At 37.9% G+C, this 72,089-nt stretch overlaps 1 protein-coding gene and 2 non-coding genes across 3 annotated transcripts; 2 read left to right on the top strand and 1 right to left on the bottom strand.

The window, feature by feature from the left end:
* The first annotated feature begins 3,239 nt into the window (after nt 1–3,239).
* LOC133291438 (small nucleolar RNA R71) lies at nt 3,240–3,346 on the top strand. Its single transcript, XR_009748796.1, has one exon. It is a non-coding gene; the product is annotated as a small nucleolar RNA R71 (small nucleolar RNA).
* Nucleotides 3,347–11,155: 7,809 nt separating this feature from the next.
* On the bottom strand, nt 11,156–13,667 carry LOC133291437 (uncharacterized; the record flags this gene model as incomplete). The annotated part of the gene is made up of 5 exons (XM_061489699.1): nt 13,446–13,667; nt 12,954–13,175; nt 12,234–12,869; nt 11,899–12,099; nt 11,156–11,805 (listed from the first exon to the last, which is right to left on the bottom strand). Coding segments are annotated over exons 1-5 (1,931 nt in total), but the record flags the coding sequence as incomplete, so codon positions are not given.
* Nucleotides 13,168–13,274, top strand: LOC133291439 (small nucleolar RNA R71). The gene has a single exon (XR_009748797.1). It is a non-coding gene; the product is annotated as a small nucleolar RNA R71 (small nucleolar RNA).
* Nucleotides 13,668–72,089: the final 58,422 nt, after the last annotated feature.

Raw genomic sequence — 72,089 nt, forward strand, 5'->3', positions numbered from 1 at the left:
AAGATCTTACTGGCATAGTAAATGACATGCAACAATTTATTCACTCTTTGTCCTAGTACCACTCCTACAGTATAGTCACTGGCATCACACATTAATTCAAAAGGTAATGAGAAATCAGGTGCCACCATGATAGGTGCAGTGGTCAACTTTTCTTTTAAATCATGAAATGCATGCAAACATTCATCATCAAACAGAAATTCTTGGTCCTTGACCAATAACTTGCATAAGGTCTTCGCAATTTTTGAAAAATCTTTTATGAACCGCCTATAAAATCCTGCATGACCAAGAAAACTCCTCACACCCTTATCATTTACAGGTGGAGGAAGTTTCTGTATCACAAAATTTTTTGCCCTATCCACTTCAATTCCATTCCTAGACACCTTGTGTCCAAGAACTATACCTTCTGTCACCATAAAGTGACACTTCTCCCAGTTCAAAACCAAATTACAGTCTTGACATCTTTTCAAAACAGAATCTAAATTCCCTAGACATACATCAAAATTAGACCCAAATACAGAAAAATCATCCATAAAAATTTCTATGCATTCTTCTATCATATCAGAAAAAATGGAAAGCATGCACCTTTGAAAAGTGGCAGGAGCATTGCATAAGCCGAAAGGCATCCTCCGGTATGCGAATATTCCATATGGACATGTAAAAGCAGTCTTCTCCTGATCCTCTAGTGCCACAGCTATCTGATTATACCCTGAATAACCATCCAAGAAGCAATAGAAAGCATGTCCTGCCAACCTCTCTAGCATCTGATCCAAGAAAGGAAGTGGAAAACGATCCTTCCTTGTTGCCTTATTCAGCCTCCGGTAATCAATGCACATTCTCCAGCCAGTGATTGTCCTTGTGGGAATCAACTCATTATTTTCATTTTTCACCACAGTCATCCCCCTTTCTTGGGCACGGTCTGCACAGGACTCACCCAAGCACTGTCTGAAATGGGGTAAATCATCCCAGCATCAAGCAACTTCACCACATCCTTCCTCACTACTTCCTTCATAGTGGGGTTGAGTCTCCTCTGTCGTTGTCTTACTGGTTTGACCTCTTCCTCCATCAATATTTTGTGGGTGCAAAAGGAAGGATTAATACCCTTAAGATCTGAAAACTGTCATCCAATAGCCATTTTATTCTTCTTGAGTACCTTAATCAACTTCCCTTCTTCCTCATCAGACAACATTGCATTAATGATTGCTGGATATGTTTGATCATCTCCAAGGAACACATACTTCAAATGTGAAGGTAATTCTTTAAGTTCTACCTTAGGTGCTTCTTTTGGAATGTCATCAATCTTCTTCTCAAGCTCTTCCACTTCTGGCTCTTCTTGGTAATTTTCTGTACCTGTCTCTTCTTCTGATCTTTTTTTCTCAACTGGGAATTCTTCTTCTTTATTCACTTCTTCCACAACCTCCTGTATTACATCCAATCTAAAACAATCCTCTACATCAACAGGGTGCTTGATGGTTTCAAATACATCAATTGTGACTGTTTCCTCATCCACCATTAGCAACAACTTTCCTTGTTCAACATCTATCAAAGATCTTGCAGTTGCTAAAAAGGGTCTTCCTAACAATAGAGGACTTTCTGTATCCTCTTCCTCCATGTCAAGAATCACAAATTCCACTGGAAAAATAAACTTGTCTACCTTGACCAAGACATCTTCAACCACACCTTCAGGCCTCTTGATAGATCTATCTGCAAGATGCAAAATAAGATTGGTCTCCTTCAAAGTGTTGATTCCCAAAGCTCTACATACTGTCAATGGCATTAAGTTTATACTGGCTCCCAAATCGCACAATGCCTTTCCCACCTCCACATCTCCTATAGCAATAGAGATACTGAAGCTTCCAGGATCTTTCATTTTTGTTGGAAGCTTCTTCTGGATTAGGGCACTACACTTTGCTGTTAGGGCCACTGTCTCACAATCAGTTAATTTCCTCTTCTTAGTAAGAAGATCCTTCATGAACTTTGCATAGTGAGGCATATTTTCCAGTGCTTCAGAAAATGGTATGTTAATTTGTAATTTTTTGAAGATATCCAGAAATCTTGCATAGTGCTGTTTCTGAATCTCTTGCTTCAACCTCTGAGGGTAGGGAACTTTAGCATAGGGAGATAAAATAACTGGCTGTTCTTTCTTGTCAGCCATCTTCTTCTTTTCCCACTTCATCATCTTTTGTGGGGAAGCATTTTTACCAACTTCTACCTCTCCTTCATTCTTATTGTCCTTCCCTTCCTCTTCTTTATCAATTCCAACTATGACATCTCTAACAACTACTTCCTTCTCACTTTTTTCATTTCTTATCTTCTCTCCTTAATCATCAGAGACTACATCTTCAACCACAACCTCTTCTTCATTCTTTTTATTTTCCACCTTCTTTTTCCCTGGTTGAAGTACCAACCCACTTCTTGTCATAATTGCTTTACAGTGCTCCTTAGGATTCACTAGTGTATCACTTGGAAATTTCCCTTGTGGTCTCTCTGATATCTGTCTTGATAATTGACCAATCTGGGTCTCCAAATTTCTGATTGATGCTTCCTGATTTCTGAAAGAAGTTCTGGTCTCCTGCATTAATGCAGTTGTCTCTTCCCTGAATGAATTAGAACCCTGAATATAATCCTGAGTTGTCTTAGATAACTGAGCAAACGCTTTCTCCCATGCAGCACTTGACTGCTCCTTCATATGTGGTGGTGGAGGATGTAATGGTGGATTCAATTGATGGTTGAAACTATAGCTGAATCCTGGGTGTTGATTCTTGTTCTTCCATGGTGGCATATAAACATTCCTTCCCTGATTGTTGTAGTTCCTTTGATTATTCTGATCATACCACACTCCATTCACCTCTGCTTGTTCTGGTGATCCCCCATAATCACATTCCTCTGTCACATGGCCTTTGCCACAGATAGCACATACACTTTTGGTTTCCACAGAAGCTACCTTTTGTGAAGAGAGTTGCTTAATAAGGGTATCTAATTGTTGCTATTGTTGTCTCTGTGTCTGCATCAGTTGATCATTCCTTGCCAACAGAGCATCATACCCATCCAACCTGATGACTCCTGTCCTTTTGTCAGCCACTGGGGCATTATCAAATTCCTGAGATTCCAATGACTCAAAGATATCCAAGGCTTCTTGAGGGGTCTTGGTAGTCAATGATCCACCAGCAGTGGCATGCACCAAGGTTCTAGTGTTAGTGGTCATTCCTTGCAGGAAGATTGCTGCTTGTTGCCATGCCTCAATTCCATGTTGTGGACATTTCCTCAACAAAGTCTTGAATCTCTCTCAAGCCTCATAAATGGATTCTGACTCTTTCTGCTTAAAGCTTGTAATCTCATCCTTCAACTTGGCCCTCTTGGATGCTGAGAAAAACCTCTGCAAGAACTTGGTTTGCAGATCATCCCAAGTTGTTATACTTCCTTGTGGCAATGATTGCAGCCATTTCCTTGCATCATCCGTCAGTGAATGAGTGAATAGTCTCAACAAAATTGCATCTCTTGTGACACCATTTATCTTCACAGTATCACTCAACAATAGAAAGTTCTCTATGTGCAAGTAAGGGTCCTCTGCACTGGTTCCAGCAAACTGATCCTTCTGCACCAAATGTATCAAAGCAGGCTTCAATTCAAAGTTGTTGGGCTCCACTGTTGGGCGCACAACACTCCCAATTGGAGGAATCACTGCAGGAGTCATGTACTCTCCCAGTGTCCTCTGTGGTGGTGGTGGTCTGTGATTCTCTGCCATTATCTCTTCCTGATTAACCGTACTTGATTCACCAATTTCTTGCAAACTGTCTCCTTTGCCTGGCTGCCCTTTTGTGCTTCCTCAATGTCCTTTCTAATTCTGGATCATACAACAACAAATTCGGATCAAGTGTACCTCGCATATACCAGAATCAAAATTGACCAGAAACTTAACATAAACTAAAATACCGAAAATAAAAGGATTCAATCTCAGAATTCTATAGTATCAATTAGTGTTGAAAAACAAATTCCCCGGCAACGGCGCCAAAAACTTGTTGGACGTTTAGCAAGTGCACTAGTCGTACAAGTAATAAAATGATGAGTAAAGATCGTTCCCACGAGGAATTGTGTTCAAACACCAATAAACCATAGAAAACTAATTTGAATCAGATAAGAGTTTGTAAAAATCATGAATAATTTGTCACCAGGAAATTGATTGTAAGTAATTTGACACAAAATAAATATGGATTAGGAATTAATAAAACAAAAAGTAGTCAGAAAACAACTTTCCTCCATAATAACCCATGTAAAAATTGATCATATGATGAATTCCTTTCCATGTGATGTTAATCAACCTTTTACTTATCATCAAGATGTAATCCCTTACTACCCTGATAGATACATTAATCAGAAACCCCAATCCCTTGGTGATCTCTTTCTTAATACATGCATGAAATACTAAAGTTTTAAGATTACATCAGAATTCTAGCATCAATCCCTTGAGTACTAGAATTCTGATGTTGAGATTATCAAATACAGAAGTCATATAAACATCCCTGTTCTATATTACTTCCATGATATAAATAATTAAATCAGAAAATCTCAAATCAACACATGAAAAATACTTCATCATATTAATCAAATCAACATAATATTATCATGGAGTTCTATTGCATTCAGACTACAAAGACTCTACTCAGACATGACTAAGGAATAAATAAGAGAAGAAGAAGCAAACTTCATTTCCATGTTGAAAGTCTTCAATCTCCAAACTATTACAAGGAAATCCTATTACAAAAACTAAAACTAAAAGAATTTAGAGAGAAGTGAGACTAAAGTTTAAGAGAGAGAGCAAGTTCAGATCCCTCAGATCCAGATTTTTCTAAGTGTCAAGGCTTTGCCTTATATAGTGTTACAATTAAAAACAGAAAACTGATGTGGGCGCTAAAACGTCCATAAGTGACCGTTTTAGCGTCCATGCTTTACGTATGCTCAACGGCTTTTGACTGATTCCATCGCTAAAATGTTAAGGAATGACCGTTTTAGCGTCCAAACTTGGTGAATGCTCAACTGACTTTAACTGACTCCAACGCTAAAACTCTTGATTTGGACGTTTTAGCGGTGAAGACCAGAATCCTTTTTCCACTTTAGGGCGCTAAAACGCTTATTGTAGGCCGTTTTAGCGCCCAAGACCAGCAATTTTCCATCTTCTAAGTGCAGCATCGCGCTAAAACACTCTGTGTGGCCGTTTTAGCGCTCATCACCAGCAAGTTTTGGCCTCTTCCTGTAGCAGGGCGCTAAAACGCTCAGTGTGGACGTTTTAGCGCTCAACATTTAGGCAATTTTTCTCCTCTTGAGCTCCAGAATCTTCTTCCTTCTCCAGTTGTCTTTCAAGCTTGATTTTCCTACAAGAATCATACCAATTTCCAATAAAGCTTTTGAACTTGTAATTGAGGACATCTTAGGACATTAACCTTGTTTTTCATCATTTAATCACACAATTTGATCCTAATTCCTGCTAAAAACCATGATGAACTAAGGGTTCATCAGTAGACAAACCCGACCTCTTTGCAAATGAAGGAGGAATCACTAACCTCTCCTGTAGCCGTGGTAATACGCATAGGGGGAATCATTCGTGATACTTTTAATCCTAACCCCTTAGCCACATATTCCGCCACGAACGAGTGCGTAGCTCCAGAATCAAATAAAACAGATAAATCAATATTAGAAATGAAAATTGTACCTTTTACCAAATTTGGCGCCTTCGCCGTCTGCTGTGCATTAGTAGTATAAACACGCCCAACTTTAGGTGCAGATGGCAAGGTCTGCAGATTCGCAGCCTGCCCAGTATTATTAGTACAATTGTAGGCATAATGCCCAACCTTACCACATTTGAAACAAGCATTTGGGGCCACATTACAAGGCCCATGATGAAACTTCTTGCACTTATCACAACGAGGAGCAGAATTTCTCTCATTATACCCACTTCTCTGACCACCACCCCTTTTAAACTGACCTGGGGGCTGTCTTACCTGCAACCCCGTACCTCTATTATTGTTTTGATGGTAGCCACCTCTGTTATTATTGTCGGGAGGAGCAGATGTCCTCGAAGAACCAGATTTTGGATATCTATTATAAACACTTTCAACCCGTTTACACTGAGTCACAAGATCTGCAAAGTTTCTCACAGCAGTATTAGACATCCTCTTTGCAATTTTTTAATTCAAACCCCTCTGAAATTTAGCAGAAAGAAACTCAGGGGTCGGCAGCACACCCCTATAATTGGCAAATTTCACCAATTCATTAAACTTTGCCACATAGGCATCAATAGTCATGGTACCCTGTATCAACTTTTCAAACTCACCTTGTTTAGCTTCCCGGACATCCCTAGGAAAGTATTCCTCACGAAACAGTCTCTCAAATAAAGTCCATGTAATCTCTTCCCCTTGAATAATGAAAGGCTGAGATGCAGTGTACCACCACTCATGGGCATCTCCCTCGAGCATATAAACAGAATACAACAACCTCTGGGGACCCTGACACTCCATAACCTGGAAGATTTTATCCATACCTCTCAACCAAGTAGTCACTACCTTCGGGTCCCTTGACCCCTGAAATGATGGCGGCTTGTGCTTTCTAAAAGAGATGAGTCTCTGCTCATTAGTACCTGCCAACACTTGCCCAGCAATCCCAGAAGACTGAGCAGCAACAGAAGGATCCACAGAAGGCTCTGGGATGTAAGTAGGATCAGTAGTGTGGTGACTAGCCTCGCCAGACTGACGACTAGCACCACTCCCCTCCTGCTGAGGAGTAACAGATGGCGTACGGGTAGCAGTCTTCGTAGCCGTATATGGAGGAGAATCATCCCTCCTATGCCGAGCCCTGTCCTCCCTCATCTCATTCATGAAGGCATGCATCATATCCTGATTATTTTTCATCAGGGTCTCGGTCATATTTCTATTGGCAGCAGTCTCTTCCTGCAGTGCATTCAGGACTGCAGTAATAGGATCTGGTGCTACTAAATGACCTGCACCTCTAGCTCCACGGTGACCCCGTGCCCTGCTATACAACACAAGATACAGTACTACTTTATCAGAGTTCCCTTACAAAACTGCTCTGATACAATAAAATGTGACAGCCCGTTACGTACCGGTACTGTTAACATTAATTATGATATTAAGCGCAGTTACAATCACAGCAACTCATTTATAAAAATACGAATAAACTTTTTCCGATTATTACGCGAGCATTTAAAACAATCAAACGCGTAACAATTAAAGCTGTGACCGTAACCGTAAACTCTTACGGAAGACTTATTTAAACTATTTTTATAACTTACTTTACTTATTACAAGTTACTAAGGGATTTCCATAAACCCACTTAGCCAATTACCAACCTTTACGTTTTTACCTTTTCGAACATGGTTCACTCATCAATTTTCTGCGAACACACCGCTCACAACCGTACCTTCTTTTTAGATTATATCTTTGTCTTACTTAATTTCCTTTTCAACAAGCTATCACACGCTCAATTCGGAGCTCATTTGCTCCGGTTATCGCCGTTTGAAGTTGGATAAGCAAAATAGCCAACCAACCCCCAAAACAGCTCTAAACCTCTCTCACTCCACGAATTACTGCACTCAATCCACTTATTCAATTGCTCTCAAATTTTTACACCATAAACTAGACACCTCAATCTTAGATTTGATATATCATACGCTTATTTTTAATGAGAAACGAAGCGGGAATTAATTTCCCAAAACTGGACCAGAACTGCCACATGTGCAGTGGGCACATGAGCAGTCTGCGTTCCTCCAATTTTTCCAGGTCTAAGACAAACCCAGAATTTCCTCAAATTTTGACACAACTTAGAGGACATCTCAGCCTTCAAAATGGCGTATGGTACGTCCTTATTGGACCTCTATGGAGGGAGACATGCTCTCCCGAAGTTCGCCTAAAATCTGCCAATTCTACAGAAAATTCGCCAGAGTTTCCTTTGTGTTTCCAATAATCCCAAATTTGTTAAAGATCATTTAAGCCTCAAATGTACCTAATAGACACATGATAATACAGTAATAATCCAATGGGTGGCACACACAAAGACCAACAATGCCTTGGGGCACTTACAACCTAATCCAATTTATATTTATTAAAACGATAGCTTACTTTAAATCCATATATAGTTGCAATCACTCAATCCAATTTCATGCATATTCATCATACAATTACTCATAACCTAAAATAGGCCTAAAGCCCTTCCATCATACCATGTCATGCATCAAGTACAATTACAATATTTGCTTTACAACTTACAACTTGAAACTTTAACTTTAACTTACATTCTTCCAATATTACAACTTACATACAAATGACAACATAACCAAATACATAACTACTAGACTTAGGCAAAATGGCATGAACAAATATGCTAATGAAGCTCATACCACATACATATGAGATGTTCATGCCCTAAGTCTAGCCTAGGCCACACGGCCAACAAAATGCAAAATGTGAAGCACTATACTGCTCACTCTGCGGGCCTCTTGCCCGCTGCTCGGGCTCCACTGCTACCTCCTGAAATAAATGCCCAGAGACGGGGTGAGATATATGAATATATCTCAGTAACCAAGAGGTTCTGGAGAAAAATCCACCCAATGATTCACTTCGATGCATATCAATAGAATAAAATAACCACTTTGAAAACGGGATATAGCAAGGGATTTAGAGAAACTGGGGGATATCGGAATACAAAATACGACGATGCGGGATGGTAGCTACCAATACCACGCACGCCCTGGGCATATATAAGCCTATGGGTCAACCCAAGGTGTGATCAAATCACTGCCACCAAGGTACCCATTCCATCAAGCCCATGGGTCCACCCAAGGTGTGATCAAATCACTACCCCCAAGGTACCCATTCCATCTATAACACCTGAGATATTCCTAGTGTGCTCCTATCCGGATCACACACTATGACCCTCGGTCAAATGGAACTCCCTCTCGGAGACCTATCCAGTGGAAGTCCGCACTGCCCGCAGGCTAAACTAGTCTACTGGCCAGAGACTCGGTACATAAGTACCCACTGTGATATATGCATGCATGCCAATGCTGTTCTACACTACTCATACACACTTTCTACCGTTGCCATCAACTGGAAAGGTGGAACAGAAAAGGGGAACAAGCCCCAGTACCAAGAGGTTACCTTAAATATTGTTTTCACAAGCTCCGCAGCAGCTTATCCCTCAACTCGGTACACAGCAGAATGCCTACACAGAGGACATTCCCAATCACTTATAGTTCAACCAATACATGCTAATTTGCAATTATACATGCATTGAACCAATTACTTACCTCAATCCTCTTGGTCCCGGACCAAGGGCAGCTCACTGATTCAAGATTCGGGATTCAGGTCGACGTACGACAACCTATACAATGACATACAACCATCAGTACGCATCGAATAACGTCAAAACGCCTAAATCACCTCACTCACACTTGGTAGGTTCGGCCATCCTAGGCTTATTTTCAATTTTATTTTTCTAAATTTTCTTTCTCATTTTATTACGCCTCAATATGTTGCCAAGAGGTCAGTTCAAGTGCCGTTTCGCGATTTTCGCGTCGAATTAGAAACTCTAATTTTTAACATTAACTATTCTCCTTTAATTATGCTTGATCAGATGAATCCAGAGTCCTCCATTCGTTCGGAGAAAACACTGTTTTAAGCTATTGCGCGCGCCGTTGGCACGCATCCCCAAAATGACTTACTTTCATCAGATTTTATCAACAATCATATTTCCTAACTCAATAGACCATTTGTAATTCATATTTGAAACCTAGAGCTCAAAATTCAGCTGGCACGTTTTATGGTGTAATCGAAACGCGGTATTTTTACCCGCGAAAAACACTATTCACTGATTTTTCTGAAACTTGCCTGTCAACTCAATTTTTCATTATGAACCCATTTCCAGGGTTATTTTTATCATCTGAGACCTTCTACTCAATTTTTATCCTCCTAGGGTTGTGTGTTGGCTAATTACCATTTTGCCCTTTCTTTGTATTTTGGCCTAATCTTTAGGATATTCACTAATCCATCACTTGATTGCTCACTTAATATTTTAATTACTTGATTTACAATTGTGAAGTGTTATAATAAACTCTTGGTCTTTGACCAACAACTTGCATAAAGGCTTGGCAATTTTTGAAAAATCTTTAATGAACCGCCTATAAAATCCTGCATGACCAAGAAAACTCCTCACACCTTTGACATTGACAGGTGGAGGAAGTTTCTCTATCACATAGATTTTTGCCTTATCTACTTCTATTCCTCTCCTAGACACCTTGTGTCCAAGAACATTTCCTTCAGTCACCATGAAGTGACATTTTTCCCAGTTCAAAACCATATTACAATCTTGAAAACTTTTTAAAACAGAATCCAAATTTTCCAGACATGCATCAAAATCAGAACCAAATACAGAAAAATCATCCATGAAGATTTCTATATATTTCTCTACCATATCAGAAAAAATGGACAGCATGCACCTTTGAAAAGTGGCAGGAGCATTGCATAAGCCGAAGGGCATCCTCCAGTATGCAAAAATTCCATATGGGCATGTAAATGCGGTCTTCTCTTGATCCTCCGGAGCCACAGCTATCTGGTTGTAACCTGAGTAGCCGTCCAAGAAACAATAGAAGGCATGTCTTGCCAACCTCTCCAACATCTGATCCAAGAACGGAAGGGGAAAATGGTCCTTCCTTGTTGCCTTGTTCAATCTCCGATAGTCAATGCACATCCTCCAGCCAGTAATTGTTCTTGTGGGAATCAGTTCATTCTGCTCATTCTTCACCACAGTCATTCCTCCTTTCTTGGGTACTGTTTGAACAGGACTCACCCAAGCACTGTCTGAGATAGGATAAATCATCCCAGCATCAAGTAGCTTCACAACCTCCTTCCTCACTACCTCTTTCATAGTGGGGTTGAGTCTTCTCTGTGGTTGCCTTACTGGTTTGACTTCCTCTTCCATCAAGATTTTGTGGGTGCAGAAAGAAGGATTGATACCTTTAAGATCTGAAAATTGCCATCCCATAGCTGTTTTATTCTTCTTGAGTACCTTAATCAACTTCACTTCTTCACTCTCAGATAACATTGCATTGATGATTGCTGGATATGTTTGATCATCCCCAAGGAACACATACTTCAGATTTGAAGGTAGTTCTTTAAGCTCTACCTTAGGTGCTCCCACAGGAATGTCATCTATCTTCTTATCAAGCTCTTCCACTACCGGTTCCTCTTGATAATTTTCTGTACATGTCTCCTCAATAAATCTGTCTTCCTCCAATGAAAAGTCTTCTTCTCTATTCACTTCTTCCACCATCTCTTGTATGACATCAATACTGAAACAATCCTCCACATCAACAGGATGTTTGATGGCTTCAAAGACATCAATTGTAACTGTTTCTTCTTCCACCCTTAGCATCAACTTCCCTTGTTCAACATCTATCTGGGATCTTGTAGTTGCTAAGAATGGTCTTCCTAGGAGTAAAGGACTTTCAGTATCCTCTTCCTCCATATCAAGTATCACAAAATCCATAGGAAAAATAAACTTGTCCACCTTAACCAACACATCTTCTACTAATCCTTCTGGTCTTTTGATAGATCTATCTGCTAGATGCAGAATAACATTGGTATCCTTCAACTTATTTATCCCCAATGCCCTACAGACAGACAATGGCATCAAATTTATACTTGCCCCCAAATCACATAGTGCTTTACCAACTTCCACATCCCCAATTGCAATTGAAATGCTAAAGCTCCCTGGATCCTTCAACTTTGGAGGTAATTTCTTCTGAATCAGAGCACTACATTCCTCCGTCAAAGCCACTGTCTCACCATCCTTTAACTTCCTCTTCTTAGATAGAAGATCCTTCATAAATTTTGCATAGTGAGGCATGTTCTCCAGGGCTTCAGCAAATGGTATGTTTATCTGCAATTTCTTGAAGATATCCAGAAATCTTGCATAGCGCTGAAACTGAATCTCTTGCTTCAATCTATGAGGGTAAGAAACTTTGGCATATGGAGACAAAGTAACTGGCTGGTCCTGCTTGTCAGCCATCTTCTTCTTCTCCCACTTCATTGTCTTCTTGGGCACACCATCTCTACCTCATCATCAGAGACTACATTTTCCTTCACCTTCTATACCTCATCATCAGCAACTACCACCTCTTTTTCTTCCTTATTTTCCTTCACTGTTTCTTTTTCTTTATTTTCCTTCACCTTCTCTACCTCATCATCAGAGACTACATTTTCAACCACAACCTCTTCTTCATCCTTCTTATCTTCCACATTCTTTTTCACCTGTTGAAGCACCAACCCACTTCTTGTCATGATTGCTTTGCAGTGCTCCTTAGGATTCACCATTGTATCACCAGGAAACTTCTCCTGTGGTCTCTCAGATATCTGTCTTGATAGCTGACCAATCTGGGTCTCCAGATTCCTGATAGATGCTTCCTGATTTCTGAATGAAGTCTTGGTCTCTTGCATGAATGCAAATGTTTCCTCTCTGAATGAATTAGACCCCTGAATGTAATCTTGAATAGTCTTGGATAACTGAGCAAAGGTTTTTTCCCATGCAGTAGTATCACTTGGTTGTGATGAGTGTGTTGGAGGAGGATGCAGTGGAGGATTCAACTGATGGTTGGAACTATAACTAAACCCTGGGTGCTGATTCTTGTTCTTCCATGGTGGCACATACATATTTCGCCCCTGGTTGTTGTAATTCCTCTGGTTGTTGTTGTCATACCACACTCCATTAACCTCTGCTTGTTCTGGTGATCCCCCATAGTCACATTCCTCTGTCACATGGTCTTTGCCACAGATAGCACACACACAATTGGTATCCACAGAAGCAACCTTTTGTGAGGATAGTTGCTTAGTGAGAGCATCCAACTATTGTTGTTGTTGTTTCTGTGTCTGCATCAACTGGTCATTCTTTGCCAACAAAGCATCATACCCATCCAGCTTGATGATCCCTGTCTTTCTGTCAGTCACTGGGGCATTATCAAATTCCTGAGATGCCAATGATTCAAAAATATCCAAAGCTTCTTGAGGAGTCTTGGTGGTCAATGAACCACCAGCAGTGGCATTCACCAATGTCCTAGTATTGGTGGTCATCCCTTGTAGGAAGATTGCTGCTTGATTCCACACCTTTATTCCATGCTGTGCACATTTCCTCAATAAAGTCTTGAATCTCTCCCAAGCCTCATAAATGGATTCTGATTCTTTTTGCTTGATGCCTGTGATCTCATCCTTCAACTTTGCCCTCTTGGATGCTGAAAAGAATCTGGCCAAGAACTTGGTTTGCAGATCATCCCAAGTTGTTATACTCCCCTGAGGCAATGATTGCAACCATCTCCTTGCATCATCCTTCAGTGAATGAGTGAATAGTCTCAACAAGATTGCATCCCTTGTGACACCGTTAATTTTCACAGTATCACTCAACAACAGAAAATTTTCTATATGCAAGTAAGGGTCTTCTGCACTGGTTCCAGCAAACTGCTCCTTCTGCACTAACTGTACCAATGCAGGCTTCAATTCGAAGTTATTTGGCTCTGCTGTAAGGCGCACAACACTACAAATTGGAGGAATCCCTGCAGGATTCATGTAATCTCCCAGTGTCCTCTGTGGTGGTTGCACATGATTTTCTACCATAATTTCTACTTGGTTGACAGCACTAGATTTACCCCTTTCTTGAAACTGTCTTCTTTGTCTTGCTGCCCTTCTTTTCTTCCTCAAAGTCTTTTCTAATTCTGGATCATACAACAAGAAGTTTGGATCAATAGTACCTCGCATACACCAGAATCAAAATTGACCAGAAATTTAACACAAAATAAAATGCTGAAAATAAAAGGATTCAATCTCAGATTTCTATGGTATCAATCAATGTTGAAAAACAAATCCCCGGCAACGGCGCCAAAAACTTGTTGCGGATCTAGCAAGTGTACTAGTCGTACAATTAATAAAATGATGAGTAAAGATCGTTCCCACAGAGATTTATATTCAAACACCAATTAACCATAGAAAACTAATTTGAATCAAACAAGAGTTTGTAAAAATCATGAATGTTTTGTCACCAGAAAATTGATTTGAAGTAACAGAATATAATGCTAAAATCTGAATTAAGATTTAATAAAAACAAGTAGTCAGAAAACAACTTCCCTCAACAATAATCTCATGTAAAAACTGACCATATGATGAATTCTTTTTCATGTGATGTTAATCAACCTTTTACTTATCATCAAGATGTAATCCCTTACTACCCTGATAGATACATTAATCAGAAACCCCAATCATTTCTTAATACATACATTAAACACTAAAGTCTTAAGATTACATCAGAACTGTAGGATCAATCCCTTGAGTACTAGAATCCTGATGATGAGATTGCCAAATATAGGAGTAGTGTAAACATTAATGTTCTACACTACTCCCTTAGTAGAAAGAATTGAATAAGAAAATCTCATATCAACACATGAAAAATACTTCATCATAATAATCAAACATACATAAGATTATCATTAAGTTCCATTGAATTCAGACCACAATGACTCTACTCAGACATAACTAAAGAATACACAAGAGAAGAAAGATCAAACTCCATTGCCATGCAGTGAATCTTCAATCTCCAAGTACAATTACATAAGAAACTGACTAATACAAGAACTAAGTCCTAAGAATTTTAGAAAGAAATCAGATCAGAGAATCTGATGTAAGAGAGAGAGAGAGAGAGAGAGAATCCAGATCTTTAAAAATGTGAAGGCCCTTGCCTTACATAGTTTTACAAATTCAAACAGAAAAACTAACATGGGCGCTAAAACGTTCATGAGTGAGCAGTTTAGCGACCATGCTTGACGTATGCCCAATGCTTTTAACTATCTTGAACGCTAAAACGTTCATGAATGGCCGTTTTAGCGTCCATGTGCGGTGAAAGCTCAACTGTCTCCAACACTAAAACACTTGGTTTGGACGTTTTAGCGTTGGAGACCAGAGTATTTTTCCAACAGCAGGGCACTAAAACGCTTGATCAAGGAGTTTTAGCGCCCAAGACCAGCAACATTTTGTCCTCGGATTGCAGCAGCGCGCTAAAATGCTCTGTGTGGACGTTTTAGTGCTCAGCACCAGCAAGTTTTGGCTTCTTTCTGCAGCAGGGCGCTAAAACGTTCTGGATAAACGTTTTAGCGCTCAACACTTAGAATTTTTCTCTTCTTCAGAATCTTCTTCCTTCTCCCAGCTGCCTTTTAATCTTGCTTTTCCTACAAGAATAATACAAATTTTCAATAAAAATTCTTGAACTTGTAGTTGAGGACATTCTAAGATATTAACCTCTTTTTCCATCATTTAATCACACAGATTGATACTAATTCATGCTGAAAAACCTGATGAACTAAGGGTTTATCAGTAGTTCATTTTTTGATGAGACCATGATTACTCATTGGTTAAGTTTATGAAGTTGAGCTATTATTTGAAATTGAGCAACCTAGCCACTATTTCTGAGTTGTTTGAGGACAACCAACAGTTTAGTTTTGGGGTGTTTGATGGAACAAAAACTCGTTCTCATCTAAGCCCATTTTTGTGGTAAAATACCATCTGTTCCCTAATCTGATGAGCAACTTTTGCATTAAAAACACATGTTTATATCTTTGTTACAAAAACACAGTGGGGAACAGATGATGATGTAATCATTTGAGAAATATAGATAAAAGGGAACGGATTAGGAACATTAAATACACATTCTCCACTAACTCAATCTCTATGTACACTTTGCAGGTAATGTTGAAAAGAAGCTTCCATAAAGCATAAGCAGTACAACAATCAAGCAGGAAGAAACGTGTACAACAGAGAATAAAGAGTTCCTATTGGCTAAGAGGAAAGCAAGGCATGGGTTAATGCAGAAGAAAAGGAAAATCTCAACAATAAGTTTCCCATCCAGCAACTTGCGTCCCTCTGAGCACTGTTCACACCGCCCCTTCCATGCAGTCAAGAAAATAACTCAAAGGAAATTACAATTTTGCCACCCACTCTTCTACCTATAAATAAGACGTTCCAACACGAAGAAACCATCGAATTCCTTAAGAAGAGATCACTTAATTTATTTGTAGTTTTCTTTTCAGTAGTACAGTTTAGCAATAGTTAAGTGACAACACTCTTTCTCTATTCTATATCACCACTTGAGACTCCTCACGAGCAACAACCATACTTCTCCATTTTATTTTCTTGTAACCTAACTGTTTATTATTAATATAAGTTGTTATTTCTTTTCTCTTCCATTCGTTATCTCTGAACTGAATCTCGGGTCTATGGAACTTCAGTTTGGAATAATTATGTTTATTGTTATAGCCATGGGCTAAGTTATTTGTGGAACGGAAAAACTGTGAAGTTCTTAAAGAACTATTTTCAAAACTCTTGTACTAAAGCTTTTTTATTTCTGTGATTAAGTGTGCTATATTCATTGAGTACCAATGGAAATTGAACTTATACTGGGAAAGGAACTTCCATAAGGAAGGGATTTCAGACAGCTTAATTAGAGGGGGAAGGTATTGTTGTGAAAACAACAATACTGGTTGCCTTAGGAATAAGAGACCACCTCTTTCACTGAAGGTTCTGTACCTAGTAACTGTTGGAGTCAAGGGAGCCATAAGAATATGGAAACATGTGAGCCATTAAAGTCCATGAGCTGAGAAATTAGAGTTGGCAGCGAAGAGACTTGAACAAATTCAGAAGGGTTAAGTCCTGAGTGGAGAATATAGCTATTTAAGAATGGAACAGTGGATCCGTTCCTTGTGTTAAAAACTGTTTTATCCATCCACCTTGTTGTCTCTTAAATATTGTTTTTTATTATTATTATCTTTTTTAAATCTTGTGACAACAACAACCAATATCCAATGAATATTGTTGTTCCTTCTCTCATCAAGAAAGATTTCATATATAACGATGCGAGGAGCTGTTTTCAGTTACATTGAACCTACTATTCTTGAGGAACGTTGTCAAGATAGGAGGGAACGTTTGACCAATCAGATCAATTACTAAACTTTCTTTTCATTTTTATTCTTTTTAAAATAGTTTAAGGTATAATTTAGAGCTCTATCCTCGTTGGAACAATAATCTGGGCATTAATAGTCCATTTATTACTTGATGCATGCACTTGCTCACTTGGGTTGAAGTCAAGAGAACAAATGTGTTTTCTCTTGATGAACTGAATTAAGGGAACGTCCTTTACATGAACATCTAAGAAATCAACAGGTTCGCACCCAACAATAGAGATAGATATAGATAAAGAGAGAAAAGAGATATGATGGAACAGGAATGGTCTGAGCCAAAACCATGCACCCATCCGGCCCACTGGCCTCCTGCATACAACATACGGGCTTTCACCCAAGAATGTGTTCCTAGAACATCATTCAAGACACCCCTAACTATAACTTCCGAGACATTCCTAGAGTGCTCCTCAACGGATAACATCTCTACGGCCCCAGGCCAACTGGAACTCCCTACGGAGGCCTCTACAGTGAAAGTCTCCATGCCATACGACAACTATCTACTGGCAAGAGATACGGTACAACTCTATGTACCCCACATCAACACAATGCATGATCATGTTATGATTACACTATTAAATCAAACAACTTCCAACCACTACCTCAATGGGCATGGTGGCGCACACACGGGGATTAATCCCGGTACCAAGAGATTACCTTTTTAAAACTCCCAAGCTAGGTAGCTTCAAATACAAGTTACATTGTAACTTACTCCAACCAAGAAATGCCTGAACAAAAGGTCATTTCCACAACACTTAGTACCACAAAGACCACTCAATTGGTCATATAAGCAATCATGCAAAAAGTGATCCAATCACTTACCAATATTCTTTTGGTCAAGGACCAAAGGCAATCCACCAAACATCAATCTTCAAGAATTAAGTCTGTGGAAGACAACCTACAATAATCACAACGTTGGATCATCAATCAACTTGTCACACAATTCAAAATACAAGACAATGAACTCCCCGTTCACCCCCCCACTTAATCAATTAGGCCCTTAAGGCCAATTTTACAAGTTCATGTTGTTAGGTTTCTTAGCCTATCACAACACCGTATCAAGCTCCCAATTGCATTTAATCATAACTCAACCTCATTTTTCCTAATTTTTCTCATTGAGGCTGAATCCAAGACAACCAACCAATGGCTAGGGATTTTTTTCATAAACTCAAAGTATCATACACCCACACAAACCACTTAAATTTGATTCAAATCAACACAAGTCCAATTATACAATTTTTGCATCTAGGGGTGCTAAACAAACCAGGGCCTTTGACTCAGGTCGTGAAGGCCTAAGCTTACATGTCTAAAATTGGTTGTTGGAACCAGGATTGGACTTGTATAAAAGCTCGTTTAATAAAAAGGCCTCAGGCTTCAATTGAAAAGCTCGGCCTTAGAGCCTCTCAGGCAGGCTTAGTATATTAATTTTTATTTTATAATTTTTATACTGCTTATAATAGTCCCCTCTCTCTCTCTTCAATCCATTTCGCCTCATTTTATTAGTTAAACAGATTTTTTGAATAATTTCATTCTATATTATGTTGTTTGGATATACATTGAATTTATGAACATTTATGGAATTATTAGTGTTGTTGATTGTATATTCTGTTTGGATAAATTTTTATTGTCTATTTTTTTAAAACAGGCTAATCCAGGCTTTTAGTTTTTGTAAATAAGTCAAGCCGCAGGCCGATAATTATATTCATAACAGGTAACAGACTTGGTCAGACTGACACATTTAAACACAGGCTTAGCCTTGAAAGACTAAAGTTTGGCTCGGCTCGGCCCGTTAACACCCCTATTTGCATCATCTTTTCCCAATTTTCACCTATATGGTTGAAATACATATTCAAGGGTACCAAGAGATCTTTTGTAACATCCAAATTTCTAACAATTTTAACAATAATAAAATAATAGAAAATTTGTCAAAAATAACATTTATTTATTTATTAAGATTACATAAATATTGCGGAAGCTAAATTAAAAATCAATTTGGGGAAATTTTACTGCCACACCTGTAACTGGGACAAGTACAAGGCTAACTAAAATATAATCTTATTCCAAAATATATATTCAATGTAAATATTTAAAAATTTAAAATATAAATTCAAAATCTAAATATATCTAATACATTTATAAATCCTAAGCCAAGTTTGAAAAGTTTGAGATCTTATCCTCACTCCTCACTGCCAGCCCCGAACTTTGCAACCTGCTTCACTTAAACTCTGCTCTCCCGAAGGATCATTGCGGCTCAAAGACAAAGACAAACAATAAGCAAAAGCTGATAATCCCAATCTAGAACACAATGAAGATAGTCATAAGTAAATCAATAATTATAATCAACTCAAAATCAATCAAGTCATTTTATTTAGAATAATTATATCTAAATAAATCAACATAATCAACTCATGATATTTTAATAAGGATAATCATCAACTAACATATTCAGCACACCATTAATCACAATATTACATATATGATAATAATCACAACTCACATCATAATCCAATCAAGTATCAAATTCTATTATTAATCATGTTTAAGCTCTTTTTGTGTATTTAGTGGGAAGAGACCATGGTAGACCCGGGAAATAACCTTGTTGCCAGTCTACCCCGTGACCTGGGAAACCCTGTTGTCAGCCACCTATGTTGCACAGACACTGACACAAAACACGGGATACGACACGACATGACACTCTTACAAGTTAATTCTAAAAAATGTTAGATTTCAACATGTTAGGACACATTTTGATATTAAATAATATTTTTAATTTATGTGGTATATATTATATTTAATATTCAATAATTTAACAAAAAAATAAAGCTAAACTTATAATACCCATTAATTTTGCAAAGAAACATAAGATATCCCAAATATTTATATTAAACTTAGTAAAATGGTAATCGTAGTTCAACGAATCTAATAGTTAAAACTAAAAATTCAATGCAACGCAATCTTTGAAGCCTTTTTTAAGTCTCTGCAATGCATATTGGAGTGTCGGAGTATCAGAGAGTGTCAGGAAGTGTCGGACACGACACATCAAGGTTATTGAAGTGTTGGTGCATCATAGCCAGCCACTTATAATAAAAATTGGCCATCATCAAAATATCAAATCCTAGTGTGCACACCTCTTCCCAAAGTTGCTACTAGTATCCCGGAAATCCCTGTTGCCAGATACCACTATGGGAAGAACAAAAACATCATTGTCACATCATGTAATATCAAAGGCATAAAGTCCAAAAAGTGTTGTTCATTACTTTGGGAGGTACCATCCCAAAGTTATCCTCCCACTATTAATTAATCACAATCACACATAATTTCAATTCAATCATAAATCTCTTATTCAGAAAGTTTCCTTAAAAGCATCATAATTTGTATAATTATTCAATAAGATCCATGTACATAATCAATTTTCATATCATAATCATAGTTTCCAAATTTATTCATATATCATATCATAATCGTAAGACTCATATATCGCACATAACCATAATTTTCAAAATAATAAAATTTTCTTAAATATTCTAATTATCACATGTAGTGATTTAAATTAAAAAAATTACATATATATAAAAAAAAGTGTTCCCACAAAACAAACCTAAGAACACCTGGGGAATAGGATTACATCCAAGAAAATAATTATATAATTAATCTTGTGATTTCCTATAAATTAACTAGGGATTAGGATTACATCCAAGAAAATAATTATATAATTAATCTTGTGATTTCCTATAAATTAAGATTAAACACAACAAAATTCCCAATAATGTTCATATATAAAAGAAGATCATGAAAATAAAATAATTAAACATATTGAGAAGATTTATAAATTAACCTATTGGGTTTTTACATCAAAAGGATCTTAAGGTTGATCTAAACTTCTAAATCACACTATTAATATATTAGGTTCCATTATAAACATATCACTAATTTAGTAAATTTTAAAGTATCTTCAAATAAATCAAAATATTAGTCAATTTTTCACAAAACTATAATTAATTATAAAAATATTTAACATGCATATTGATAAATTTATGTCACTAATAGTCGCATTTTATGTTATTCAACAATGTAAAAGAAGAAGATATATAAATAATTTGTAAGAAGATAAAAAGATATATATATATATATATATAATATTAATTAATTAAATAAAGTTAATACTCTAAGGATTATAATTTACATGTAACAAATTTCAAATAAAACAACCTATAATTGTATAAATAATTCAATTATTTTTTATATGTATTAATAAAATCCAATAAAATTCCCAACAATATAATTATCCTATAATATCTTTTAAAATAAATTTTGAATAAAACTATCATAGGATTTCCTAAGCATGGGGAATACATCATCAAACAAGATTCATAAAGCTGGCTTATGACTCTCTAGGGATTAAGATTACATCAAATAAGCTAACATATGACTTTCTAGGAATTAGGATTATATGGTCTCCGTGTTTGCTACCTTCTAGAATTTGGGGAAGAGAAGCGGTTGGTAACCAAAGGAAGATAATAATAAAAAAAAATAAAAATAAATAAAAATAAATATTTGAAATAAGGAGAGAGATAGTAGAGGAGAAGAAGAGTAGAGGCGAAATGTTGAGGATTGAAAATGAATTGGTTTGATTAGGCTAGGCCTCTATTTATAGTTGAAGTTTTGGGCTCGAATATGGATTTCGTGCAATTATTTCCTTATTTTTCATTGATGTATTTGACTCAGATATTGACTTTATACACTATTTTCTTTTTATTCTTAAATTCTTATGGCTTAGAATATCGCTAACTCATTACTAACTCATTATTGACTCAATGCTGACTCATCATATCTAATCAAATTACTAATCAAACATTACCAATCAAACATTTATGCATAAATGGCCAATCAATTAATAATTCAAACAATCAGAATTTATCATATAATCCTAATAATATATATATACACATACACACATTATTATTATTATTACTAATTTATAATTTATTAATATCATTAATTTATTGTATTATAAATTACAATTATTTTTCTGGGATATTACATCTTCAATTGATTTTCACACATTAAACACACCATACACCTTGTATTTAGCTATTACAACTAATCCACAACTCAATTTGTCAATTATACAACAATCCAATTTCACAAAACCTCAAGATCATCATCCAAAAATCAACTAATTTACAAACTTTTTGACAAGAATTATTATGAGCTCAATCATCATAAAACATCATTCTGAGACACTGTAACTGTAACAGCCCGTTACGTACCGCTATTGTTAACATTAATTATGATATTAAGCGCAGTTACAATCACAACAATTCATTTATAAAAATACAAATAAACTTTTTCCGATTATTACGCGAACATTTAAAACAATAAAACGCGTAATAATTAAAAGCTGTGACTATAACCGTTAACTCTTGCGGAATATTTATTTTATCTATTTTTACATCACACTTTACTTATTATAAGTTACCAAGGGGTTCCCATAAACCCACTTAGCCAATTACCAAACTTTACGCTTTTACCTATTCGAACATGGTTCACTCCTAAATTTTTTGCGAACACACCGCTCACAACCAGACCTTCTTCTCAGGTTATATCTTTGTCTTACTTAATTTCCTTTTCAAAAAGCTATCACATGCTCAATTCGGAGCTTATTTTCTCCGGTTATCGCCGTTTGAAGTTGGATGAGCAAAATAGCCAACCAACCCCAAAACAGCTCTAAACCTCTCTCACACCATGAATTACTGCACTCAATACTCTCATCCAATTGCTCTCAAATTTTTAAAACATAAACTAGACACCTCAATCTTCGATTTGATATATCATACGCTTAATTTGACTAAGAAACGAAGCAGGAATTAATTTCCCAAAATTGGACCAGAACTGCCACATGTGCAGTGGGCGCATGAGCAGTCTACGTTCCTCCAATTTTTCCAGGTCAAAGACCAACCCAGATATTCCCCAAATTTTGGCACAAGGTAGAGGACATCTCAACCTTCAAAATGGCGTATGGCACGTCCCTATTGGACCTCTATGGAGGGAGATATGCTCTCCCAAATTTCGCCTAAAATCTGCCAATTCTACAGAAAATTCGCTAGAGTTTCCTTTGTTTTTCCAATAATCCCAAATTTGTAAAAGATCATTTAAGCCTCAAATGTACCTAATAATCACATGATAATACAGTAATAATCCAATGGGTGGCACACACAAGGACCAACAACGCCTTGGGGCACTTACAACCCAATCCAGTTTATAGTTATTAGACATATAGCTCATATTAATCATTCTTAAGTAGTTGCAATCACTAACACCTTTTTCATGCATATTTTCATCATACATATAATCATAACCTAAAATAGGCCTAAGGCCCTTCCATCATAAATAGACATGCATCAAGATACGATTACAATATTGCTTTACAACTTACAACTCCAAATGAAACTTAATTACAATCTTCCAATATTACAACATAAATACAAATGGTACAATAAACTACATGGCATGACCACTAGACTTAGGCAAAATGACATGAACAAGACGCTAGTAAAGCTCCTGCTAAATACAAATGAAATGTTCATGCCCTAAGTCTAGCCTAGGCCACATGGCCACCAAAATGCAAAAGGGTAAAACTCCACAGAATCACTCTGCGGGCCTCTTCCCCGTTGCTCCAACGCCACAGGTACATCCTGAAATAAATGCCCCGAGACGGGGTGAGATATACGAATATATCTCAGTAACCCAGAGGTTATGGAGAAAACTCCGCCCAATGGTTCACTTCGATGCATATGAATAGAATACAACAACCAATTTTTAAAACGGGATAAAGCAAGGGTTTTAGAGAAATGGAGAATATAGAGATACAAACTACGACAATACGGGATGGTAACCCCAATTCCACGTACGCCCTGGGCATATATAAGCCTATGGGTATCATCCAAGGTGCGTTCAAAAAACCACAACCATGATGCCCCAACCATCCAAAATGCCAAAGACATTCCCAGTGTGCTCCTACCCGGATCACACACCATGACCCACGGTCAACTGGAACTCCCTCTCGGAGACCTATCCAGTGGAAGTCCAAAACTGCCCGAAGGCTAAGAAAAACTGTCTACTAGCCAGAGACTCGGTACATAAGTACCCATTGTAATAATGCATGCATGCTAATGTGTTCTACACTACTCATATACACTTCCTACCGTTGCCATCAACTGGCAAGGTGGAAAAAAAAAGGGAACAAGCCCCAGTACCAAGAGGTTACCTTAAATAGTTTTCTCACTTAGCTCCGCAGCAGCTTAAGTTCCAAGTCTGCTACTCAACAAAATGCCTACACATAGGACGTTCCCACTTACTCAAAGTTCACAAAATGCATGCCAAATCTCAATTTCACATGCATAATACAGTCACTTACCTCGATCCACCTGGTCCAGGACCAAGGGCAATTCACTGATTCACTGTTCAGGATTCAAGTCGACGTACGACAACCTATACAACCATGTACAGCCGTCAGTATACGTCAATTTACGTCAAAACGCGAAAAAACACAAAAATCCTTCCCATCACCATGATGGTTCGGCCCTTGTAGTGTTATTTTAGGATTTATTTTTCTAAATTATCTTTCCCATTTTATTATGCTTCCTTAGGTTGCCAAGAGGCCAATTCAAGTGCTGTTTTTTCCATTTTACGTCTTTTACTCATCGTTTTGCTAAATATTTCACTCTAGGTTCATTTATGTCCCTAAACACAAGTTATTATTTTCCATTGATTCTAACACTTTCCAACCACCACACAACCCATCTAATCACCATATAATTACACAACACATCATCCAAATGATTTTTCAACATCAATTCCCCTCTTTTTCACTCAATGGCCGAATTGCAACCTATGGCACTCCAAGGGATTTTCAATCAATTTTTACCATTTCCCACCTCCTATGAACCTATTATATCATCATACAATCATACAACAACTCATTAATTAATTCCCAACAAAATTCCAAACTTCAAAGTCATGATCACCAAGATTCTTCTAAGTTAAAAATCAACATTTTTCACCTAAAATTTTCCTTGCAATTCTAGCTTTAATACATCATTCTAAGGCATTATCATCTAATACACATTTTCCAATTGAGCTCTCTAACATCACATATCAACCATGCAAGGTATAGGGTTCAAAATTCAAATCATCACATTCAATCAATTAAAATGCAAGAACACTCACCCAAATGGAAGGTACAAGGCTCCTCCTAAACATACTCCACCATTGGAGCACTTAGAAGCTCCATGAACACAAATCTCCAACTATGAGCCACGGCCTTGAGGAGGGATTTTCGCAAAATATAGCTGTATTCAAGGCTTGCCACTAGTGCCAATGTGTTTAGAAGGTGTTTTCCAACAAATTTCAACTCAAAAATCACTTGATTTGGTTAAGAAATGATGGAGTTATGGAGAAATTAAAATTTGAAGTGAAATGGTCCATGGGAGGGGAAGGCCTGCGGGTTTGCAAGGAAGGAGGGAGAGAGAAGATGATGAATAGTGAGGGGAGATGATGTGGCGTAAGTGAATTTGAGTGGGGTGGGTCCCACGCCACCTCACGCGATTTAAAACTCATTTGAATTTCCCTCCGATTCCACTAAACGTCCAAGATTCACAACTTATTTAGAAACTTTAATTTTTAACATTAACCATTCTCCTTTAATTATACTTGATCAGATGAATCCGGAGTTTTCCGGTCATTCGGAGAAAACACTGTTTTAAGCTACTGCGCGCGTCGTTGGCACGCTTCCCCAAAATGACTTAATTCCATCAAGTTTTATCAAAAATCATATTTCCTAACTCAATAAACCATTTATAATTCATATTTGAAACCTAGAGCTCAAAACTCAATCGGCACATAAGACTTATGACACATAAGACTTATACAGATATGACTGATGATGCCAGGCGTGACCAGATTGTTCAAGCTTCTGAGTTGGAGCCATGAGTACTAGCTGCTAGGAGCCCCCTCCGAGCACCACGTGCTTCTTCTGAGAAGCTTCAGCCAGAGTTACCGATTCCTCCGCAGTGACCATCTTCATTTGCACCATCTTCCTCCACTTTCAGAGCCCCACAGCATGACCTCGTATATGAGGACTCTCTTAGTTATCTACAGATGCAGGCTCAGCTTGATCGTCTGGTTATTCAGAGTGACATACGAACCATTCAGGGAGCTTACCATACTCGTATGTTCGAGGACATCTGCCAGCATTTGGCCATTGACTATTCTGCTTACCAGCCACAGTATCCACCAGTTCCACCATCATATCGGTCGCCAGCACCATACTTTCCATCACCTCCTGTAGCAGCTGACGCTCTTCCAGAGTTTTCCATGTCATTTGAGTCAGCAGCAGAGCATCCTGAGACATTCCATGCTGCCGGTGTCGACACTATGGATGAGGAGTGACACAGGACATCATTGACCATCACCATTTATCTGTTTTTTCTTTTCTATTTTGCTATTTTTGATTGACCATTTAGGATTATGTTAGGGTCATTGAGACATATTTGGTATTGTTTTTTCCTATTACATTGGTTATATTATTTTCTGACTGATGTTTTACAAGTGTGTGTGCTTTACATACGCAGAATTTACGTTCTTTGACCATTTTAGTTATTGTTGGGGACAACAATTTTCTAAATCTAGGAATTGGGGGCGCGTATGCGTTACTTGAGGAATCACATACAGCGAAACAAAAGATGTCTACAGAAATTTCATTTCTAATTCAGGGGAGATATTTTAACCTTTCTATTTCATTTTTGAGTCAAATTTTTTGTTTTTGGTTTTATTTTCTCTCAGGATTAATAAATAGATCTCTCTGAAAGCATATCTCAGATTTAGATGTGCTAAATCAGTCATGTCTTTGGTTGAAAATAAGGAAGCTATGTATGATATGAATTATTGTCATGGCATTGCATAGAGCATGAATTGAGGTTATGATTGCTCGTTTGTTTGATTTCTATGTTAATAATGAATAATGATGCTTGAAATGAAATTAGGAAGAGTCTAGCTTGATACTACAACATGTGAGGTTTGAGCTTATACAGTTAATTTTTGTTTAGAGAGTCCTCACTGCAGTAGTACTCTAGAACTTGATCTATTTCTCTATAATGCATGCATTGATTGAAGTGATAAAGGCATTTATTCTGTTAGCCTATGGCCAAATAGCCCACCTGAAAAATTATCCATTGCTAGCCCTTTGAGCCTAAGACTGTTTTATTTCAATCACCTGATGAAATTGTTTAGCCACTTCCATAAGGACTTACCTTAACTGAGATTGAAATATTAATCAAGAAAAGTTAAAAGAAATTAAGGTAAGCTCCACTAGAAGTTAAGTAGTTGAAGAAGGGAAAGAAAAGAATGGTCCTAAAATGAGTTCAAAAGAGGAAAGGAAAGATAAATTGAAAAGCAATGAGAATGAAAAGGGTGAGAAAAAGGATGGAATCCTGAATTCAAATAAGTAGTGGAGCTTAAAACCTGAATTGAGATATGATTGAGTCTTAAAGAATATCAGTGTTTCAATCTCAATGATTATTCAGTTACTTCCCAAATATTCCTAACCTTAAGCCAGGCCAAGTTATAACCTTGCAAAGACCTTTTGATCAATTGTGCATGTGTTGATGTTCCTTATCTTTAGGAACTTGAGAATAAGATCAAGCTTATGATAGTGCTATGGCTGTGATGGAATGAGTGATAATGAATACCCCAAACAGTTGAGTGATGAGTGAATATTATGTCTTGGTGAGGGGTAATCAAGTTAGACTTTGACATTTGAATGGAATTGAAAAGCAATGTTTTAAGTTTTGATATGGAAATCATTCATGCTTAGTATAGTAATCTTTATGATTATCTATGCAATTTTATGCTTGATTATTTGAATCTTGCTTCCCATGTTTAATTCTTGTTTATTGTTGAGGACAACAACATCTAAATCTGGGAATTTTTTGATATGGGTATAGCATAAGATGCTTTCTAAGCTAAAAGAAGCAAGGAATTAATCATAAATGAGCAAAAATTGATTATAAATGTTAGAAATATTGATTATTCCTTCTTAGTCATTCTCTCACTCATTTTATATATTTTGATAGCAGGAAGCACAAGAAAAGAAGGGAAAAGAGAAAAATAAAAGATGCAAAGTCAATTGTCCCGCACAATCCGCGCCATAAGATCAAAAGCTCATTGTTTTGCCGCGTGATCCGCGCGAATCTGTCTCGGCCCGCGCGGGCGTCATTTATCTCTTTCAATTGGACGTGATATGCACTTAATGAGGCCCATTTGGGGGTAATTTTGGAAGATCTTTTCCCAAACCTAATAAAGGAGATCAGAAACCAAAAAAAAGGGATATTCGATGATGAGAAAAAAACAATAAAATAGAGAGAGAGAGAGTTCTTAGAGCTTTTGAAGAATCTAAAGATCAAAATTGAAGATCATCTTATTCTTCATCATTAGGTTCTAAACGTTATTCTGTTTACATTTTATTCGTCAGACATGAATATGTCTGGCTAGTTTCTTTTTTTGTGGTAAGGGTCACAACCCTTGATGTGAACCCCTTGTAGTTTGGTTTGATTTATATTTATTTATTCAATCGATGTTTTGTTTTACTTTGTTCTTCATCTTATAATCCTTCTAGAACTGATCAATCTATTAGGATTGTGAGGGTTAGGGTTTGTAGTGGGGATATTGGGATTCTGATTCCTGATAAAAGGTAAAATAATTGTTTGTGTACGCACTAGGAATAGGTTACATGAACCGCAAACGTTAAGAATTCATTTATTCTAAGTCTTAACTTACAATGGAATTTCTATGGGATTAGGATTCTAATAGAGTTAAAAAGGTTAAAGTCATTAAGGAATTAAGATTTAACCAACTAAATAAAAGATATTGAATTGTTTGAGCATTTGAATGTAAACGTTAATTCAAGCTACAAGGTGGGGATCATAAAGGTGTTTATCTCTCTTTACCATAATATTTCCTCATATATTTTCTCAATCATTAGTCTTGTGTTCTTGAATTTTTAAGAAAATCTTGAAAACTTCCTTTACTTTCTTGATTTATTTTTTATTTTATTTTTCACAATCAAAATTTGTTCTCTAGATCAATTTTATTAATCCAATAGGAAGGGAATAGTTCTAATAAGTTTGGTGCCTCAATCCTCGTGGAGATGATACTCTACTTATCACTTATTACTTGGAATGATCGGTACACTTGCTGAAATTGCAACAGGTACCTGAAATGATATCCCCAAAAAGGGTGAGATAACAACATCACAGTAATCTCAAGGTTCTTAGAGGATCCTTTAATTCCCTGAGCCCACTTCTTGCATGACAAGTCAGATATAAAGCATACATAACAAACATACAACATAAACATAGCATCATAATTCATCCTTTGGTTAACTATTCAAGGGCTCTTCCCAAGAATAGCTAACTGACATGTCCCACATGTCTAGTGTGACTCCTAGGGTCAAGCCATAGGCAGTCAACACAAACTGTAGTATGAAATAACTCCAAGATCAAGCCATAAGCAGCCTACATACATATTCACTGGCCAGGAACCTCATACTATACATAATGAGTGCATCATCATAACATCAAGAATCATATAATATCTATATGAATATGAATGAATGCACATATACCACATATCACATACTTTCATACGATTCAACCATAATTCCCACCATCATGGTGGGGCCACAAGAGAGAGGAGAAACCAAAACCAGGAGCTTACCTCAAGGTGCTTAGCACAAGCCCACACTCCAATATAATACGTATGCTCCAATACAATCCTCAAGTGCAAGGTTCTCTAGGCACACCTAGAGTAGGAACCATTCACATCATTAATTACATAGTAATTAATCAAGTCATATATAAGATTTAATCATTTAATGATTCCACTATCCATACTCATATACCAATAATATGAGTCTAGACCATTTAATACTTAATTACATGTTTTTAGTGCATTATGAAGTGTTCACTTGTTACACAATCAACCACATAGTTTAGGCACCTTACATAATCTTAGGATCACACTCTAGGATCACTAAGGCAACTTAGATTATTTTCAACTCATCCAAACCATATATATGATTATTATAAGTTACTAAGGGGTTCCCATAAACTCACTTAGCCTAAATCTCACTTTTATGGTTTTCTTATAACTGTACATGCTTCTTTTTTCTAGTCACTGTGCGCAACCCACTTTCTATAACCTTCTCATCTTTTAGTATGTTAATCTAGACTCAATTACCTTTCCAACATGATATCACATGCCTCATTTGCAGTTTTCTAGCTCTGGTTATCACCGTTTTAAGTTGGACAAGCAAAACTGCCTGCCAACTCAAAACAGAGCCCCAAATATCCGTTACCATTTCATCGATTCTGGAAACTCTACTAAACTAATTACTCTAAAATTTTTATAAAAAAATAGATACCTTCAGCTTTAATTTGATATATCATGAGCCTAATTTGAGTAAGAACTGAGGTAGAAAAAATTAGTGGAAGATTCAGCCACGTAAAGCCCTTGCACATGGCCTCCTTGGGCAGTCCCCACTCAATAGGATCTACAGAATGCTACATATCTTTAAATAGTACCAAATTTTGACACAATATAGCTGACATCTCAAGCTTCAAAATGATGTATGGAAAATCCTTATTGGACCTTTGTGGAGGGAGATATTCTCTCCCCAATTTAGCCAAAAAACTTGTCATTTAATCAAAATGTGTTTAATTAGCAATTCCTAATTAGGTTTAGTTGGAAACACTAAGTTACTTATTATTAGGTCACTTATGCATTCCCACATATCAACATTAGGTCTTAGTTCATTAAGTTCACTAATTATCTGGTTAGTGCTTCTAAACTCTAATTAGGTCCAATTTTTAGGGTTTAATAGTTAATTAATGCATTATGCATGTTCCACTCTACTTAAACCCTAGATTAGTGTTGTAATTATGTCTTGAACCAATATTTAACAAACTAATCCAACTTCATCCTTAGGTGGCCGAATTCCTTAGGTTGTAGAAACTAAGTTTTTAACTTGTTAACTTTATCATTTCTTTAGTTATTAATTCCTACACTTAATTAGTCCAAGAATCCATCATTTAATTAAATTTTAAACATAAAACCTTAGTTATACTCATTAGGGAAGATTTGATTAAGTGGTATTATTAGGGTTCAAATCCATTCCTTAATCACAATTAGTGTTCTTAAGCTTAAAGGTTGCATTTTTAGCATTTCTCTTGGTTCCACCCATCATTTTCCACACTTTCCAACATCAAGAACCCATTTTTAACCATTTAGAACATCAACCCCATGAAGAACTCATGTTGGCTGAATTGTGCAAGTGGGTGTGGAGGTGTTTTGGTCACCATTTCACCAAGGTTTCATGCTTACTTCTTCAAGTGAACATCAAGGCTTCAAGCTTCCACTTCTCTTCAACAAAGAAGCATCTTTTCCACACAAAAACACCTTTTAACAAAAACCCAAGGTTAGAGCTCAAGAACACAACACAAAGGTGGGATTTTTCAAGAAGAAGATTCAAGAGAACTTACACTAGAACTTAGGGAAATAGGCACGAAAGTGGGATTCTTCAAAGAGAACTCAAAGCACCAAAAACATGGCTTGAAGAAGCCATGAAAACGCTGTTGTATGGAGGGTAAGCACCACGAAATTTTGGCTTTCAAGAACAAAAATAGTATGTTCTTGAAGTGGAGGATGAGGGGAACAAGTTTAACAGTGTTTGGTGATATAATGGAGTTTTGGAGGTAAAAATCTAAAGAGAAGAGGAGAAAAGCTTGAAGTTCAAAAAGGTTAGAGAGAGAGAACGAGGCTCAACAATGGTTGAATGAGGGGTGTCCTAGTCATTCTAGGATTTTGACCAAGTCACTTAAGTGACTTTTTGTCATTTAGTGACCCTCGTTGTAATTTTTATCTGAACTGTTATCAGATTTCTACCCGGAAACACCCAAGACTCTAACTTTAAGTTATTAATATTAATTTTGTCTAACTATCATGTTCATAACTTAAAAATTTCATTAGTAGATCACATTACAGCTCTTTAATTGCACTGTAGTCTTTACCAGTGTTCTTAACTATACCCGAATTTCATAATCTTCTTAACTTTAACATTTTTTGTCTATTTATGACTTGTTAGGCATATATTGGTCTTTCTTTCCATTTTCTCATCTTTTTTCCATTCCGAGATTTTACCGGCTGCTCTTACAGCATTACAAAATACCCGGCATAAGTGACTTTTTAAAAATACCCCAATATGGGTATCAAACTTCATCAAATCATATATTAACATCATCTATTATAATCATATCATCAAAATAGCTCTCTAATTCTAATTTGCTAAATTGAAGCTATTCTACTATCTATTACTGTGTCAGGCGTCAGTAGTCAAAAATAACCGATGAAAATTCACCTGTGTAAATTACCATTAATATGGAAATCAAACTTCTTATAATTTCATCCTCATTCCATTTATGACCCTAAGGTCTTCATAATAATCCTCTAATTTCAAAATTATAAAATTAGGGTTATTATATACACCTCCAAAGCACGGACACGAAGTTTTTTTTTAAATTTGCGTGTCGGACACGTGTCCGACACGGACACGCTCCGACACGCGTCCGACACGCGGTCAATATTTGAGGACACGCGGTCAACTCTCCGACACGTTCCGACACGTTTTTCTGATACGCAATCAACTTTTTTCGACGCGCGGACACGTTGGGACACGCTCGGACACGTTTTTTTTTTTTTTAAATCTTAATTTTATTTTGTTAACTAAAAATAAAAGAAATAATTTATAATTTTTTTTTCTGATAAAATTTGAGCAGAAAAATTAACAAAGTACGAAAAATTATTTATATTTATATTTATGTTATGAAATTTAAATATTTGATTGGTTATATGACTTATTATGGACTCTTATATGTATAAAATATAAATTATATTATATATTAAAATTTTTATTTAATATCAAAACGTGTCCCAACGTGTCGAAATATGACATTCTTTAAAATTAACGTGTCAGCGTGTCGTGTCGTGTCGTGTCTCGTGTCCGTGCATCATAGATATACACCACACATTTTAAAAAGATTTTGTCCTCAAAATCGGATCATACCTGATATTAAAATCGGGATATCGTCGGTGAATATCATCCTCCCGCTCCCATGTAGCGTCCTCTGGTGTCAATCCTTCCCATTGGATCTTAAACATGGGAATGACTCTGTTTCTAAGCCGCTTCTCATCTCGAGCTAGAACCTTAGAAGGTCCAACAACAAACTTCAGGTCCTTCTTAACATCTACATAATCAGGCTGAACAATGTGTGAATCATCAGATATGTATCTGCGAAGCTGACTCACATGGAATACATCATGTAAATTCGCTAAGTTAGGAGGTAGAGCAAGCTCATACGCCATTGGTCCAACCCTTTTTATTATCTAGTAGGGTCCGATGAACCGTGGACTCAACTTTCTAACTCTCAAGGCACGCCCAACTCCTGTGGTGGGTGATAATCTAATAAATACACGATCCCCTTCAGAGAACTCAAGGAGTTTGTGCTTTGCATCATAATAACTCTTCTGATGGCTTTGTACTTTCTTCGAACGATCTCTAATCATCTCAATCTGTTCTGTAGTCTCTTGGACCAATTCTGGTCCGAGTAATTGCCTTTCTCCAATCTCCATCTAACAAGTAGGTATCCTACACCTACGGCCATACAAGGCCTCATAAGGAGCCATGCCCAAACTGGCGTGATAACTGTTATTGTAGGAGAACTCAATCAATGACATGAACTTGTCCCAAGCATTTCCCTGCTCTAAAACACATGCTCTCAACATGTCCTCCAATGTCTGAATGGTTCTTTCTGTCTGACCATCTGTCTGCGGGTGATATGTTGTACTCAATCTCAGTTGAGTACCAAAGGCCTCGTACAATGCTTTCCATAATCGTGAAGTAAACTTCGGGTCCCGTTCACTGATTATACTTTCGGGAATGCAATGAAGCTTCACAATCTCTTTGACATACAATCTGGCTAGCTGCTCCGTGGAGAAGGTCGTCTTGACTAGAATAAAGTGGGCGAATTTCGTCAATCTATCAATCACAACCCAAATGGAATCAAATCCACCCTGGCTTCTCGACAATCCAACAACAAAGTCCATAGATATGCTTACCCATTTCCACTCTAGAATCTCTAATGGCTGTAATAAGCCTGAAGGCTTTTGATGTTCAATTTTTACCTTCTGACAAATAAGGCACTTGCTCACAAACTAAGCTATATCTCTCTTCATCCCAGACCACCAGAAATTGCGTTTCAAGTCTTGATACATCTTTGTAGTATCTGGATGGATGGTGTATTTGCCTATATGGACCTTAGTCAACACTTCTTCTACCATTGGCCACTTCGGAACAATCAGCCGGTCCTTGTAGTACTTTACATTAGAAGTATCTGTGAATACAAACTCTTGCTCTTTCATTCCCTGAATTCCTTTATCAAGCAATTGAGCCGCTTTGACTCTTTCCACAAGTGAATTTAGGACTTCAACTATAGTCATAAAATATGAAGTCTCATGTGGTGTCACGGGAATTCTCAAATCCCTGAATTTCTCAATCAATTCATACTCTGCAATTATCATGCCAGCCACACTCGTAGTCTTCCTACTTAAGGCATCAACCACTACATTGGCCTTTCCAGGGTGATACTGAAGGTCAAACTTATAATCCTTCAGAAATTTCATCCATCTCCTTTGCCTCATATTAAGCTCTTTTTGATCGAACAAGTACTTTAAGCTTTTGTGGTCACTATAAACTGTGAAAGTAGCACCATATAACAAATGTCGCCATATCTTCAAGGAAAAAAAAAGTCGCTAACTCAAGATCATGAGTAGGGTAGTTCTCTTCACGGGGTCTCAACTATCTAGAAGCATAGGCCACTACTTTTCGCTCCTGCATCAACACGCACCCTAATACATACTTGGATGCATCACAATAGATCTCAAATCTCTCTTCCGGGTCAGGAAGAATCACAACTAGTGCGGTAGTCAACTTATCCTTCAATTCTTGAAAGCTCACATCACACCCAAGGGTCCATGCAAATGGCACCCTCTTTCGGGTTAATCTAGTCAATGGCAAAGCAATTCTAGAGAATCCATTAATAAATCGCCTGTAGTATCCTGCTAAACCCAAAAAACTCCAGACTTCAGTAACATTCTTGGGTCTCTCCCAATCCAACACCGCTTCTATTTTACTGGGATCAACAGCCACTCCTACAGATGAAATGACGTGACCAAGAAACTGGATCTCATGCAACCAAAATGCACACTTGGATGGTTTGACATATAACTGATGCTCCCTCAAAATTTGCAAGACTATCCTCAAATGCTCTACGTGCTCTTCTCTACTCTTGGAATGGATCAGAATATCATCAATAAATACCATTACAAACTGATCTAGATTTGGTTTGAAGATTCGGTTCATATAACTCATGAACACGACCGGGGCATTAGTAAGCCCAAATGGGATCACTAAATACTCATAATGCCCATATCTGGATCAGAAAGCCATCTTCTAAATATCCTCTGCCTTAACCTGGATCTGGTGATATCCGGAACAAAGATCAATCTTCGAGAACACTGGAGCACCCCTAAGCTGATCCAACAAATCATCGATGCGGGGTAGAGGGTACTTGTTCTTCACCGTTACATTATTTAGTTGCCGGTAATCCGTGAACAACCTCATAGTCTCATCCTTCTTTTTCACAAAGAGGACTGGTACATCCCAAGGAGATACACTCGGTCTAATGAACTTCCTACGGGACAACTCTTCAATATGCTTTTTCAACTCTGCAAGCTCTACAGGTGACATCCGGTAAGGAGCCAAGGAGATAGGCCCCACACCTGGCAATAAATCAATGGAGAATTCAATCTTCCTCTCTAGAGGAAACTGAGGAATTTCTTCTGGAAACACGTCCTCAAATTCACACACTACATGAATGTTAGCAGTTGGTTCCTTGGAGACTCCTACTAATCCTCCCAAAATAATGTATCCCGCATCTCCCTAATTTAGAGCCTTCTTTAATTGCAGTGTCGTCAAGTACAAACTGTCCGGCTTATCTCCTTTTGCAGAAAATAAAATCCTTCTGCTACAACAATCAAGCATCACACCATTTCGAACCAGCCAATCCATGCCCAGGATAATGTGTAGATTCATGCCCTCAAGCACTTCAAAGAAGTAGAAACAATGTCTCCGGTGGCAGTCTTCACTACAATGGGAGACGTGAACTCATGAATGGGCAAATGCAATCCATTAGCAACAAATCCCGATATGAAGGAGTGGATAGCTCTTGAATCAAACATGGCATCAAAAGCATATCCTCTGATAAGAATTGTACCTCTGATCAAATTAGGCGACCCCTCAACCTCCTACTGAGTGACTACATAAACTCTGGCAGTAGTGGGTACTGGAGACTCTTCAATGACCATCAGAGTCCGAACAGTCAAGATAGGAACTGCTTGGATAACTGCCATCTACCCTTTCCTCTGGGGGCACTCTATAGAGAAATGTCCAGGCTGCCCACAACTGAAACATACGTTCTGCCCAAGCCGACACACACCAAAATGTGATTTCCCACACTTAGCACATGTGGGAACCTTACCAGTTCCAGCTTTTCCACTTCCATTCTTCACATTACCCATCCTCTTAAACTTTTTATTCTGATTCACCTGTAAGCCCTTTCCTTTACCCTTCTAGTGAGTAGTGCCACTACTGTAACTCTTTCCAGCTCCATCCTTGCGTCTAGTACGGATTAACTCTTGGATGTCCTGGCATTGCTTAATCAATTCCACAAAGTCTCTAGTGCAATGGCTAGCCAGCTTATCATCTATCATATCGTTCAAGCCCTTTTTGAATCTGGAGGCTTTGTCTTCTGGAGTGAAGGGAGCTCTACCATAGCATAAATACTTTTCCAATCTGTTGAACCTACTCAAATACTCATCAACGGTCATGTTTCCCTGCTTAAGGTCTTCAAACTCACTCCTCTTCTTTTCCCTAGCTTCTTCAGGAAAGTACTTCGCTAGGAAGTGTCTCTCAAACAATGGCCAAGTGATAACATAACATTGGTACTCAAGTGGTGTCTAACATTGGTCCACCAATCAACCGCATCACCTTGTAACGTATAAACTGCGTATAGGAGCTTGGTGTTGGCATCACACTCCATCACCTGGAATATCCGCTTTATCTCCTGATGCCACTCCAATGCAGCAATGGGATCTCTTCCACCCTTATAATGAGGTGGAGAATGCTTCCTGAAAGCATTTAACATTCGCTCCTGGGTCTCTCGGTCAATGCCCTGTGGTCCAGCAGATCTCTCAACAACAACTGCAGGAGGTATGTCACATCCCCTGTGAGTAGATGCCTCCACCTCCTGGTGGGCATCGCCAACACCCTCTTGTCCCAGCACGACAGGCTCAACCACAGGCATCGAAACTGCTATCTGCGCAACCCGTTGCTGTTCCAGCGGTGTAGGTGGTGGTGGAGGTGGTGTAGGTCCTCCACGTACCTCGGCCAACAGTAGTTTGATCATCTCTGCAATGACCAACCTGTTCTGTTCCATGAGGTCTTCACTTGCCTTCCTCATCTGCTCTCTGTCACGCTCTCTAGCCTCTTCTATTCTCCTCAAATCAGCCTCCTTTTGTCTCATTCAAGGTCTGCTGAAGTGCCCCTAAAGCATCAGCAACAGGGTCCAGTGGTTGGTTCTGAACTACCCGTCATGGTCTCCCTCGAGAGGTCGTGATATCTACACACAACTGCACAAGGTATGAGTTAGCTACGCTCAATCATATAATGAAATATGCATTATCATGACACTTAAGACACACTGAACAGGTAATTCCAACACTTAAGTAATAAATTAGTTAACGTCCCGGTGAAACTGCTCTGATACCATAAATGTAACATCCCGTAGTACTCCAGTTGTTAACATACATGATATTTAGCGTACAGAGCGGAAGTGTAATAGCCCATTGTACACCGGTATTGTTAATATTAATTATGATATTAAGCGCAGTTACAATCACAACAATTCATTTATAAAAATGCGAGTAAACTTTTTCCGTTTTATTACGCGAGCATTTAAAACAATAAAAAGCATAATAAATAAAAGTTGTGACCGTAACTATAAACTCTTTGCGGAATAATTATTTAAACTGCCTATATATCATAAAATACTTCTCTCAAGTCACTAAGGGGTTCCCATAAATCCACTTAACTAAAATCTCACTTTTACGTTTTCTACCTATCCGAACATGGTTCGGTATTTTAATTTCTGCAGACAAACCGCATGCCGCGAACCTCTCATCTTTTATTATGTTATTATAGACCTAATTAAATTTCTAGGAAGCTATCACACGAGTCATGAAGTTTTTGTTTGCTCCGGATATCGCCGTTTGAAGTTGGACAAGCAAATCTGCCAGCCAACCTCAAACCGGGCTCCAAACAGCCTTCACACTATCAATTATTCTGGAAAATATACTCCACCAATTGCTCTCAAATGTTTATACAATAAACTAGACACCCCAATCTTTAATTTTACATATCATGCACCTAATTTGACCAAGAAAAGAAGCGGAAATAAATTTCCCAAACTCGCACCAGAACAGCCACAAGTGTAGTGGCCATATGAGCAGTCCGTGCTCTTTGCCTTCTACAGGCCGACATGCAAGCCAAAAAATTCTCAAATTTTAACAAATGGTAGAGTACATCTCATGCTTTAAAATGGCGTATGGAACGTCCCTATCGAACTTCGGTGGAGGGAGATATGCTCTCCCAAAGTTCACCTAAATTCTGCCAATTTCTAGAAATTTCGCCAGAGTTTGCTTTGTTTTTCTAATAAATCCCACCTTTGAAGGTGTGTTATCTAACCTCAATTTTTTGTACCAAATAATCATGGGTGGCACACAAGGACCAGCAATATCTTGGAGCTCTTACAACCCTTCACAGTTTATATCCAATTATTCAATTTATATCACATTACTTACATTTTCAAAACTTAACATATTTCAATCACCTTAGCCCATTTGCATGCATTCTTTACATACACATAATCATAATCTTAAAATAGGCCTATTGCCCTTTCATCATATAATGTGCTTCAATATTACACAAGATATAAATATTACAATTTACATTTCTCCGATGCAACATAATTCAAATAAGTCTCCAATGACAACATAAGTAATCTAACTTCAAATATGACATAATCAAGGTACAACTAGACTTAGGCCAAAAGATGGCATGAACAAATATGACAATATACATAAACCTAAACCCATATACAATGTTCATGCCCTAAGTCTAGCCTAGGCCTAATGGCCACCAAAATACAAAATAAGTAAAAGTTCTCAATCAACCTACGGGCTTCTTGCCCGCCGCCCCAACACCACTGCTACCACCTGAAATAAAGTCCCCAAAGTAGGGTGAGAGATACGGATATATCTCGGTAACCCAGAGGTTTTGGAGAATACTCCACCCCATGGCTCACTTCGATGCATATAAACAATATAACATAACATTTGAAAACGGGATAAAGCAAGGGATTTAGTGAAGTAGGGAAGCATAGGGAAACAAAATACGTCGAAGCTGGAATGGTCAATGCCAAAACCACGCAACGTCCAGCCTATTGGCCTCGGCATCTAGCCTACGAGTTTCAAACCAAGGCGTGTTCCCAGAACATCAACCACGACACCCTCTATCCATATCCACCCGAGACTTCCTAGTGTGCTCCTATCTGGATCACACACCACGACCCCAGGTCAACTAGAACTCCCTCACGGAGACCTATCCAGTGGAAGTCCTTAACGCCCGAAGGCAACAGTCTACTGGCCAGAGACACGATACATCCTATGTACCACCACACATACAATATGCATGAGCATGTTATCCTATATTATTCACATACATTTTCTACCATTACCCTCAACGGGCATGGTGGAACATACACGGGGATCATACCCTAGTACCAAGGGATTACCTAAATAATCTCCTCTACATAGCTCCAATGTAATACTTCCCGAGCTAGGTACACAGACAGAAATGCCTACACATAGGACATTGCCAATTTATTTCCATTCACCAAACACATGCAAGTTATCAATTCTATAAGCATGGTTCAAGAGTACTTACCACAATCCCTTTGGTTTGGGACCAAGGGCAACCCACCGAGCTCACAGTTCAGGGTTCAAATTCGCGGGAGGAAACCTACAATGACCATATACGGATCATCAATATACGGTGAATCCACCAAAGTCACAAAACGTCAAATTTCTCCCCCCACCAATGTGAGGTTCGGCCATACAAGGCAAAAATCACAATTTTTTTTTCTTTTCATTTTTCTTTATCATCCTTTGGTTACTACAACACCATTTTAGGTGTCACTTTCCATTTTACACCATCCTAGCATCATTTTGTCATTTATTCCACTCTAAGTCCAATTACCAATTCCACATAACCAAGTATTTTTCCTTTTATCTTTCATGCATCCATTCACCTCACAACCCTCAACATACCATTTAACACTACACAATATCAATTACACAATTTTTGCACTATTGGACCCTAAATACCCTACATGGCCGAATTCACCATAGCCTCCCACCAAGGGATATCCAATCCAATTTAGCCATGCAATACATCATAACATCCTAATATTAACTCATACCACTTTCCACAACTCAATTACACAATTACATAACCAATCAAATTTCACAAAGTCATGGCATCATACTAAAAAATACACTAAGTTATCATCCAATTTTCTCAATAAATTTTATGACATATATCACTCCAAAACATCATTCTAAGTCACTTTCATATAATACACAATTTTGATTTGAGTTCTCTAACTACACCATTTCATATAAAGTGACTCTAGGGTTCATAAATTGAATCAATTAATCCAACCAATAGAATGTGATGAAACTTACTCAAAAGCTTGGCCTAGGACTCCTCCACAACATATCCAAGCATTGGAGAACCAAACAACTCCATGAGTGCAAATCTACTCACAAAGGCCACGGGTTTGGGGGGAGTTTCTCAAAATCTAGGGAGTTTCATGGCTTAAGACTACCATGGTTGTGTTTGGATGGTGATTTCCAACAATTTTCATGACAAACTTTCCTTGATTTGATGATGTATGGAGGGAGTTAGGAGAGAAAGAAAAATCAAAGTGAAATGGCCATGGAGGAAGGGGTTGGGCGCGGGTTTGGAGAGAGAAAGAGGGTGTGATGGTGATGATGAATAGTCCATGACAAGTGGACTTAAGTGACTTAAGTGAGGTGGGCCCCACCGCCACCTCACGCGATTTCAAACTAATTCAAAACTCCCTTCGATTCCAATAAACGTCCATAATTTCATAACATATTTAGAAACTCTAATTTTTAACATTAACCATTGTCCTTTAATTGCCCTTGGTTAGATGAATCTGGAGTTTTCCGGTCGTTCGGAGAAATTGTAGTTTTAAGCTGTTACGTGTGCCGTAGGCACGCTTCCCAAACTCACTAATTTCCGTCAATTTTCCTCAAAAATCATATTTCCTAGTCCTATATACTGTTCATAACTTATATCCAAACCTAGAGCTCAAAATTCAGTCTACACACTTTACGGTGCGACTGTACCGCGATACCTCTATCCGGTAAAAACATTATTCATCAATTTTTCTGAAACTTGCCTACTCACTCAATTTTTCGTTCTGATTCCATTTCTAGGATTATTTTTATCATTTGAGACCCTCCTACTCAATTTTACCTTCCTAGGGTTACGTGTTTGGCTAATTACCATTTTACCATTTCTTTGTATTTTGACCTAATCTTCAGGATTTCCACTAATCATTCCCTTTAATCCTTGTTTAATATATTAATATATGTTTTAGAAATGTGAGGTGTTATAGGAAGACTTTATTGAATAAGTAAAGAAATGTCTTGTAAAAATACGAATAAACTTTTTCCAAAATATTTTCTGCTAATATTTCTAAAAACGTTCACATGAGGTATTGCGAAAGTGTAATTCTAAAACATACAACTACTAATTAATTCCATTAGCCAGTATTAATGGCCATTGACTAATCGGATATGACAATAAGTGTCATTCCTGCCAGAGTCTCACGGATAGCATAACGGCTGTTTAACGGATAACTGGGAGATAAGGATCTCACACACAATCACACCTGATAATCATAGTTATATAACCGACAGCTTGCAAGTCCCACACGGACTGCAATCCCCTCATAGGGTCAGTACATAAATAATGGCTCTGTGCCCCAAATAATACATCCATATATCATGTCTATGTGTCCTCATCATATTCATTTAACATAACTTGAAACAAAATAATCATAATCCAGAAGCTCAATTAATAACAATCCTCAGCATTATTACATGCAGTAACATAGTCTTAAAATAAGCTAACTAGGCATGTGAAAACACTACACATGCCACATAACAACATCACATCATAAAATAAACAGCAGTCTTAATCTACTAATCCGTAGCTGGGCCCTTGCCCTTAGATTGCACACTGCTACCATGAGTACCTGAAATGATGTCCCCAAAAAGGGGTGAGATAACAATATCTCAGTAAGCTCAAGGTTCTTAGAGGATCCTCTAATCTCCCGAGCCACTTCTTGCATGACAAGTCATATATAAAGCATACATAACAAACATACAACATAAACATAACATCATAATTTATCCTCTGGTTAACTATTCAATGGCTCTTCCCAAGAATAGCTAACTGACATGTCCCATATGCCTAGTGTGACTCCCAAGGTCAAGCCATTGGCAGTCAACACAAACTATAGTATGAAATAACTCCAGGGTCAAGCCATAGGTAGCCTACATACATATTCACTGGCCAGGAACCTCATACCATACATAATCAGTGCATTATCATAACATCAAGAATTATATAATATCTATATGAATGTGAATGAATGCACATATACCACATATCACATACTTTCATACGATTCAACCGTAATGCCCACCATCATAGTGGGGCCACAAGGGAGAGGAGCAACCAAAACCAGGAGCTTATCTCAAGGAGCTTAGCACAAGCCCACACTCCAATATAATACGTATGCTCCAATGCAATCCTCAAGTGCAAGGTTCTCTAGGCAGACCTAGAGTAGGAACCATTCACATCATTAATTACATAGTAACTAATCAAGTCATATACAAGACTTAATCATTTAATGATTCCACTTTCCATACTCATATGCCAATAATATGCCCATTACAAGTCTAAACCATTTATTACTTAATTACATATGTGTACTGCATTATGAAGTGTTCACTCTTTACACAATCAACCACATAGTTTAGGCACCTTAGATAATCTTAGAATCACACTCTAGGATCACTAAGGTAACTTAGATTATTTTTAACTCATCCAAACCATATATATGATTATTATAAGTTACTAAGGGGTTCCCATAAACCCACTTAGCTTAAATATCACTTTTACAATTTTTCTATAACTGTACATGCTTCTGATTTCTAGTAACTATGCACAACCCACTTGCTATAACCTTCTCATCTTTTAGTATATTAATCTAGACTCAATTACCTTTCCAACAAGATATCACATGCCTCGTTTCGAGTTTTCTAGCTTCGGTTATCACCGTTTGAAGTTGGACAAGCAAAACTGCCTGCCAACTCCAAACAGAGCCCCAAACATCCCTTACCACTTCAGCGATTCTGGAAAATCTACTAAACAAATTAATCTAAAATTTTTATACAAAAAACTATACAATCTTTAAATTCATATATCATGAGCCTAATTTTAGTAATAACTGAGAGAGAAACAATTCATGGAAGATGCAGCCACGTATAGCCCCTGCACATGGCCTCCCTGGGCAGTCCCCACTCAATTAGATCTACAGAATGCTATACATCTTCAAATTATACAAAATTTTGACACACTATAGCTGACATCTCAAGCTTCAAAATGATGTATTTCACATTTCTATTGGACCTCTGTGGAGGGAGATATGTTCTTCCTAAGTTAGCCTAAAAACTAGTCATTTAACCTAGGGATGGCAAAAATGAGCCAACCCGTCGGGTTTGCTCGTAAACCGCAAAAAATGAGCCAGGTTGGGTTGTCAAAAATGAGCTGACAACCCGACCTAACTCGACCCGAGCCAGCTCGAAAAAAATCGAGCCAACTCGTGGGTCAAACAGGTCAGCTCACGGGTTATCTTTTTATTTTTATTAAAAAGGTACAAAAGAAACCTGAAGGCTAAAAACGCATACGCAACCGTCACCGTCACCGAAAAGAGATACAACCACATACCCACATCGAAGGCTACCATCGTTCTTCCTCTCACCGCCAAACAAACCCACGACCATCTTTTACTGTACACCCAGCCATCTTACCGCCGGAAACCACCACTACCCATCATCTCCACGCCCACTGACCAGCCACCGCACCACCACCAAGACCCATAAGCTTCAAAACCCTTGCTCCACCACCTTCTTCTTCCAACAACCACCGCGGGACCACCATCATCACCGATCCACTAGATCTTGGAAACCACCATCGGCGAAGACTCATCCTCACCGTCGAATAGCAAACCACCAGCCCCTCACCGATAAGACCCATTCCCTTTAAACCTTAGGCCAATTCTCCTCACCGATTCACTTTCATACCAATAAGTATGTCTAAATTCTTGAGAATGTTTTCTTAGATATGCTTCTAACTTTTCAGTATCCTCCCTCCGAAAGATGTCCCAAAGAGCACTACATGTTTCTGTTGTTTCTTTAGAGATGGCAGGCACATCATTTGAAAAGATCTTTCCATTTATTTTATGAAACTTCTTCAGGCATTCAGCAACCTAAGCATGATGCTCTTTCTTAGCTTAGGCTTTGTGTGCTTTCTTTAATTTTGAAATAACAGAGTGTTGTTCATCAGTTAACGTAACTTGAAGTGTATGTGTCAACAATTTTTCGAGCCAACCTTAATCTGGCTCGAGTCGGGTTGGGTTGGAATTTCTGGCTCATTTTTTTCGGCCAACCCTAACCCAGCTCATTTTTTTCGAGTTGTAAATGGGTTGGGCCGGGTCGAGCCAGGTTAGCCCATTTTGCCAACCCTAATTTAACCAAAGTGTGTTTAATTAGCAATTCCTAATTAGGTTTAGTTGGAAACCTTAAGTTACTTCAAATTTTAGGATTTTTATATTATTAGGTCACTTATGCATTTCCACATATCCACATTAGGTCTTAGTTCATTAAGTTCACTAATTATCTAATTAGTGCTTCTAAACTCTAATTAGGTCCAATTTTTAGGGTTTAATAGTTAATTACTGCATTATGCATGGTCCACTCCACTTAAACCCTAGATTAGTGTCCTAATTATGTCTTGAACCAATATTTAACAAACTAATCCTACTTCATCCTTAGGTGGCCGAATTGCTTAGGTTGTAGAAACTAAGTTTTTAACTTATTAATTTTACTATTTCTTTAGTTAATTAATTCCTACACTTAATTAGTCCACTAATCCATCATTTCATTACATTTTAAACATAAAACCCTAGTTATACTCATTAGGGAAGATTTGATTAAGAGGTATTATTAGGGTTCAAATCCATTCCTTGATCACAATTAGTGTTCTTAAGCTTAAAGGTTGCATTTTTAGCATTTCTCTTGGTTCCACCCATCATTTTCCACACTTTCCAACATCAAGAATACATTTTTAACCATTTAGAACATCAACCCCATGAAGAACCCATGTTGGCTGAATTGTGCACATGGGTGTGGAGGTGTTTTGGTCACCATTTCACCAAGGTTTCACGCGTACTTCTTCAAGTGAGCACTAAGGCTTCAAGCTTCCACTTCTCTTCAACAAAGAAGCATCTTTTCCACAAAAAACTCCTTTTAACAAAAACCCAAGGTTAGAGCTCAACAACACAAACCAAATGTGGGATTTTTCAAGAAGAAGATTCAAGAAAACTTACACTAGAACTTAGGGAAATAGGCACCAAAGTGGGGTTCTTCAAAGAGAACTCAAAGTATCAATAACATGGTTTGAAGAAGCCATGAAAATGCTGCTGTATGGAGGGTAAGCACCACAAAATTTTGTCTTTCAAGAACAAAAATGGTATGTTTTTGAAGAAAAGGATGAGGGGAACAAGTTTTGTGAAGAGTGTTTGGTGATTTGATGGAGTTTTGGAGGTGACAATCTAGAGAGAAGGATGAGAAAAGCTTGAAGTTCAAAAATGTTAGAGAGATAGAAGGAGACTCAACAATGGCTGAATGGGGGGGGGGTGTCCTAGTCATTCTAGGGTTTTGACCAAGTCACTTAATTGACTTTCTGTCATTTAGTGACACCCTGAGTAATTTTTATTTGAACTGTTATCAAATTTCTACCCGGAAACACCCAAGACTCTAACTTTAAGTAATTAATATTAATTTTGTCTAACCATCATGTTCATAACTTAAAAATTTGATTAGTAGATCAAAGATTCACTTACAGCTATTTAATTGCACTATAGTCTTTACTGGTGTTCTTAAATGTACCCGAATTTCATAATCTTCTTAATTTTAACATTTTTGGTCTAATTATGACTTGTTAGGCATATATTGGTCTTTCTTTCTATTTTCTCATCCTTTTCCCGTTCTGAGATTCTACTGGCTGCTCCTACAGCAGTACAAAATACCCGACAGAAGTGACTTTTTCAAAATACCCCAATATGGGTGTCAAACTTCATCAAATCATATACTAACCTCATCTATGATAATCATATAATTAAAATAGCTCTCTAACTATAATTTGCTAAATTGGAGCTATTCTACTGACTGTTACTGCCTCAGCAGTCAAAAATAACCGATGAAAATTCACCTGTGCAAAATACCATCAATATGGATATCAAACTTCTTAGAATTTCATCCTCATTTCATTTATGACCCTAGTGTCTTCATAATAATCCTCTAATTTGAAAATTATAAAATTAGGGTTATTATAGACACATTTATCTAATGCATAATTTCAATTTGAGGTCTCCAACTACATTAATCCATCCACACATAGGTTAGGTCTTCAAAATTCAATCTCACAAATCAACCAACAATAAGTGGTGAAACTTACCAAGAATCAAGGCCTAAGACTCCTCCAAACAATACCCGAGCAATGGCCCAAGCAATCAACTCCAAGAAAACCAAACTCCTCCAAATTTTTGTAGCAATAGTTGTGGGATTTCTCAAAATCTAGAGAGTTTCAAGAGGAATGGAGGTGTGGGTTGAGTTTATTGGGTCATTTACTTGAAGTTTCATGTGAAACACAAAGCATTTTGGTGAGAAATGGAGGAAGAAATCAATAGCAAAAACTTGCCCACTTCCTAGGATGCACCTCGGGTTTGAGAGAGAGAATGGCTGAGGAAGAGAGTGAATAGTAGCTGATGGTATAGGTTGCTTAAGTCACTTAAGTGGGTGGGTCCCACTTGACACCTCACTCAATTCAAATTATTTCAAATCTCCTACTTAAACCACTAATCTCCAATTAATTCACAAACTATTTATAAAATCCAAAATTTAACATTCACTAAAGTCCTTTAATTGTTCTTGAATAGATGAATCCGGAATTTTTCGGTCAGTCGGTGAAATCATTGTTTTAACCTGATATGTGCACTGTTGGCACGTTTCCCCAAAAATCCTAATTTTTCATCAAATTTCATTAGTAATCATAATTCTTAGTCCTATGTACTTTTTTTAACTTATATTCAAACCTAGAGCTCAAATTTTACTCGACACATTTTTCGGTGCAATTGTATTGCTGTATTTTTATCTAGTAAAATTACTATTCATCAAAATTTCAAAAACTTGCCTAACCACTCAATTTTTCGTTCTGAATCCATTTCCAGGGTTATTTTTCCCATTTGAGACCTTCTACTAACATTTTACTATTTAGGGTTATGTGTTTGTCAAATTACCGTTTTACCCTTTTTACGTATTTTGACCCAAAACTCAGGATTTTCACTAATCTTATCCCTTAATCCTCTTTTTAAGTATAAGTTCACCCATATTTGTTGAGCATGTAGTTGCCATTCCTAGTTTATCAGGTACCAAGTGGTGTGCCATTTATGTGAGGATTGAGCCATGAAACAAATGGAGCATGTTGAAGTTTTGGCTCTGCTCGCTAGTATAACAGCCCGTTACGTACCAGAAATGTTATCATTGCATATGGTATTAAGCGCAGTTACAATCACAGTAATTGAGTTAATTAAATTACGGGTAAAATTTTTTCTTTTATTACATTCATTTCTTTAAACATTATCCATTTCCGTAATCAATTAAAAACAACACCGTAATTGTAAATGCAAAACTTGCGAAGGCATAAAACTTATTAATTACAACCCAACCAAGTAATATCATTTAATCTAGGTTGTAAAAGACTCATTTTCAAAATTTTATACAGTGGGAATCAATTCCCAACCTCCAAGAATCGATTCCCAGCAGCTCTAGTAACAGACAGTAGCTAAAAATTGACCCCCTTGTTTTAAGGAATCGATTCTCACCCAAAAGGAATCGATTCCCTGAAGCAGAGGACGTAAAATTCAGCCACTGTGATGTTGGGAATCGATTCCTTAACTGCAGAATCACATTTTGACAGCTTCTACTGCACTAAATGGGTCATGTTCTCTACTCCTAACACTTTGGTGCTCATCATACAACTTTGACAAGTACAAAAGTAGGCTCTAGGCCCTTCCATCATGCATATTCATGAATCAATGCATCATTTACAATAATTCACAATTCCATTGCCATTTAAACCTTAAATGGCCAATTTTACATAACAAGTCTCTAAATGCCTTTAAACATAAGGAGTGGCCATGGACAAGTCCTATGCTCACCAAAATACCAATATAAACCATAGGCATGAAATGTAAATCTATTACAAAAGACTTAGAATCTAATCATGGACACCACAAAAGCATGGAATCTTAACATGCAATATGTTCATAATCTAAGTCCAAAATGCTAAATATAATGCTATGTGCATCAAATATGCTCCTCCAAAATGCCATGCTCTCCATATGCACATCATCCTCAACCCATCCACTAAGCGGGCCTCTTGCCCGAAGCTCCTCCATGCTCACTATAGCCTGAAATAATGTCCCCAAACGCGGGGTGAGATATACAAATATATCTCAGTAAACCAAGGGTACTAAAGGATCACTCCACCCCATGGCTCACTCAAGGTGCAACAAATAACATCATGTAAGAATGCATAACATACAAAATCACAAACAACTGGGCACAAATCCAAGAACATCCACATAAGGATTCTGTTCAAGGACCACATCATATAACTCCCGGGAAGCTTCCTGGTGCCTCTCCCACGGATGAGACGATCCCATGGCAAAACCCAACTGGAACTCCTCATGAGCTCTATCCAGCGGAAGTCCCACGTTTAGATCATCCTGGTACACCTCTCAGAGTCGGCCCCACGGCAAAACCCGACCGGAATCCCCAAAGGATATCTACAGCGGAAGTCCAAACCACACACATCTACTGGCCAGAGATCACAAATAAACCACACAACATGCTCCAAGCATGTCACAAAATCAAGCAATAATGCATTATCATACATATTCACACAATGTCAAAAAGCACAAAATCCAACCACAACCTTCCACTAGGTGTGGTGGAGCACACAAGGGACTAAACCCAAGTTCCAAAGGTTTACCTCAACTCCAAGCACAATGCCTAAAACGTAAGCTCCAAGCTTAGTCCGTTTCTATCGCATTCGTGAAAGGCAACCTATATGATCAACAAAATGACCATCAATACAATTTCAATGAAATCAATTCACTTCACACGAATCATAACCAATTAGAATCACTTAGGCCTAATGGCCCTCTCACCATTAATTCAACTATCTTAACTACTTGAATTATCAAAGTAATTCACCGGCCCACCAATTATACACTAAATCATCAACTATTGCCTAAACCATATTTTCACATCATTTTTCCTCCAACCACATCATGGTTCGAAAGTCTCAAGAGGCATAAACCAAGACTTTCAATTCAATTTAACACTAACACATATCATGCAATCCCATTATTAATTCATATCAATGCTCCATAATTCAATTAATTCAATCCCACAACCATGTTATTTCACAAAATCATCAATATCAACTCTAATTTTCACCAAGTTATAATTTTCCAAATCACAATAATTTTTATTGCATCAATCATCATCATTTAACATTCTAATCATTTAATTCCAAAGGAGACATACCATTTCATGCTCCTAACTACCATAACTCAACTTACAACTTCAAAACCCTCATCCAATTTATGATCTTATGGAAAACTAAATGAGAATGTGAAATCTTACCACCAATAGCCTCCAATGGTCCAAGGGAGTGATCTCCAACCAATGGTTCAACCAAAAAATCCCCAAAAATTCTCCGAACACTCACAATTTTTGTGGCTGATTTAGGGGGTTTTCTCCCTCCACAATGCTCCCCACAAGATGCACTCTATATGAAAGTCATAAACAAGAGTGTGGGGAACAACTTTGTAGTTGGAAGTTTTTCCTAAAAGTGGCTAGAAAAGGGAGTTAGAAATCAAAGCTTCAAATGCCCTAAAATGGAGAAGAAACTCACGGGAGAGAAGGAGAAGGAGGAGAAAGAGTGTTCTAAATTTTTCAAACTTTTGTCTCTTAAATCACTTAAGTGGGTCCTACACGTCACTTAACTTTAGTAAATCACTTAATTAAATCCATAAATTCATAACCTACGTATTTTTCTCGTTCACATCATATTTTTACTTCATAGAAATTCTGATCATATTTTTGCGCTTATCGGTACAATTATACCGCAATATTTTACACTAGTAAAATCACTATTCATCATTTTTTCCAAAACTTGCATATCCACTCGATTTTTCGTCTTGAATCCATTTCCACCATTATTTTTAGCATTTGAGATCTTCTACTCAATTTTTCATGCCTAGGGATACGTGTTTGATAAATTACCATTTTGCCCTTTTAAAGTATTTTGGCCCTAATTTCAGGATTTTTACTAATCCTACCCTTTTAAATCACATTACCACATATAATAATACATTTAAATTTATGAGGTGTTATAGCTAGCGCGCTCGCTTTAGCTAGGAGGCCAGTGAGCTAATTAAAAATGAGACAAAAGCTTAGTTAAAGCAGGTTACTGCTCGCTGAAGTGCTCGCTTCAGCAAGCTGTTGAGCGAGCAAGCTCGCTGGTGCCCTTGCTTCGGCGAGATGACTAGCGAGGAAACAGAGAACCTGAGCAGTGGCTACTGCCTAGGGAATTAATTTTCTCACTGTAGTGCTAGCTTTAGCGAGCAGTACAACGAGCTGATGTGAATTGCTCATTGAGGAGCTCGCTTCAGCGAGGAGCTTAACGAGTTATCCAGTTTGCTGAAAAATAAAAAGAGTGATTTGGGGTGTATAGGAACCCTATAGTAATGTCTAATAGGACTAGTATAATATGTTTAAGCTAGAATTAATTATTCCGCAATGTCACTGTGTTGCTATTTCAGTTTTTGGTTTAATTTGAATACGATAATTATTGTTAATGGAATATGCAATGTTTAAAAGAAAATGTTTAGCTGTATTTTAATGGAACTGTTGTGATTGTAACTGCGCTTAATATCATATGTAATGATAACACAATGGCACGTAACGATGTGTTACATAGAGTATGACTACAAAGGAAGCCACATACCTAGAATTTGAACTCAAAACTGATTAAGCTGGAACAACTCATATTAATCAATCAATGTGTTTGGAGGTCCCTTTTTCTCAACACTTGATGAATATTAGATTGTAATTTTTTTATATTTAGATTAAGAAAATTGACTCTAAATATTTAACTTATTTCCCTTTTTAGTTTTGATCTTTTTCCTAATATTTAATGCAAATGATTGCATTTTATATTTTCTATATGAAGAATATGAATTACATGAATGTGTCACAATTCACAAAGCATCATCTCCTTCAAGTTTGTCTATATTGGATTCCCTCTTGTATATGTGTAATTGTGTATGAAAATTGCATACTAATTACATTTATATTTTTTTTTCTTTTCATTTCAAAGCACATTAACGTGTCTCATATTATTATCCTCTCTTTCAATTTTTTTACTTACCAAAATTTCTCTTTATATATTATAAAGATATAAGTATATTGGGGATATTGATTGCATTTATATTTTTTATGTGAATAATATTTATTTTTATACATTTATCCTATTTTCCTTTTAATTTTGAGTCTTTTTCCTTATCCTTAACATATTGATTTATTTTTTAAGAATTAAAAATCTCAATTTAATAAAGGGGCTATAACTTTTATGGGGCATTATCAATTATAAAAATATAAGTGTTACACTCAATTTTAATTATCAATCTCACTGCTTTAATTTATTAATTATGTAAGTAATTAAAAACAATAGATAACAAAATCTATATAATTTATTACTTATAGAGTATTATTCATTTTTAGAATCCAGCTTTAATTTTTCTCCTCCTATTTGTAACATCCCGTATTAACCCGGTTTGTTAACATGTCATCGTAAAGCCACGCTTAATTTAAAAATGCGGAATATCTTTTTCTTTTCGATTATGACGTCTTTATACTTAGCCAAGTTGATTAATTAATCATTTTCATAAAAACATCGCCTGTATGTAATTGCAATTCAACAATAACTAGAATACCTCGTATATAAATAAATGTGAGTATCTAAAATCACGGAACTACAACACGTAGGCCGGACATAATCCTGATACATTATTAGTACACAAAACTAAACTAAGACATAGTAAATCAACGTGGCATGGACAATCCCCATGCTCACCAAATAAGGCAACAAAGCCCAACAGCAGTCTCAACTCAATATCATAATAAAGGCAGAAAACATAAGTAGCATCCAATATCCAGTCATGTCAGCATACAGCAAGTATATAGTCAACTAAGCTCCGGCCTCCTGCCGCTAGAGGAATCAACCCCAGTATTACCTGAACCTGAAATATGTGCCCCAAACGTGGGGTGAGATCTCTAACAAGAAATCTCAGTAAGACAAGGGGTCCTTAAGAATTTTCCACCTCAAGCTCACTTACATGTGCAATATAAGTTCAAAAGGCAGTTTAACAGTATAAGTTCCAAAATAGTGAAATGCAGCAAATAATCATGTCATGTGTGTTATAGTAATTCTACTGATTAGAGAAGTGCAGGAATCCATCTAAACCCACACAGTACTAGCCATTGTTGTACTCGCCCACAGGACCACCCCTTGGCCTTCTGTAGGCGTAACACCACATACATATCATAAGCAATTGCACTTAACAGCTCATTAGCATTTCAATAAAACAGTATATGAAAAGACATCATGCATACAACCATCCCCCTATAGGAAATGGTGGAACCAACAATGGCTAAACCGAGGACACGAAAGCTTACCTTGCAAGCTAACAATCCAAGCCAAGAGTCCAACCAATGCTCAAAGTCCAAACACAGCAGAATCACAATCTGTTTTGGACCAGCAATCATATCAACAACCATATCTCATAAGCATAAACATAAAGACAACGCTTCTCTTTTATGGCTCATGTCTTTAGGCTTCTCACAAAGCCACAAGCCCTTAATCACATAGATTCTGACTTAGTTAAGTTATTACAGAAGTTCAACTTCATCAAACTAGGATCCACAAACCCATAGCTCAGTTCTGTAGGAACAGTGAGCTACTGTTCTTTGAAAACCCAGAATGTAACATCCCACGTAAAATTAAAATATATATATAGCTATATATGTGAAACTAGGAAGAATATAGATGCCTATGTGAGATTCGAATTTTATGAGGATACATGTATGATTTTCGCACTACATAGCTATTTTCCATTAAGGGAAATTAAATTGGTTAGGAAGTTGGTTGAATTGCAATGTTGTAAGTACTTTAGGCATATGAAACTTTAATTATTAAAGTAGGGGAATGTATTAACTGTAGTATATCAAAGAAAAGAAAACATGATATTAAATAAGATCTATGTGAACCGAAAATGTTATTGAATTAGTGTCTAAGTAGTATTTTGGGTTGTACATTTTGGTCCTAGCATTGTGTTGGCCGAAGCCTTAGGACCTTAGAAAGAACTCTAGGTGCAGCCCAAGCCCATTGTCTATTATCCCTACAAATATCCTAAGTAATTCCCACTAATCAGCCTTTGTTTGGTAGTGTTCACACTTGGCAAAATTACACCCTTATCTTCCTACACATGTGCGCATAAGTTGGTCACAAATTCTGATGTTTAAATTGAGATTTTAATCTCACAAATCAGCCCTAAATGTTTGACCTCATCACTTTATCCTAAGAATCCTTAGAAGGAAACTCACCATTGGATAAAGACCTACACATGGCCAAAACCCCTCTTATTTCCTCTCCTTTTTGTACGCATAGAACTTAGAAACAAGGTTGAACCTTTGCTTGTCTTTATCCAAGAGAAGTCAGCATCACTCTCATCTTTCTCCCTTTTCACATGCGTTGGGTTAGACCAAAAAGAGAAGGTTGATAACTTGTTGTATCTTCCAAAACCTTTCCATTTTAAATCATGCAACCAATGAGCTGAAAAAGGGCAGCCTGCATATTAACTAGTTGGGCAAAAAAATTCTGCACCCAGCCCCTCACTTTATGCGATTAAAGAGGATGAAAAAGACAAGTGTTTACCTATTCTATTCACTCTATTTTAGGCGTGGAATTTGTAAGAAAGCATTAGAAAATTCTGATTGAAGATAAACCCAACTCAGCCTTGTATGTCCATGAGGTGGCAAGATAAAATCTCTCCATGCAATCCAAGTGTGCCATCTAGTTTCCTTTTGTTTACATGGAACAAACCTTATCCTTATTCCTCTAGCTATGTGCGCTAGAATGGGCAAATAGCATCAGAAAAATTCTGATCCAATTTCACTTTTTAAAAGTATCAAGTCAAACACTCTATCTCTCCTCACATGCGCTTAGAAGGAAAATAAAGAGCTGACATTGCTTGCTGAAATCTCCATCACTTTTCAGCCTTATTTCACCAAAATGTCCAACATTAGTCATACAACTAATGAAGGGGCTAAAGGTAAGAGTGCATGAAATGTTATTGGTCAACAAGTCACCATCTTATCTCACCTTTCCGTGTGCGACTAATGGAGAAGGAGATAGTATAATTTCTGGTCTTATGTACTTTAAAACAACATTTAAACTCTCAATCTTTCACCCTCCAAACGTTAAATAGAGAGCCAAGAGTGATCTTGTTAAAACACTTCCTAGCCGTGACCATCAAAGAAGGAAGAACCAAATTCAAACTCATTCTATTTGTTTTCTTACCCAAACCGTGGCACCACCATAGAAGGAACATCAAGCTATAGCCTCATTTTTCTCTTTCGATTCCCTACATCAAAACCGTAACCTACTCCTCTTATACCCCAAGTTCTAGTCGTTGGTTTCCTCTTTCCCTTTTCTTCTTGAAACCGTGAATTTTGAATGATAAGCAAGGACAAAACGTCATCTCTTTTCCATTCCTCTGCTGGCCGAAAGACCCTAGGTGAGTGACTAGCCCTTCCTCTTGTTTCTCCTACTCACACAAGACTCTCATGAGACCTTTTGGTGGTTGCATGCTTAGATCTTATTTTGGAGAAGTCTCTACTTTCATCGTGCGGCATTTAGGCTGAACGAAGGAGCATTGAGTTGCGGAAGCTCTTCCTATTTTATTCTTGTCAAGTTGAGTTGCTAGTTGTGGGCAAAAGAACCGTAAGTCACCTTCCTTCCTTGTGTTTTGTTTTGGTTTAGAACATTTGAGAGGGCTGGACCATACTGTAGTGGTATCTTATTATATTAAACTTAGCATAAATGAAACCTTAAAAAGACAGCATGTTTGGACTCATTTTGAGCGCATCATGTATGATTAGTTAAACTTGAGAATAGATAATCTTGTACTTGGATTTAGGCTAAGAAAAATGCTGTTGTGTAATATGTTTCCTCTCACTGTTTCCCGATGAAATGGATTAGACAGCATGTATATTTATTCTCTTGAGAAAATGTTGTTGTATCTTAGTTTTCTGCTCACTGTTTTGTTATAAAACTGCCACTGTTTGCTGAAGAAAAATGTCCATTGTTTTGTAGAGAAATACTCACTGTTTTGCTGAAGAAGATGCACACTACTAGGATTTCTCACTGTTTATTTTAGAAGGGGGGGCTGCTGTATTTTATTAAAAATTAAAGTTAGAAATATCCCTATGAAAAGTATAAAAAATCGATTCTGATCTATTGGAAATATTAAAATAATTTCTCACTTTTAAAAGTGTGTAAAGGTAAATTAGAGTCAAAATAATTTGTAGAAAAGGAACATTATGGCCGAATGTTATAGGGATCTTAAGCTTGGGAATTTGGTTGAATAAATTGAATGTACACTGATTTATTATACTATAAATTAGGTGCAAAAAATCCTTGAGACGTTGGACTGTTTCGTTGTGAATCGGTAAAGTAAGTTTCGCCGTACGAGGTATGTGTAGGCGGTATTACCTAATGTGACTATTGGCTAGTGTATGGAATTGTGATGTGTTGCTCACGTTTGTTCTATGTATGTTATGATGATGATGAGCCAATGGTAAGAATATGAAAGGATGATATGATATATGCATCCATTTTACATCATAATACATTTTTCTGTTGGGTGCGATTGCATAACATGGCATGTATACTTGATTCATGACATCTTGAATATATATATATTTGTATTGAGGACATGTGACTGAGCATGCATCATATAGGCATGCCTGGTACCAGGAGAGGGGACACTTGGCTTCAGTCCGCATAGGTTCCACAGTGGGATTCACCTTCATGGGAGCCATTAGGAATACCCACTGTGATGCTACGCGCACGACGGTGCTATGAGCGTAAAGGAAAAATGGCGTTATATACGCGTTATGATATATGATGAAAAGGATTAAATGTTTGAAGTGACTATTTATGATTTTGTGCCTAGTTAATATTGTTGCATTATGGTTTTGTTGCCACACTACTGGGATTTTCTCTCACCCCTTTGGGGCTGCTATTTTTACAAAATGGCAGGAGGACGTAAAAGCTTTTGAGGACTTGGATATTTGTTGTTGGCTTCTACTGTTTGGGCATGCTACTATTGATGTGATATTTTATGGATGACTGTATGAAATTGAGAAGCTTGTATTACTGTGAACTATGATTTTATTATTGCATTACGATTTTATGACCAGCAAGTATTTTGGAAACAGATGTTGAAACGTTTGCGAAAAGGATTTTGACATGTTATCTAAATGCTGAGTTTTGAAAAGTCTTTGCGAGCACTTTGTAAGTTGTCGTACTGGGGCTACGAACCTCCGATTTTCTTATAATTTATATGCACGCGTAGCCCCAGGTGTCTAGTTTCATTATATATAAACCTTGCAAAGAAATTCTGAAAGATCGATTTATTATGAATTTTACCAGCCAGGACATTTGGGATATTTCCACTATTTTCTCTCTTATTTTGCGAGTTATGTTTCGAGGGGCAAACGAACTCCAAAGCACTATTATTTTATATGAACGTGAAGCCCCAGATGTATAGTTTCCAGATTACAAAGAATATATTTTTGAATCATTGAAATGGATTTTATACGAATTTTTAAAGACAGCAAGGTCTATCAGGAAATTTATATTTTTAATAAGTTTAAGAAATTTTGTGTACTCTGATTTTTTTGATTAACCAGATCCCCTCTTTAGTTTTAATTGTCAATGTAAAAGCGAAATTTTTTTTAGCCTCTAAAATACTATTAAAGAACTCTAATTCCGCTTAGCAAACAACTCTCTTGGAGGCCTACAAGAGAGGGTGTTACACAGAATATCCGGATATATGTCAGGGGCATATCCGGATATCAATATCCGGATATCACAGAATCACATATCCGGATATTTCGCGACAGAATGCAGTTCTGCATTTTCGCGAAGATATCATCCAAAGGTTCAACTTTTGCCAATTAACTACGTTCAAGACTCCATTTTTTAGGCACATTTAGGTTCATACTCAGGTTGGTTACTTGATTATCTCATTATACATGCCAAGACACCTCTTTTAAACATTAAAACTCAAGATCAAGTGAAGGAACATACCCAAGGCTTCAAAACAAAAGCAAAGGCTTCTCTTGGAGCTCACAACCAGCTCCAAAGATTATGACTTTGAAGGTGCACAAAAATGGGACACAAAGATGAGTTCTTTCTTCACAAAGGTCACTCCTTGGACCTCAAAAAGCCATAACAATGGATCCCTCAACCCACCCCAAGAAGTCAGCACTTCAAGCACAAGAGAACAACACCACAACTCAGAATGGAGCTCACCACACTCTCACCATGATAGTTCCCACTCACCCAAGGTGTTTAAATGAAGAAACAACCAAGAAAATGGTCTCTTGGAGGCCTCAATGGAGGAAGAAGAAGGTGCAAGGTTGCTGCACTCAAGACTCAACAATTTTCACGTAGAAGGAAAGGTGGCTGACCTAGGATCATGTGCAAGGTTCTTTATATAGCTCACTTAAGCCATAATCGCACTGTATTAGCGCTAATTGCTACGCTTAGCAATTTAATCCCAAATTTTGGAATCTGAACCTACTCATTTTTTCAAGATTTATCATATTTTTATTTTATTTTTCGCAGCACCTTTCCGGTACGCGCTTTTCCATAGCCAGTATCAGTTCTCATTATTTTAACTTGAAACTCGTTTTACAAGTCCTATATAATATTCGAGGCATATTCATGCACTTATTATAATTTTCTAGGATACTTCATCGGTATGCATTTATACCGAGTAGCAGAACCGGTATCTATACTTTTGGTCCGAAAAGCGACTTTCAGCATTATTACCCACTACTATAATTATTAAATCCTCATAATAATTATTAGGTCAATTATGGAATTATTTCCTAATTTTCACATGTAATTAATTAATTTCCTTAATTAACAGTGCGGGTTCTTACAATCTCCCCACCTTTTTAAGGATTTTGTCCTCAAAATCAGAAACATACCTGTCTCGAAACTCGGGGTACTGCCGGAGAAGCTCGTCCTCACGCTCCCAAGTGCACTCCTCAGGAGTTCGTCCAGGCCATTGCACTTTGACCATCGAAATGGTCTTGCTCCTCAGTTTCTTCTCGCCACGATCGAGAATCCTGAGTGGTCCGACGGGAGTCTTTAGGTTCTCCCGAACCTCCACATTATCCGGTTGCACCACGTGCGAAGGATCTGCTAAGTATCTCCGAAGCTGAGACAGGTGAAACACGTTGTGGATGTTGGCCAAGCTCGAAGGCAAGGCAAACCGGTAGTCAACAGGTCCTACCCTACCAAGAATCTGATAAGGCCCAATAAACTGCGGGCTCAGCTTCCTCACTCTGAGGGCCCGACCAACACTGGTGATAGGTGAAAGTCTCACAAATACGTGCTCACTCTCACTGAACTCCAGTGGTCGATGCTTTACATCATAGTAGCTCTTCTGGCGATTCTACGTCTGCTTTAGCTTTTCCCTAATCATCTGGATCTGCTAGGTAGTATCTTGGACAAAGTCCAAGCCAAAAAGCTCCTTGTCTCCAACCTCAGACCAGCAGGTAGGAGTCCGACACCTCTTATCATACAACGCCCCGTAGGGTGCCATGCCCAGACTAGCATGGAAACTGTTGTTGTACGAAAATTCCACCAATGGAAGGTACCTATCCCATGCTGAACCCTGCTCCAACGTGCAAGCCCTCAACATGTCCTCCAATGTCTGGATGGTCCTCTCAGTCTGTCCATCAGTCTGAGGGTGATAGGCTGTACTCAGTCTCAACTGCGTACCAAACGCCTCCTGCAGCGCCTCCCAGAACCGAGATGTGAACTTCGGGTCCCTATCACTAATGATACTCTCGGGCACCCCGTGAAGCCTCACGATCTCGCGAACATATAGTCTGGCCAGCTTCTCAGTAGTGAAGCTCACCTTCACTGGAAGAAAGTGGGCAGACTTGGTCAATCTGTCCACAATGACCCAGATAGAGTCGTAACCAGCCTGAGTCTTCGGCAATCCTACCACGAAGTCCATGGAAATGCTATCCCACTTCCATTCAGGAATCTCAAGAGGTTGAAGCTTACCAGACGGTTTCTAGTGTTCTATCTTCACCTTCTGGCATATAAGGCACTTGGACACATAAACAGCTATATCGTTCTTCATGCCCGGCCACCAGAAATTTCGCTTCAAGTCCTGACACATCTTTGTAGCACCAGGGTGGATAGTAAACTGACCCTTATGAGCCTCTGCCATAACCTCCACAGTCAAAGAACCTCGAGGAATCACAATCCTCTTCTGAAAGGTCAACAATCCATCCTCATTCCAAGACACTCCGTCCTGGTTCCTCACATACTCGAGACACTCCTTCTGCACTTGCGCCTCTTTTATCTTTGCCATGAGCTCATTTTCAATTTGCACGGTCTCCATTTCGAGAAGTGCACCCCCAAACAAAGAGGTCATTGTCAGATCTCGAAACTGCTCAATGATATCGTAGTCCCCCATGGTCAATGTAACATCCCACATAATTAGAAAATTACATAACTTACAATTGAGGTGTGAAGCATGATTGAAATTCGAATTAAAGTTATGTTTAGAGTGGAATTAATTTAAGTCGAAAAATTATTTTTGTTGTTATTATAAGCGAGTATATGTGTATATTTTAAAAGATTCAAGACTCTAGTTAAAAGGGGATAGAACTACATTTAATTAAATATAGGTAGGAATCCTAATTACTAACTAGTGGGAACATGAAATAATAAATAATATATATATATATATATATATATATATATATATATATATGTTTAATGTGATAAGTGAACCATTAGGAAGTTAACTAAAATGCCATAGTGGAGATGAATGCATGCCTTGAATTAAAAATCATAAAGTATGAAAGCCTTAGTTAATACTTAGAAGGCATATAAAATAATAAGTAGTAAGTTGTACATGAGATAGGTAAGTTTTTGAACATTCACTTTGAGACCCTTTTCCTTAGCGGGGCGATGGCCCAAGGCCATTGTGGGAGGACTTGTTCAGCCCTATAGCCATCTTACAAGCCTAGTAGGTGATTGGTGAAATCAGAATGCATGCGTTCTTATTGGTTGAAAATAATGCTAGACACTTATTTCCCTTTCATGCGCTAGGTGTAGAAGAAAATAAAAAAGGAAAACTCTAAATACTTGTATTAGTGTCCAAAGAGATCAACCTTGCCGCCCCTTGCACCCAATAAGAAGAGAGAAATCCCCTTGCATGTAGTCTTATTGGTTAAAGGCAAATCTCATCTATCATATCCTTTCCTTGTGCTCCTAGGGTAAGGAAACAAATCTAAATTTTCAACGCTTTTGATCCAGAGTTTTGTCAAGCATTATCTTCTCCTCATTTCCTCCCTATGCGTTGAAATTATTGAAACCAAGGCTGAATGTTTATCACTTGTATTTTTGGACCAAACTCAGCCCTAACTTCCCTCCAACCATGAGCACCTAACAAGGAACTCAAGAAAACCCAGCCAACCTTTCCCTCACAAACCGAAAGCCCTCAAGGAAGAACATCAAAAGAGAACTACGTTCACATCTGCTCTTTCTCTTCCACATCACCTCTCAAAACTGTGAATCACCATGAGAACATGAGAAAGCACCTTGGTATTTCCTTCTTCCTCCCATTGTTCGGCTGAGTACATCTATCCAAGGAGGTGTGGTGTTCGTTTACCTCCTTGTCTTTTCCTACTCTATTCGATTTTTGTAAGGAGTTTCCTTTTTTCATGCAGCTGAAAGTTGGAACTTGGAGAGTAGGAGTGTGTTGCAAGTAGCTGAAAACGTGAACATTGGAGAATATGAGTGTGAAGGTTTTTAAAGCAAAAATTGGTGACAAATTCCTTGGCTGAGTGGCGAGCTTGTGGTGTGCAAGCATTAAGGTACCTATGAATATTGATCTCTTGTATGTTTCTTCTCTGTTTTGGTTAGCAAGAGTGATCTAGGGAGTTAGTTTTCTGCAATTCCTTCCCTTGGGTTTCGGTCACCAAGCCTTTGGCTATTCATGCATGCAAACTTAAGGACTGAATTTCTGAAGCTTAAAATATAGCTCCCTTTGATGTTGTTAAACCGGTTCTTAGGTATAAGATTTGGTTAAGCTTTACTTGTGTTAAAACTGTATGTATAGCTTGCTTATGACTTTGTTCACTCCACTGTAGGCCTTATAGAAAATGTTATAAAAATAAATAAATTTTGTGCCCTTAGTTTCTGGCCAAAGCCGAACCTACATGTGTAGGCAACTTTGGGATTTTATCAATTGATAACATGTTGTAGAGTTAAAATTAAATGCAGGAAAAATTATTAGTATTGGAACATAATGCAATTAAGCACAGAAACAGAATGGTGAGCTAGGAGATAGTTCCGTAAATTTTGTTGGGCTGCACCGTGAATTAGAAAAATTCTGTTAAGTTTTACATGTGTTAAAAATGTTGGAGACAATATACTTTAAGTCTCACTAGTGTACCCTTATGCTTGAAGAACACACTATGTAAAATGATAAATTTATAAGCACCTATGGATGATGAAAATCGAACCTATGTGTATAAGGAGTTGTGGAGTTTGGCACTTGTGTAACTGAAAGTTTGAAAACCCTTGTTCGTGGTTATAGAACCAAATTACATGTGTTAGAAAACTTGGCTTTGCATCTTGATAAGCAATGGTAAATAAAATGTAAGTCAGAAGCAATTATATCTTGTAATAGAAACATTAAATCCGATTAAATCCAAGAGTTAGAGAGCATGGAAATTATTTGTAAATCATGGGAAACAAATATGGATATTCTGATTTGGTACCCGTTGTATAGGTGCGCATAATTCCAAGAGAGTGGACTGAATTTTTGGTGATACGCTTGGTTAAAATAGATGGACACACCGACGTAAGTGTTTGGTGGATTACCCCTTTGTGACTGTTAGTTTAGTACTTGAATTTTTGATTTGTTGCTCTCGTGTCCTATTACGATTCTGTTTGAAGGCAATTATGACTTGATTTGGATTATGAATTATTGGAAATTCTGTCTTGGAAATATATTATGTTTCGAAATTATGTGGCCATATTCTGTAAACTATGACTCTCTGATTCTGATATTTAGTCATACTCATGAACATCATAAAATTGCATTGGGTCATGTGGGTGCGAAGCAAAACATATCATGGCATACAGCATTGTGCATTCAATTTTGGAAACTGAAGTATTAGATATAAGTAAGCATGTGTTTGAGCACGCATCATATAGGCATTCCTCAGGTACCAGGGTAAGGGACACTTGGCTTCAGTCCCATAGGTCACAGTTGGAATTCTCTTTTGATGGAGCCAAAATGGAATCTCCACTGTGTTAGTTAGTAGTACGTGCACTGCAGTGCTATGAACGTACATTACTTTGGCGTTATATATGCACTCTGACTAGTACTCTGGCGCTATATATGCACTCTGATTAATATTCTGGCATTATTTACGCAATTTGATTATATTTTGGGATATGTTCTGGAACTATTTGATGATGTGACAATTTTGGAAATTCGGTATTTAAATTAACATTGTTGCATTGCTGGCTTTTCTGCCACACTACTGGGATTTTTCTCACCCCTTCTGGGGCTCAATTTTTATAAAATTGCAGGAGGACGTAGAAGTATTTGATGACGTGAATTCTTGGAAATATTTTGTTTAAGTTCTGCTGTTTGGGAAAACCTGTTGTTTATTCGCTGATTGCTGCTGGATGTATATTGAATATTCCACCTTGCTGTAGCCTTTTGAAGCTTGACATGTTATGATGTATATTCTGTTTTGAAAAGAGTTGTAGCATGATTTTTATTTTGTCGGAAACTTATGTGATTCTGGAATTTGAATTGTCAAACCAATTTCTGCTGTATATAAATTCGGAGTTTTGAACCGTTTTAGCAAGCAACTTGCGAGTTCTATTTCCGGGGCTACAGAACTTCGAATGAGGTATAATTTATATGTATGTAAAGCCCCAGTTGTCTATTTTCCAATTATATAAAGATTATGTCCAATGCTTGTAAGACCGATTTATTATGATTTTTGCAAGTCAGGAGGTTTTCAGAGAAATACACTGATTTAACGAGTACTTTGCGAGTTCTGTTTCAAGAGCTACAGAACTCTGAATGGGCTATAATTTATATGTACGTAAAGCCCCACATGTCTATTTTCAAATTATAAAGAGTGTATGTCAAGAGCTTGAAATTTTGATTTTATATTCTTTTTGCAAGACAGACTGTTTTTCAGGAAAAATCAGAGTTGCGCAGCAAAAGTTTTTTAAAAATTAACTTGCTGTATGATTTTCTGAAATCCATTTTCCAGACAAGAATTTTAATTGTGACATAAAAATGTTTTTACAGTTACAGAATTTTATTCGATAATGTTACGTCTCTAATCGGTTTTAGCTGACACTCCCTCTGGATGCATACATGGGAGGGTGTCACAGTCAAACTGGATAGACTCACGAATTTTCGACTCAAAGCATTAGTTACCACATTGGCCTTGCCAGGATGGTACTTCAACTCAAAGTCATAGTCTTTCAAATACTCCATCCATCTTCGCTGTCTCATGTTCAGCTCCTTCTGATCAAACAGGTACTTCAAGCTTTTATGGTCACTGAACACAGCAAACTTCATGCCATAAAGATGGTGCCTCCAAATCTTGAAAGCAAACACAATAACAGCCAATTCCAAGTCATGAGTCGAGTAGTTCTCCTCATGAGGCTTCAACTGTCTCGAAGCATAACCAATCACTCTACCCAGCTGCATCAAAACACAACCCAGCCCCTTTCCGGAGGCGTCATTATACAACTCAATCTCCTCAGCATGATCAGGAAGGACCAACACAGGTGCAGTCGTCAGTCTCTCCTTCAACTCCTGGAAACATTCCTCACACTTGTGAGTCCATACGAATGGAGTCTCCTTCCGAGTGAGGTGAGTCAAAGGTAAAACCAACATGGATAATCCCTTTATGAACCTCCGGTAGTAACCGGCCAAACCCAGGAAACTCCTCACCTCGGTAACTGTCTTGGGCCACTCTCAATCTAGCACGATCTCTATCTTGTTCGGATCAACTGCAACTCCCTCTGCAGATATCACATGACCCAGAAACTTCACAGACTTGAGCCAAAACTCACATTTTGAAGGCTTAGCATATAGCTTTTTCTCCTTCAACACTTGCAACACAATCCTCAAGTGCTCAACATGCTCCTCCTCCGTCTTGGAGTAAATAAAGATATCGTCAATGAAGACGATCACAAACTGATCCAGATACGGCTGGAAAATCCTGTTCATGTAGTCCATGAACACTGCGGTGCATTGGTGAGTCCAAACGGGATCACCAAATACTCGTAATGATCGTATCTCAAGCAGAATGCGGTCTTATGGACATCCTCCATCTTTACCCGGATCTGATGGTATCCGGACCGGAGATAAATCTTCAAATACACATAAGCACCCTTAAGCTGATCCAACAGATCATCAATCCGTGGAAGGGGATACTTGTTCTTGATTGTCACTTTGTTCAACTGCCTGTAGTCGGTGCATAATCACATGGTCCCGTCTTTCTTCTTTACAAAAATGACTGGTGTTTCTCCATGGAGACACACTCGGCCGTATGAAGCCTTTCCCTGAAAGGTCCTCAATGTGCTTCTTCAGCTCCGCCAACTCCGATGGCGACATCTGATATGGAGCCAATGAAATAGGCCCCACACCAAGCAACAGATCTATGGAGAACTCTATCTCCCGCTGTGGTAGAAACTTAGGAATCTCCTCAGGAAACACCTCGAGGAATTCGCCCACCACATGAATGCCAGTGAGATCCTCCTGTGTCCCACTCACCAAACCTCCCAACATCACATAGCCAAATGCCACTGCTCTCAAGGCTCCTAGCCTGAAGGACTGAAATGAATGGCGAGGAACTGGCTGTGGACCCACACGGAGACATCACCACTCTCTTGGCACAACAATCAATCAAAGCACAGTTTCTGGACAGCCAATCCATGCCCAGAATAATCTCAAGGTTGGCCATCGGCAATCCTATCAGATCCACCGAGAACTCACGACCATCCCACTGAAACTCCACATCGCGATGAACAGTGGAGGAGTCACACCTTTCTCTGATGACGGTGGTCACCTGCAATGGTGGAGAAAGAACAGAGGCATGGGCAACTCAAGCCCCCACAGCAATCGGGGTAGCAATAAAGGAGTGTGTATCCCCAGAGTCAAATAATACATGAACTGAAGACCCACCAACTGTAATAGTACCTCTCACAAGGTTCGGAGCTCGGTCTGACTGCTGACGATCCAAGGTATACACTCACCCCGTAGCAGGTGGCACAACAGGTGCCGCTGGTGGTGGAAGGGGAACCATCTGAAGTGGAACTGCCTGAATTGCAGCAACTCTCGCTGTCGACGATGGACACTCTCTAGCATAATGTCCCTCCTTGCCACACTGGAAACAAATAGTCTAGTCGGTAGCACACGGCCCTAAATGAGTCCTCTCGCATCCCGCACATCCGGGAGGGGGAGGCCTCGCTGCACTCCCCGGCATAGAGGTCCTCTTGAACTGGCCATGCGCCTGCCTAAAAGCCAACTGATTTCCCTTTCCCTTTCGAGCAAACTTCCTGTGTTTCCAGGAAGTGGAACTACCAATTCCCTTCGTCTCCTCAACATTGGCCCGCTTAGCCTTACTCGTAATGCAGACATCCTCTATGTCCTTACACTATTGTACCAGTGTACCGAAGTCTCTGGAGGTAGCTCCAACAATGTTATCTGCAATAACCTCATTAAGTCCCCTACGGAACTTAGCAGCCATGAATGCCGGAGTAGGCATCACCATCCGGAAGTGCGCAAACTTTACCAGCTCATTAAACTTGGCCAGGTACTCGTCAACCAACATCGAGCCCTGCACCAACCTATCAAATTCCTCATATTTCCTCTCCTGCGCGTCCAGAGGGAAGTATCTGCCAAGGAAGCAATCCTCAAAGAATGGCCATGTCATCACATGACCCTGCATCTCAAAAGCACGTGAGGTGTTTGTCCACCACTCATGGGCATCGCCCTCCAGCATGTAAGTGGCAAACAAAAGCTTCTGCGGGTCCCTACGCTGCGTTACCCTGAATATCTTGTCCAGGGCCTGGAGCCATCTAGCAGCAGCAATGGGATCAGAAAGCCCATCAAATGAAGGTGGCTTATGCTTAAGGAAAGCATTCAGCCGTCGATCGATCTCATTTGTGTCCTCAACAAGCACAGGGACAGTCTGCATCGCCCCCGTAAGGTGACTGCCATCACCCATCTGACTCTGACTGTCGTCCTGAAGACTGGGTGGAGGTGGAGGCGGTGGCGGTGGAGGTGGTGGCGGAGGAAACTGGCCAACAGCAAGACCAACCCTCATCTCCTCCAACATGACTCTCATCATAGTCATGATCGCCAGACAGTTGGCCTCCAGTACATCCTCAGTAGCCTTCTTGTTCGCCTCCCTGACGGCGTCCAGTATGGCCTGGTTTGCCATTATCATGGCTTCCTGTTCGGCTTGTCGGGCCGCCTGCATTTCAGCCAATGCAGTCAGGACAGGATCAGGTTGACCCTCGTTATTGTCCCGGTTCCTCCTGGGTAGTTGACACGAGCTGTCGAACTCGCGCAAATTAAAATTATTTTTTTAATTAGGGTTAAGAAAATTTGCAGTAAAGTGGAAACCCTAAGTCGTCTCTCAAGGAAATTGTTTTGGTTAAAATCGCTTATGAGAACAGAAAATTAAAAGGGGGGTTTTGGATTTTGATTCAATAATTAAAAAGGCAGAATATAAATTTGGAATAAAAATTCGTAATTAAAAATAACCAACCTAAGGTTTGGGTTCCATGGACGTCTTTCCTAGGATAAGAAGATATCAGAATCGTGATTGATTTGTCAATCGGATCAGAATCCTTATTTCCAATTGACAACCCTCTCTAAGTGATCGCTTAGCATTTGATCAAAGACGATGTTTCTACTCATACAATCGCAGAGTATCAGCCCGCTTGATTTAAGGTCATAGGGTCAATCAACCTAATCATCAAATCTGATGATTAATCCCTTTCCATAATCGCAATCGCGAACCTCAGATTGAATATCCACGATCGCACGATATCAATCTGAGTTTGGAAGGGAAACAAAACTGATTTGAAATAAACGCAGATCCTCAAGACTAATCCATGGAATCCATTACCCTTAGGTTGATTAAAAGGTTCTTAGCCTCGCATGGCTAAGGTAAACATGATTGAAATAAAAAGAAGAAGAAGAAGAAAAAGATGAAGAACGCTTCAGAGAAAATACTTTGATCCTCAATTTTGAAAATTACAATGTTTCCTACTCTGCCGTCATATACCCTTACTCAAAGCGGCTTAGGGTTCAGTTCTGATCAGCCCATATGTCTAAAATACGGAATAAAATAAATAAAATAAAACTTCAGCAAAACGTGTCCGACTTGGCGCAAGAAATAGACTAGCTTTCAATCCGAATTGGGCTTCGAGCTCTTCATAAGAATTGTAGCCCTCTGTGTTATCTGAAAAACCTAACAAGAACGGAGTCAATCCGACAACTGTGGACCAAGATATGGCCAAAATATAGAAGTAACGTAAAGCTGAAAAATTCTGACGAAAATAAATTAAACCCAATCAAAAACTAAAAATGTAAATAAACTCAAAACATCATTATTTTATTCAAATAAATTCTAAAAATACTAATCAAGAGTAACAAATAAGTGTAATAAAATATGAGTTATCAAATTCCCCCACACTTATCTTTTTGCACTCCTGGGCAAAAACTAGAATAGAAAAAGAAAGCAAAGAAATAAGAAAATAGTGAAGATCAACCTATCCTTCCTAATAATTAGCTAGTATACAAAAGATAACAAAAATCACAAGTCTTGAACAGATAAAACAACCAGGACAAAAATTCCTTAATCTCAAATCACAAGACGTGCTGATTTCAACTGCAACTGCTAACTACACAAAAATGGTTCCTCACAGGATGCCCTCAATTTTCTCTCAAGTGTATCAGTTAATTCAGTATATCACTCAAATCAACTCCAGAAAATCATTCTATCATAGGCTTGCTCAAATTCTACTTCTCCACTGCTAATAACACATGCATGCACAAATCAAGAGGGCTTTATGCAGGGTTGTAATGGGGGGTGAGGTAAAGGTACGGATGAATATGGAAGAGAAAGCTAAACACCCCAGAATTTTACAAAGAGCAAAAGTTAAGAACTAAACTAAGAACATAAAACAAAGATACTGAAAAGATAAACACTTTTTCTTTTTCTTGTTTTTTTTCTTGTTTTTTTTTGTTTTGTTTTTTTGTTTTGAAGTAAAACCACATAAGTACAACCACATATGTCACCCCCCACACTTAAACTTTTGTCCGTCTCGGGAAAACCCCCACACTTATGGTTGCCAATTCATCAAGTCTATTTTCAATTTGCTGATTGTCAGCACTTGATGCCACTGCTGAAGGCTGGGTCGGAGTTTCTTGCACCTGGTACACAACACTGCTATTGGCTCTCGTTCCAAACTGTTGAGCATTTGCAGCCATGTTTGAGATCAACGCCTTAGCTTCATTGGGTGTTTTGTTAACAAGAACTCCTCCACTGGCAGCATCAATCAGGTTCCTATCCATATGTAGCAATCCCTCATAGAAGTAGACAATCAGCAATTGCTCCGGAATCTGGTGATGTGGACAACTTGCACAAAGTCTTTTAAACCGCTCCCAATACTCATGCAAGTTTTCCTCATTTGCTTGTTTTATGCCACTTATCTCCTTTCTGATTGAAGTGGCTCTTAAGGACGGAAAAAACTTCTCCAAAAACAATCTGGCCCATGTCATTCCAAGTTTCGATAGATGAAGGCTGAAGGTAGTACAGCCAATCCTTAGCTCCTCCATCGAGGGAAAAAGGAAAGGCTCTCAGTTTGACCTGCTCCTCATCAACTCCTTGCGGTTTCATTGTGTTGCAGACTACATGAAACTCTTTCAAATACTTATATGGATCTTCACCTGCAAGACCATGAAACTTGGGAAGCAAATGGATAAGACCAGACTTAAGTTTAAAACCAGTATCAAGATAACGAATGCAAAAAGACTGATACTTAACATCAGGTGCAGTCAATTGCCTTAAGAGTCTATTATCCATGTTTTTTTTATTGTGACCAAAACTTCCTAAATTATAACAAAACTTCCTAAATTATAAAAAAAATAAAAATAAATAAAGAATTAGGAAAAATAAAATAAAAATAAAAAACAAATAAAAATAAAAATAAAATAAAATAAAAGGAAAGGAAAGAAAGAGCAAAAAGAACCAAAATAAAAATAACAATAAAAATAAATTAAATTAAATTAAAATAAAATAAATAAAATGAAAAAATAAAAATAAAAGGAAAGTAAATCTAACAAAATCTAATCTAACAAAATCTAATCTACTGTTAATATTCACTAATTAGAATAAAAAAAAATATAGAAAGAGAAACAGAAAAAGAAAAATCAAAATGAAAATTGAAGAATTTTTTTTTTTTTTTTTAGAAAAAGAAACGAAAATTAAAGAAGAAGAAGATGATCAAGAATCAGAAAACGATTTAGACCGATGCAATTTCCCCGGCAACGGCGCCAAATTTGACACGAGTTGTCGAACTCGCGCAAATTAAAATTATTTTTTTAATTAGGGTTAAGAAAATTTGCAGTAAAGTGGAAACCCTAAGTCGTCTCTCAAGGAAATTGTTTTGGTTAAAATCGCTTATGAGAACAGAAAATTAAAAGGGGGGTTTTGGATTTTGATTCAATAATTAAAAAGGCAGAATATAAATTTGGAATAAAAATTCCTAATTAAAAATAACCAACCTAAGGTTTGGGTTCCATGGACGTCTTTCCTCGGATAAGAAGATATCAGAATCGTGATTGATTTGTCAATCGGATCAGAATCCTTATTTCCAATTGACAACCCTCTCTAAGCGATCGCTTAGCATTTGATCAAAGACGATGTTTCTACTCATACAATCGCAGAGTATCAGCCCGCTTGATTTAAGGTCATAGGGTCAATCAACCTAATCATCAAATCTGATGATTAATCCCTTTCCATAATCGCAATCGCGAACCTCAGATTGAATATCCACGATCACACGATATCAATCTGAGTTGGGAAGGGAAACAAAACTGATTTGAAATAAACGCAGATCCTCAAGACTAATAATCCATGGAATCCATTACCCTTAGGTTGATTAAAAGGTTCTTAGCCTCGCATGGCTAAGGTAAACATGATTGAAATAAAAAGAAGAAGAAGAAGAAAAAGATGAAGAACGCTTCAGAGAAAATACTTTGATCCTCAATTTTGAAAATTACAGAATGCATCCAATGTTTCCTACTCTGCCGTCATATACCCTTACTCAAAGCGGCTTAGGGTTCAGTTCTGACCGGCCCATATGTCTAAAATACGGAATAAAATAAAATAAAACTTCAGCAAAACGTGTCCGACTTGGCGCAAGAAATAGACTAGCTTTCAATCCGATTTGGGCTTCGAGCTCTTCATAAGAATTGTAGCCCTCTGTGTTATCTGAAAAACCTAACAAGAACGGAGTCAATCCGACAACTGTGGACCAAGATATGGCCAAAATACAGAAGTAACGTAAAGCTGAAAAATTCTGACGAAAATAAATTAAACCCAATCAAAAACTAAAAATGTAAATAAACTCAAAACATCATTATTTTAATCAAATAAATTCTAAAAACACTAATCAAGAGTAACAAATAAGTGTAATAAAATATGAGTTATCAAATTCCCCCTCACTTATCTTTTTGCACTCCTGGGCAAAAACTAGAATAGAAAAAGAAAGCAAAGAAATAAG

Source organism: Gastrolobium bilobum, unplaced genomic scaffold (assembly GCF_033153095.1).
Source record: "Gastrolobium bilobum isolate Gb01-03AN ecotype WA unplaced genomic scaffold, APGP_CSIRO_Gbil_v1 utg11295, whole genome shotgun sequence".
In the NCBI taxonomy this organism is placed as follows: domain Eukaryota; kingdom Viridiplantae; phylum Streptophyta; class Magnoliopsida; order Fabales; family Fabaceae; genus Gastrolobium; species Gastrolobium bilobum.